The sequence below is a fragment of the Mesoplodon densirostris genome, chromosome 1 (assembly GCF_025265405.1).
Source record: "Mesoplodon densirostris isolate mMesDen1 chromosome 1, mMesDen1 primary haplotype, whole genome shotgun sequence".
Classification (NCBI taxonomy): Eukaryota; Metazoa; Chordata; class Mammalia; order Artiodactyla; family Ziphiidae; genus Mesoplodon; species Mesoplodon densirostris.
In genome coordinates, this window is record NC_082661.1 from 174211067 (window position 1) to 174283155 (window position 72089).

At 42.1% G+C, this 72089-nt stretch overlaps 1 pseudogene; it reads left to right on the forward strand.

Moving 5' to 3' along the window:
• The first annotated feature begins 773 nt into the window (after positions 1–773).
• LOC132488771 (uncharacterized) lies at positions 774–57652 on the forward strand (annotated as a pseudogene).
• Positions 57653–72089: the final 14437 nt, after the last annotated feature.

The following is a 72089-nucleotide window of genomic DNA, read 5'->3' on the forward strand; positions in this document are numbered from 1 at the left end:
AATGTCTTAATGGTCTCCACAGTAAGTTCTATTAACAAAAGTCAGTTATGAATTATTAGAAATTGAATAACAAATCACATCAGCCGTCTCCAAGGCTATTTACTGAGCACAGTCTGTCACTGACCAACAGCAGTTGGAATTCTTAGCTGAAACTCCCTGAGCCTGATATCTGGAGAGTACACAACCCAGCACAAGGTAAACTATGTCACTTCTCTATGTATGGATAAGGGCACCTGAGTGCTCATGCCAATTTCCGAGGATGCCAACAGTCCTCCTGCTTCTTAGTCCCCACCTTGCCTGGTGACAGGCAAGAAGCAGGCAGTCACAGAGGGGTTCTTTGTGAAGTGTTCTGTATATCCACGCTCCTGGGGTCTCCCTAGATCCACACATCATGCAGGGCTCCCTGAAAGGCCATGTGAAGTCAGCCTCTACCACCCACCCTAGGACTGGGGGAGGATGATGAGCAACCACCCAGCCCCACCAGCCTCCATGCTGACAGATGATGCCACCGGCACACACGTGCTTTCTCAGCAGCCTTTCCTGAAGTCACCTGCCAGGCCACCGCCCCTCGGCTGCCGGCTCCTGTCTGTCTGCGTCAGCATCTGTTGAACATCACACCTCCATCATCCACAGGTGAAATTGATGTCGATGGCGTGGCAAAGGAATGTAACTACAGCCTATTCTAAAAGCACACATTTATTTTATTTCAGAAATGTATGCATTATGTATGGCTGTACATAAACGTTTTTACAGAGTCTCTTAAATGATTTACCATGAGGTATGTGTTGATTATAATCTCTGCTTATTTAAGAGAGCCTTGTTTACCCCCACAGTAGTTAATACATTGAGACATGTTTCAACTAACAGTGACACCGGTAAACAAAAGTTACTGATCTACCTCGTGAGTTATAAAACTTGTAACATGCTGTAAACAGCTCTGTCATTTTACTTAGCATATTGCATTGTGTGAGCTGCCTTATTTATCTAGGGGTAAATCTTTATGTATCAAAAATGCTACAGAAGGCACAACAGATAAATTACAGACAGACACTAACATCTGACTAGTTAATCAAACAAATAGGACATGTAACAAAGAGAAAAGCTATAAATATTGACAACAAGCTGCTTCAGCCACAAAAACATTCAATACTTCAGTTCTCAAGTGTGAGTTTTACATCAGTCCCCTGGAAACAGTTTGTATCCTCCAATAAATTTTTACAGTTGATTCACCTGCCTGATACCCCTCAGCCATTTCCTTCAGAAGCTGTCAAACCCGCCAACGATAATATATGGCCCGACCAACAAGAACAGCTGTAGCCATTCTCTCTGCAGGTTCTTGCACCCTGTTCTGCATAAAATAATACATCAAGATTAATTGATTTCCCGTCAGTCTCACAGAACAGAAAATTAATTTTCATGTAGCTATTTTCCCCAGCATATGAATTTTGTACATGGCAAGTAATTTAAGTTTTTAATTATTCATGAGCGAGGAGGGGGTGGGGAGAAACATGAGAAAGTGAGCTCGCAAAAACCCCAAGGCCAATCCCTGGGCCTGGGTTTGTGCTGAGGTAACAGCAGCATTTGCTAATGCCCATATAAATAATATATGTATTAACATACACCTTAGTACAACACCAATTTCTCTCACTCTGACCCGAGACTACCAGGTCACCCTGCGGTACTTTGTCAAAGTCGCTGCGCTGGTTACATGTGACAGGCTGTGGGAAAACACAGGCCGTGGCCGCCATATTGAAGTGACCTCTGCTGGCCCCTCGGCGGCGGCCACAGGGCCCAGGCAGGATAGGAGGTAATTTAACAGTCAGTGTGCGAGGGGGACCAAGCACAAGTTGCTAATCAGCCAGGTGCTACCTCAGCAAGCCTTCCATTTGCAGGTGCCAATGACTTGTGAACAAGAAAAATGTAGCCAGAAAATAGAAAGCGAGCACGGGACTCACTCAGGCCTCATCTTTCACAGACTCTCCGCAGCCCAGCACGAGCAAAACTATCTCCTCAGAAAGGGAAAAACCACACCGTGAGCACCTCTGGCAGTTGAGTGTATTTCTAAAACGCCAACTAAAATGCTCCCACAGTACCTCCTTAGAAATTTCATTGGCATACTTCATAGAAACTGCCAGACCGGCAAATGTGCATGGCCCGCCTCCAGTCACAGAGCTGGATTTAACCCCGTTAGGACCGAATGTGAAACGCGCCTCACTTAGCACTCTTGGGCACAGAAGAAATCGGCCACCGGAGTCAAGGATTTGGGGTCACTGATTATTGACCAATGTCTTCTTCTGCCCTGAATATGAAGATGCAGTGTGAAATTAGGAGATCACTATAAACCATCGCATCTTCTCCCAGTTAAATAATGAGACCCCACCATCGCTGTGTAAGAATCAGACAGAGGAGAGAATCTGGTCACATCACCAAATTCATAAAGGACAAGGGGAATCCAAAAGTGACACAAGGAAAGAGACGCCTCTCTCAACCCAATGAGAAGCAGAGAGAGAACATGGACCAAGTATTTCTGAGAGGAGAACCTGGCTTGGGTAACCTGAGAAAGCAGCTCTGATTTGGGGCACCCCCTCACCCCAAAAGGCAAAGGCCCCACCAGTACGGGGGAGCATTTTGGTAAGTAGGAGACAAGCTGAGAAGGTCAAAAACAAAAATGAAAGAACTCCAAGTCACCAAAAAAACCCACAAAAATTTACCGGGGTTGGAGGGGGAGGGAGGGGATTGATTGATTCCCTTGACTGGGGAAGGGGTTGGGTTTGATAAAATATTAATAAAGACACAAAAATGGAAGTTTCTATGAATGTTCTTTTTTTACCTTTTTTTTTTTTTTTTTTTTTTTTTTTTTGCGGCACGCAGGTCTGTCACTGCTGGCCTCTCCCGCCACAGAGCACGGGCTCCGGACACGCAGGCTCAGCGGCCATGGCTCAAGGGCCCAGCCACTCCACGGCATGTGGGATCTTCCCAGAGCGGGGCACGAACCCGTGTCCTCTGCATCGGCAGGGGGACTCTCAACCACTGCGCCACCAGGGAAGCCCCTTTTTTTAACTTTTTTAACAGCTTCTATAAATGGCTACTCTAACCAAAACCAGAGAATCATCAAGTAATTGCCTCTCGGCTTAAAGTAGCCATGCCTCTCGCTGCAGGCTGGAGCAAAACTGGGCTTCCAGTGTTTCCATCATAAAACCTGTTTCCCTGTAACCTGCGAAACCTGTGAGAACTCACTTTAACCAGAAATTTGGCACCCAGTGCAGCAGCAGAGCGTATGTTGTTGTAATACTGTCTCAGTATAGGGCTTCAGGATTCTACTTCTATTACCTTGATGGCTCCAGACAAAGGGGTAACACGATACATCATGTCAAGCAGCTACATACTCACACGGAAGACCAGCTAGTCAACTTCAGCTCTGGTAAAATTAAAAGGAGGGGAGGCATTCTCCATGGTTTCATGTGGTGTATTTGTGAAGGGCAGGTCAATGAGGTTTGCTTAAGTCTCTGTAAACCTCTGGGTTTAAAAACAAAACAAAACCAGATGAGGGAATTCATTATAGCCTTGAGACCCCAACAACAAAGGCCTTGGCCAAGTGCTGCCAAACAAACCCAGGTCACGTGCTGCACAGCATCCAGGGCCAAGAAACATGTCCAGGTCCTGCTGACCTCCTTGACATGTCCATGACCACATCCCTGGGAGCCACCAAGCCTTGGGCCCAGCGCTGATGGGGTGAAAACCACAAGGCCCAGGGAATGCCAGGGAAATTCTCAGCTAATTATTTCTCACAGCCCAACCTATTTCACACACTCTCTACTTTGAGAGTACTGCCATCCCGATAGATCTAAAAGGTTTGACAAAGCAAAGCAGCAAAGAAGAGCTTATCCTCTCAGGATGCTCTGGGTTTGGTTTGCTTCCGACTGATGATGACGCTTGGGGAAGGCAAGTTAGGGAGTTAATCCAATGAATCATCTCTGGCAATCAGGTGATATCTGAGCCGTGTGTGTGTGCATGCATGTGTGCGCGCACGCACGCGCAGGAAGAGAGACGACATGGGTTCAAGGAAAACTTAAGTATTCACAGTGGCTCCAAAACCCCCATGAGCCAAGCTCCCAGCCCCATCCCGCCTTCCCCCCGGGTACCTAAGGGCATGGCACTTGCCATCTGCATGATAACAAAGGTGCAGTTCAGTTTATACCTGTGCTTGTAGGTTTTCTTCATCAGATGGGGAGGAGGAGGTTGCTTTATCTCATTTTGAAAATAATCCTATTGAGAACATAAATGAACTCATTATGCACACCATAAAAAAATATATGTGTTGGCAATTCTGTAACTAAAAACGTAAAAAATTTCTTGAAGTCGACGCTGCTACTAGCATAGCTTAAAGGTCTTTGTTTCTGTAAATTCAATTGAGTGTTTCTATTTCTAAGTCTGGCAAGAGGTTCTAATTATTGTTAGAAGCCTAATTAGCATCTAGTATTACATTACAACAACTGCAGCAAAATTGTACCCATTCTCCAATAAACAGTATTCACAGTATGCAATCAAGCCGCTGTACCGAGCAATGAGAATTAATAGCACTGCGTGACAATGGTAAATCCTCCATCTCCCGCTGTGTGTGTTTAATAATTTTTCACTCCTTCCAGACTGTTCCCATCAAGCACAATTCCCAAGGTCCTAATCAACCACCCTCCCCATCAATACTACACAGAGATCTGAGCACTGAAAATTATCTGCAATTTCAAAAAGTGCTTTGTTGCATTATTAGGCCACTGACCTAAGAGGTAATGGGTAAATAGTTCCTGAAAAATGTCCAAAGCACAGCATAAATTAAAGCTTATAGTCTTTCCTGCTGTTCTCACCATAGCTATAACTGCAAACTATTACGGTTTTTACACAATATTCCTAACTATAATTTTACACCATAATATTGGTGCAAAGCACCAAATGTTCTGCTTTCACGTGCCTTCATTTACTAAGCAAGAAGGAGAGTTTGGGGAAGAAGCTGATGTATTTGGTCCTTTAGAGTTACTCTTGGCCACCCTCCCTCCAGTCATGCCCACCCATCTGCCCACCCATCCTCTGACACACACACACACACAGAGTTTTATAATTAATGTGTAAAGCAATTCACAGTGGTCAGAGCTAAGAAATTTTTCTCAGCAGCGGTGTGTAACAGGCTTTCTGCATCTCACAAACACATGAGTAGGTTCATGAAGTTAGGACATGATGCTTCCAAATGGACGCAGGGGAAGACTAGGGAATCTCAGCTGAGAGGGTAGTTTACAACACCTTCTGTTGCCTGGTGTTAAGTATAACAATGTCATACAAGACCAAGGGAGGAAGAGAAACTCTGCTTCAATAAAATGAAAAGTATACTTTGGGTTAATATAAAGTTTTTGACCAAGAAAAATGGAGCCTAGAGCTCAAATCATAGCATCATGGAAGAGCATGGGGCTCCCAGAGTGGCTAGTCCAGAGGCAACACACAGCGCACCACAGCAATCCTCATCAAACATCACATCGGTACTAATCTAAGAGTTTGGGCTGGATGTTGTGCTGGTGGTGCAGATTATTTGTTTGTTTTTACAAAGGAGCAAAGAGAAAACGTATTGAAATTGAAAGGGAAGAGGTAAAATTGTCATTATATGCAGATGACATACTACATATAGAAAACCCTAAAGATTCCACACAAAAACTACTAGAACTGATCAATGAATTCAGCAAGGTAGCAGGATATATTAACATACAGAAATTGGTTGCATTTCTTTACACTAACAATGAAATATCAGAAACGGAATGTAAACAAACAATCCCCTTTAAAATCGCATCAAAAAAACAAAAAATACTTAGGGATAAACCTCACCAAGGAGGTGAAAGACTTATACTCTGAGACCTACAAAACACTAACAATGGAAACTGAAGATGATTCAAAGAAATGGAAAGATATCCCATGCTCTTGGATTGGAAGAATTAACATTGTTAAAATGGCCATACCACCCAAAGCAATCTACATATTTAAAGCGATCCCTATCAAATTACCCATGACATTTTTCACAGAACTAGAACAAATAACCCTAAAATTTATACGGAGAAAAGACATTTCTGACAGCTCAACCCAACTTAACCAAGTCAACATCTGAGGGCCTTCCAGGAGCAAAAGCTAGATGCTGGATTACCCTGGGGTCAGCCACACTTTACCAATGAAAATACTTCTTGTTTTCCCACTATATACCAACGACCCCCCCCCAAAAAAGACTTTCACTACATTAGTAGGTTAATGCCATCAAGTTCTCAAGATTAATGACTTACTGAATAATATACCAAGTTTTCTTCAACATCGTAATCAGTCATACAGTCAGTCACCCATTAACGCATTCAACAAACACCTACTGAGTGCCCACTATGCTTCCACGTACTTGGGATACACTGCTGAACAAGGAGCGCAAAGATTTCAGCCTTAATGGAGTACATCTTCGAGCATGAAGTACGCAAATTGTCCTTAATAATCCCAATAAGTAAGTAAATTACATCATATGTTGGAAGGTGATAAGTGTTAACAGGCAGGAGTAAAGGAAGAAGAAAAAGCAGCATAAGAGGATCAGGAGTTTCAAACAGGGGAGGTTGTAGTATTAAATCAAGTGGTCGGGGTGTGTGTGGGGGGGCTTCTATAAGAAGGTGATTATTTGAGCCAAGACTTAGAAAGAAGGAAAAATGCTTGGTAAGTGGCTTAAATCTCTTACATTTCTTCTCCTAATTCCAGGCACTCCCTTCATCCTATTTTCTGATACCATGATCGACTGGTTAGCATACCCTGAATGGACAGGCATCCCTTCAGGACAGTAGTTGCCATGAGAGCAAAATCTATGTCTCTCCTAATCACCTAAGTGTCCCCAACTATAAGCACTGTGCCTAGCAAAGAGCAGGTACTCAACAAACATTCACTGAGTAAATGAACACATAAGTGACTTGACAGTAACTTGTTTATGTACTTTCAGAACCCCAAGTAATTCCCTGAGTATTGGTATAATTAACACTTTATGAATAAATTCTTTTCCCCCAGCTTCATGGAGATACAATGGACATATAATATTTTATAAGTTTAATGTGTACAACATGATTGATACATGTATTGTGAAATTAACACAGTAACGTTAGTTAACACATTGATCACCTCACATCATTCAGTTTGTGTGTGTGTGTGTGTTGAGAACTTTTAAGATCTACTTTCTTACCAACTTTCAAATATACAATATATTATTGTTAACTATAGTCACCATGCTGTACATTACACCCCCAGAACTTATTCAGCTTATAATTGTAAGTTTATACCTTTTAACCACCTTCACCCATCTCCCCCACCACCCCACTCCCACCAACAACCAATGTATACTGTTTCTATGGCTCCAGCTTTTTTAGATTCTATATACAAGTGAGATCATACAGTATTTGTCTCTGTCTGATTTATTTCACTTAGCATAATGCCCGCAAGGTTCATCCTTGTTGTCATAAATGACAGGATTTCCTTATTTTTATGGCTGAATATTTATATACATATATGTTTACATTACACATATATAAATATATATGTATATACATTTACATATATATACATATATTCTTACATTTCCTTTATCCATTCATCCATCAATGGACACCTAGGTTTCCACATCTTGGCAATTGTAGATAATGCCACATTGAACACAAGGGTGCCAATATCTCTTCAAGGTAATGATTTCATTTCCTTTAGGTATATATGCAGAGGTGCAGTTGCTGGGTCATATGTTAGTTCAATTTTAATTTTCTGAGGAACCTCCATACTGTTTTCCATAGTGGCTGAACCAATTTACATTCCCACCTCACTAGCACTTATCTCATCATTTTGGTAACAGCCATTTGTGTAGTTTTGATTTGCAGTTCCCTGACAATTACTGATGTTGAGCACCTCTCCGAAGTTTCCTGGTCTTTATAGGAAAAGGAAACAGGAAGTAGGAAAGTCCCCAACCTTCATGGCAAAGGGAGTCCTTTATCTTTAATATTTTATAGCTCCCCAGGCAGTGAGAGACAGGCCCTCGCAACAGAAGGCTCATGTTTCAGGATTCAAGGCAGCTGGGTGTTTGCCTTCTTGTCAGGCTGATCAACCTGGTTGCAAGCAGACTCAGGATCTTCTGAATGAAATCGGTGCCTGATGGAAAGGTTTCTTCTGGAAAACCCCAGAAGCCGGACTGGAGAATGACAGAATTACAGCTTTGGGGGAGGGGGGACCTGGGTTCAAGCTCCAGTTCCACCTGAACTGATGCTGCAGCTTCTGAGAGCCTCCCTTCCTTCAGCTTTGGCCGGGATGACACTGTATGCCTCCTGGGGATTGCTTGCGAGAGAGTAGGTCAGGGGCTTTGCTGTGGCTGGCTCAATGCCAGTGTCAAAGAAGGGTGAAAAGTGATTACTGCTACCCTGATGGAAGTTCAGGGTGTCCTGTCTCCTCAGCTCAGCTCCGTTCCCCTCGTGTGCGGTAATGGAACGGGGCAACGCTTCCTCACCTCTCCTCCCAGTACCCTGCAGGACTTCTATTAGGAGGACACCGCCGTACTGTCACTGCCCCCAGCTTGTTCCGTCTCAGGGAGGAGGGACTTTTTGGAGGGGAGGCTGGGGGAGAGTAGCCATGCACAGCTCAGCCTTCTCTGGGACTTTACCTGGCTGCTGGAAGTGTGTGGGCTCAGCAGGTCTGGGGCAGCCTGTCACTGTCGGTGACTTGCAGTAGAAAGGCACTCAATGGAGGTATGAGGTATTGGCGAGTTCCCTTGTCCACACCCCCAGGGTATGGTACCTGTTGGCCATTCGAATATCTTCTTTGGAAAAATGTCTATTCAGGTCCTTTGCCCATTTTTCAATTGCATTATTTGCTTTTTTGCTATTGAGTTCTAGGAGTTCCTCATATATTTTGGATATTAACCCCTTATCAGATATGTGGTTTGCAAATATTTTCTCCCATTCCATAGGTTGCCTTTTCATTCTGTTGATTTCTTTTGTTGTTCAAAAGAAGAAAAAAGCTTTTTAGTTTGATATTGTCCCATTTACTGATTTTTGCTTTTGTTGTCTGTGCTTTTGGTGTCATATTCATGAAATCACTGCCAAGATCAACATCAAGGAAATTTTTCCTTATGTTTCCTTCTAGGAGTTTTGTGGCTTCAGGTTTTATGTTTATGTCTTTAATCAATTTTGAGTTAATTTTTTGTGTGAGTTGTGTAAAATAAGGGTCCAGTTTCATTTTTTTGTATGGGAAGATCCAGTCTTTCCAACACCATTTATTGAAGAGACTATCTTTTCCCCATTAAGTATTTTGAACCCCTTGTCAAATATTCGTTGACTATATATGCATGGGTTTTTCTCTGGGCTTGTGATTCTGCTCCCTTGGTCTGTGTGTCTGTTTTTACGCCAATACCATAGGGTTCTGATTACCATTACTTTATCAGAAAGTACGATGCTGCCAGCTTTGTTGGTCTTTCTCAGGATTGCTTTGGCTATTCAAAGTCTTCTGAGGTTCCATACAAATTCTAGGATTGTTTATTCTACTTTGTTTAAAAATACCATTGGAACCTTGATAGGGATTGTACTGAGTCTACGAGTAGTATGGATATTTTAATAATATTAATTCTTCCAATCTGTGAACCCATGATATAGTTTCAGTTATTTATTCTTCAATTTCTTTCATCAATGTCTTATAGTTGTCAGTGTACAGATCCTTTACCTCCTTGGTTAAGTTTGTTCCTAAGTGTTTTACTATTTTTGATGCTATTATAAATAGGTTTATTGTCTTTCATTCTTTTTCAAATAGTTTGTTCTTAGTGTACAGAAATACAATTGATCTTTGTAGGTTGATTGCATATTCTGTAACTTCACTGGATTCTAATAGCTCTAATAGCTTTTTGGTGGAATCTTTAGGATTTTCTATATATGATGATGTCATCTGTAAACAGAAAATTTTGTTTCTCCTTTTCTGATTTACATGCCTTTTATTTCTTTTTCTTACCTGATTACTCTGGCTGGGACTTCCATTACTATTTGAATAGGACTGGTGAAAGTAGGCACCCCTGTCTTGTTACTGGTCTTAGAGGAAAAACATTCAACCTTTCACCACTGAGTATGGTGTTAGCTGTGGGCTTGTCATATCAGCCTTTATTATGTTGAGGTACATTCCTTCTACACCCAATTTGCTCAGAGTTTTTATCATGAATGGATGTTGAATTTTGTCAAATGCGCTTCCTGCATTGATTGAAATGATAATAATTTTATCTTTCATTCTATTAATGTGGCATATGACATTGTGTATATTGAAATGCATATACTGAACTAAACTTGCATTCCAGGAGGGATGAATTCCACTTGACCATGATGTATGATCCTTTTAATGTGTTGTTGAATTTGGTTTGCTAGTATTTTGTTGACAATTTTTGCATCGATATTAATCAGAAATATTGGCCTGTAGTATTCTTTTCTTGTTGGGTTCTTATTTGACTTCATTATCAGGGTAATGCTGGCCTTGCAAATTGAGTTTGGGAGTTTTCCTTTCTTTTCAATTTTTGGGTAAAGTTTGAGGAGGATTAGCATTAATTCTTCTTTAAAGGTGTGGTATAACTCACCAAGATACTATCTAGTCATGGGCTTCTTTTTGTTGAGAGCTTTTTGATTACTGATTCAATCTCCTTACTTGGTTTTGGTCTGTTCAAATTTTCTGTTTTTCATGATTCAGTCTTGGTAGGTTCTATGTTTCTAGGAATTTATCCATTTCTTCTAGGTCATGCAATCTGTTGGTGTATAAATATTCACAGTAGTCTCTTATGATCCTTCATATTTCTGTGGCATCCATTGTAACTCTCCTTTTTCAATTATAATGTCATTGATTTGGGTCCTCTTTTTTTCTTGGTTAAAGGATTGTCTTTTGTTTAATCTTTTGAAAGAACTCTTAGTCTCATTAATCTTTTCTACTGTTTTCCTATTCTCTATTTCATCTATTTCTGCTTTCATCTATTATTTCCTTCCCTCTGCTAACATTGAGCTTAGCTTGTTCTTTATTTGGTCCATGAGGTGTAAAGTTAGGTTGTCTGAGTTCTTTCTTTTTTCTTGATGTATAAATTTACTGCTATAAAATTCCCTCTTAGAACTGTTTTTGATGCATCCCATAAATTTTGGTATGTTGTATTCCCATTTTCATTTGTCTCAAGATACTCTGTATTCTCCTTTTGATTTCTTTTTTGATCCACTGGTTATTCAGAAGTCTGTTAAGTCCCATATATTTGTGAATTTTCCAGCTTTCCCCCTGCTACTGATTTCAAGTTTCATACTACTGTGGTCAGAATACACACTTCATATAATTTCTACCTTTCTGAATTTGTTGAGACTTGCTTTATGATCTAACACATCACCTATCCTAGAAAATGCTCCATGTGCAGTTAAGAATGTGTATTCTGCTCAAGTTGGATGGAATGATCTGTGCATGCCTATTAAGTCATTTGATTTATAGTACTGTTCAAATCTGCTTTTCCCTTATTGGTTCTCTATCTGGATTATCTATCCACTCTTAAAAGGGGGGTATTAAAGTCCACAACTATTATTTTATTGCTGTTTATTTCTCCTTTTAGTTCTGTTAGTGTTTGCTTTACATATTTAGGTGCTCCAATGTTGGCTGCATAAGTATTTACAATTGTTATATCTTCCTGACGAATTAACCCCTTTATTATATAATTACCTTTTTTGCCTCTTTTGACCATTTCTAGCTTAAAGTCTATTTTGTCTGATATATGTATAACTAACCCTGCTTTCTTCTGGTTACCATTTGCTTCAAATAACTTTTCCGTCCCTTTACTCTCAGTCCATTATACCTAAGGCTAAAGCAAGTCTCTTGTGAGCAGCATATCACTGGATCTTCTTTTTCTATCCATTTAGCCATTCTAAGGCTTCTGATTGGACAAGTTAATCCGTTTACATTTAAAGTAGTTACTGATAGATAAGTAATTGTCATTTTGTTCATTGTTTTCTGACTATTCAGAAGTAATTCCTTTGTCCCTTGCTTCCTCTCTTGCTACCTTCCCTTGTGATTTGATGACTTTTTGTGGCAGTATGCTGTAATTCCTTTGTCAAACTTTTGTATATCTGCTACACAAAACATCTTCCTGGCTACCATGAGTTTTATAGAAAATATATTTATAAGAATAACAGTCTTGGGACTTCCCTGGTGGCGCAGTGGTTAAGAATCTGCCTGCCAATGCAGGGGACACGGGTTCGAGCCCTGGTACGGGAAGATCCCACATGCCGCGGATCAACTAAGCCCGTGTGCCACAACTACTGAGCCTGTGCGCTAGAGCCTGTGAGCCACAACTACTGAGCCCGCATGCCACAACTACTGAAGCCCATGCTTCTAGAGCCCATGCTCCGCAATGAGAAGCCACCACAATGAGAAGCCTGTGCCCCACAATGAAGAGTAGCCCCCACTCACCGCAACTAGAGAAAGCCCGCATGCAGCAACAAAGACACAATGCAGCCAAAAATAAATTAATTAATTAATTTAAAAAGAAAAAAAGAATAACATTCTTAGAGCTGCAAGGAGGAACAAAGAGGAAACTGAGACCTAGAGCAGAAGTGGTATATTTAGGACCATAGGCCAACTCTCCTCAGTACTCATCATATGACTTCTCACTCTTCACCAGAGACCAAACAACAGGGCAGGGGGTCTCGGAGGTTGGCAATTCTTCTTTATCCCTCCAACGTGGCCCTGGTGGTTGCTCTCTCTATCCCCATGTGTATGATCTTGTTTCCTCAATAGCCACTGGATATTTTCCACTTTGGGCTCAGCCCTATTATTTTCAATTTTTTTCTTACTCCTCCAGATTCATACCATCTAGGCAAACCAAATATAACATTTGACACAAGTGGGGAAGTAGAAGACAACAAAATACCCCAGGCCTAGACAGTCAGAAGAAGAATGAGCCGCCTATCTTGGGCTCCTCAACGAACATGTAAATCCAGAAACCCTCTCCTTTGTGTCGCTTGGACACTACACAGGGCAGAGTCAGCCTCAGGCAAAGGTAAGAACCCTGAAGGGGAAGTCTCTGAGAAGTTTCCTTCTTGAAAATTCCTATTTCCAAGTAGAATAGGAACAACGAAAGTCCATTTCTGCACCTCCCTTAGGCCTCATGAGCCATCAGCTACTTTGGAATGACAAATCCAATGGTATACAGAGAGTTCTGGTTATCTCCATCATCCTATCCTCCTCCACCCACCCCAGCCCTCCTTAAAGATATGGGACATTAAAAGGTGAGTCTGTTTCTTGAGGGAAAAACGTTTCCCTTCTCTTTAATAACTCCTGAGGAAAGAACTTCCCTTCCACTTTTTTTTTTCCTTTCTAGCAAAAGCAAGTCAAGAATAACTAAACTTCAAGGTAAGAAACTAACACATCCCCCCTCATTCTGCCCCAATCACAGGCATCTAAATAAGAAAGTGCCACTAATTTTTGTTCACTCTGTATGAGAAACCCAAGTCAAATTGTACCACTAAAATAGAAAGGCTAAGAGAGCTTGCTCATGAAGTTAGGGCAAGCAGATGAATAACATGTTTATAGGCTGGGAAGAGTTTACCTGCTGATGACAGATAAGCACAAGTATGACAGTGACAAATGTGAAACACACAAACTCCTTCTCAGTACTCACTCAACAAGAGAAAATTACACAACCTAGCTGGCCTTTCTTGGATGGTAAGACATGGGAATCAATTCATAATCACGGTAAGAATAACAATAATGGCAGCTACTAATTATTAGGAGCTTACCATTGTGCTAAGTATGTACCATGCATGTTCTCTTCAAAGTTGGGTATTTGGTAGTGGCCTGAGCATGGCTGTCATAATTATTCGTGGGGCATCAGCAGTTCATCAAAGCATAGACCAAGTGTTCATTTTAATCCATTCCCGAGACGTTCTTACACATGTTGAAATTTGAGACCACTGGGTTATTAACACTGCTCCAAATCAAAGGTGATCTTTATGCCTGTGATTCAGGAAGCATGGGTTTGTCCTTAGACTGGGAGCCATGAAGCAGAAGTTTTCCAGTGCATGTCTTTATCACTGGCAGCATCACTCCTAGGCCTGAGGTGGAGGAGACCCCTTCCCTGAGCCAGCTTCAGCCTTCTTTAGGCTGTGCCCACCCCCTCACAAAGCCCAGGAACATGCCAGACTACAAAGCCTAGGAACATGCCAGACTACACCTTCTACCTTCTAAGATGCATTGTGGGCACCCAGAACTCTGAAACTCTCTGCCCAGATGACCCAGAGCACACTTCTATGGACTTCACATCCCTGATCCATTCTACAAAAGTAAACCACTGTCCAACCTTAACCTGAGATATGGTTGTTTATGATGAGCTGAAGATGGATATGCAGTGTGGGCATGCAGGTATCCAGACATAGGTGCAAGAGGCTCCTAACAGAACAAGACAGAGCCAGGGGTACGGAAAAAAGGGGCATGGGCGCTGTTCCCAGGGCAGGCTATGCCCATGCTGCCATGTTCCAGCTTAAAACCCCAAGGAGGTGAAAAATTCTAAATTGAAATTTGGAATTTCAAGTCATTAATGAAAGTATATTTTTCATAACAAGAAGATGAAACATTTTATTTAGCATTTTTAGTTTGATTCGTATTTAGACACATGGTATATGGGCTTCCATTTGTACTCTCGCCCACGAATCTGTAAATGTTAGGAATAAATCTGACCATTCCCAGTGTTTCTCCCCATGGTTTAACACTCCATGTTAATGCAAGCTTCCTGTTCAACACAGGTATGCCTCCCTTTAAGCAAACCCAATAGTTAAGTGTCCAGATTTCAATGAAAGAAACATTTGAGAGTAGGTGCTCCATTTACTAAAGAACTCCATTATTCAGCAAACTCCCTTGATGCATTGGCTTGAACCAACTGATAAAAATTGATTAAACACACACACACACACACACACACACACACACACAACCTCAGAAATTCATCTCTTCATATGGAAAGGGGTTAGACAAAAAACCTAAATGATTTCCCCTTTACTATTAGTTGAGTTCACAGGTAATACTTAATCTAGAAAAATTAGAAAAAGCAGTAAACAAAAGGAATGGTATAAAATTCATCTCTTCTAGAACTTGGTAAGATGAGCACTGTTGGCTTTTAGAAGTGTATATACTTTACATTCTTTTTCAATGTCATTATGTACATGTGAAAATACAGAGATATAGGTAGTTAATTTCATGAGCATTGTAGCATAGGCACACACCCACCAAAGCATCCAGCACAGCGTTTCTATGCTGGGAGTGCTAATACAACATGTTAGGGGCAAGACTTCTGCACGTGGCTTCTAAAGACAAGTGAAACTAGACTAAGCACAAAAGAAGGTAGACCTTATCACCTAGATTCCATCGTATTTTTCCCAGGGATCCAAGTGGGCTCTGCCGGCAGCACTATGGATGCTACAGATTTCCCCTTTCTCACTGCCCTTGACTCAGAAGAGGGGAATTGGAACACCATAATGACATCTACTGTCACACTGTCTTCCTCTGGACTATGACACACAAGAGAAAGCCATGTGGCTGACAGGGTATTGGTGTTCTGGCCGGGTGTCAGGCCTGTGCCTCTGAGGTGGGAGAGCCGAGTTCACCACACTGGTCCACCAGACACCTCCCAGCTCCATGTAATATCAAACGGCGATAGCTCTCCCAGAGATCTCGATCCCAACGCTAAGACCCAGCTCCACTCAATGACTAGCAAGCTACAGTGCTGCACACCCTATGCCAAACAACTAGCAAGACAGGAACACAACCCCACCCATTAGCACAGAGGCTGCCTAAAATCACAATAAGGTCACAGACACCCCAAAACACACCATCGGATGTGGTCCTGACCACCAGAAAGACAAGATCCAGCCTCATCCACCAGAACACAGGCACCAGTCCCCTCCACCAGGAAGCCTACACAACCCACTGAACCAACCTTAGCCACTGGGGGCAGACACCAAAAACAAAGGGATTTATGAACCTGCAGTGTGCAAAAAGGAGACCCCAAACACAGTAAGATAAGCAAAATGAGAAGACAGAGAAAAACACAGCAGATGAAGGAGCAAGGTAAAAACCCACAAGACCAAACAAATGAAGAGGAATTAGGCAGTCTACCTGAAAAAGAATTCAGAGGAATGACAGTAAAGATGATCCAAAATTTGGAAATAGAATGGAGAAAATAGAAGAAATGTTTAACAAGGACCTAGAAGAACTAAAGAGCAAACAAACAATGATGAAGAACACAATAAATGAAATTTAAAATTCTCTAGAAGGAATCAATAGCAGAATAGCTGAGAGGAGAAGAACGGATAAGTCACCTGGAAGATAAAATAGTGGAAATAACTACTGCAGAGCAGAATAAAGAAAAAAGAATGAAAAGAATTGAGGACCGTCTCAGAGACCATTGGGACAACATTAAATGCACCAACATTCGAATTATAGGGGTCACAGAAGAAGAAGAGAAAAAGAAAGGGGCTGAGAAAATATTTGAAGAGATTATAGTTGAAAACTTTCCTAATATGGGAAAGGAAATAGTCAATCAAGTCCAGGAAGCACACAGAGTCCCATACAGGATAAAGGCAAGGAGAAACACGCCAAGGCACATATTGATCAAACTACCAAAAATTAAATACAAAGAAAAAAATATTAAAAGCAGCAAGGGAAAAACAACAAACAACATACAAGGGAATCCCCATAAGGTTAACAGCTGATCTTTCAGCAGAAACTCTGCAAGCCAGAAGGGACTGGCAAATATATTTAAAGTGATGAAAGGGAAAAACCTACAACCAAGATTACTCTATCCAGCAAGTATCTCATTCAGATTTCACAGAGAAATTAAAACCTTAACAGACAAGCAAAAGCTAAGAGAATTCAGCACCACCAAACCAGCTTTGCAACAAATGCTAAAGGAACTTCTCTAGGCAGGAAACACAAGAAAAGGAAAAGACCTACAGTAACAAACCCAAAACAATTAAGAAAATGGTAATAGGAACATATGTACCGATAATTACCTGAAACGTAAATGGATTAAATGCTCCCACCAAAAGACATAGACTGACTGAATGGATACAAAAACAAGACCCATATATATGCTGTCTACAAGAGACCCACTTCAGACCTAGGGACACATACAGACTGAAAGTGAGGAGATGGAAAAAGATATTCCATGCAAATGGAAATCAAAAGAAAGCTGGAATAGCAATTCTCATATCAGACAAAATAGACGTAAAAACAAAGACTATTACAAGAGATAAAGAAGGACACTACATAATGATCAATGGATCAATCCAAGAAGAAGATATAACAATTGCAAATATTTACACACCCAGCATAGGAGCACCTCAATACATAAGGCAAATGCTAACAGCCATAAAAGGGGAAATCGACAGTAACACAATAATAGTAGGGGACTTTAACACCCCACTTTCACCAATGGACAGATCATCCAAAAGCTTTAAATGATGCATGAAACAAGAGGGACTTAATTCATATTTATAGGACATTCCATCTGAAAACAACAGAATACACATTCTTCTCAAGTGCTCATGGAACATTCTCCAGGAGAGATCATATCCTGGGTCACAAATCAAGCCTTGGTAAATTTAAGAAAACTGAATTCGTATCAAGTATCTTTTCCAACCACAACACTATGAGACTAGATATCAATTGCAAGAAAAAATCTGTAAAAAATACAAACTCATGGAGGCTAAACAATACACAACTTAATAACCAAGAGATCACTGAAGAAATCAAAGAGGAAATCCAAAAATACCTAGAAACAAATGACAATAAAAACACGACAACCCAAAACCTATGGGATACAGCCTGAGCAGTTCTAAGAGGGAAGTTAATAGCAATACAATCCTACCTCAAGAAACAAGAAACATCTCAAATAAACAACCTAACCTTACACCCAAAGCAATTAGAGAAAGAAGAAGAACAACAACAACAAAAAAAAAAACCCTCAAAGTTAGCAGAAGGAAAGAAATCATAAAGATCAGATCAGAAATAAATGAGAAAGAAAGGAAGGAAACTAGAGCAAAGATCAATAAAACTAAAAGCTGGTTCTTTGAGAAGATAAACAAAACTGATAAATCATTAGCCAGACTCATCAAGAAAAAAAGGAAGAAGACTCAGATCAATAGAATTAGAAATGAAAAAGGAGAAGTAACAACTGACACGGCAGAAATACAGTCTCATGAGAGATTACTACAAGCAACTGTATGACAATAAAATGGACAATCTGGAGGAAATGGACAAATTCTTAGAAAAGCACAACCTTCCGAGACTGAACCAGGAAGATAAAGAAAATATAAACAGACCAATCACAAGCACTAAAATTGAGACTGTGATTAAAAATCTTACAACAAACAAAAGCCCAGGACCAGATGGCTTCACAGGCGAATTCTATCAAGCATTTAGAGAAGAGTTAACACCTATCCTTCTCAAACTCTTCCAAAATATAGCAGAGGGAGGAACACTCCCAAACTCATTCTACGAGGCCACCATCACCCTGATACCAAAACCAGACAAAGATGTCACAAAGAAAGAAAATTACAGGCCAGCATCACTGATGAACATAGATGCAAAAATCCTCAACAAAATACCAGCAAACAGAATCCAACAGCACATTAAAAGGATCATACACCATGATCAAGTGGAGTTTATCCCAGGAATCCAAGGATTCTTCACTATATGCAAATCAATCAATGTGATACACCATATTAACAAATTGAAGGAGAAAAGCCATATGATCATCTCAATAGATGCAGGAAAACTTCTGACAAAATTTAACACCCATTTATGATAAAAACCCTCCAGAAAGTAGACACAGAGGGAACTTACCTCAACATAATAAAGGCCGTATATGACAAACCAACACCCAACATCATTCTCAATGGTGAAAAACTGAAACCATTTCCTCTAATATCAGGAACAAGACAAGGTTGTCCACTCTCACCACTATTATTCAACATAGTTTTAGAAGTCTGAGCCACAGCAATCAGACAAGAAAAAGAAATAAAAGGAATCCAAATCGGAAAAGAAGAAGTTAAGCTGTCACTGTTTGCAGATGACATGATACTATACACAGAGAGTCCTAAAAATGCTACCAGTAAACTACTAGGGCTAATGGATGAATATGGTAAAGTAGCAGGATACAAAATTAATGCACAGAAATTTCCTGCATTCCTATACACTAATGATGAGAAATCTGAAAGAGAAATTAAGGAAACACTTCCATTTACCACTGCAACAAAAAGAATAAAATATCTAGGAAGAAACCTACCTAAGGAGACAAAAGACCTGTATGCAGAAAACTATAAGACACTGATGAAAGAAATTAAAGATGATTCACACAGATGGAGAGATATACCATGTTCTTGGACTGGAAGAATCAACACTGTGAAAATGTCTATACTACCCAAAGCAATCTACAGGTTCAGTGCAATCCCTATCAAACTACCAATGGCATTTTTCACAGAACTAGAACACAAAATTTCCCAATTTTGTATGGAAACAAAAAAGACCCCGAATAGCCAAAGCAATCTTGAGAAAGAAAAACACAGCTGGAGGAATCAGGCTCCCAGACTTCAGACTATACTACAAAGCTACAGTAATCAAGGCAGTATGGTACTGGCACAAAAACAGAAACATAGATCAATGGACCAGGACAGAAAGCCCAGAGATAAACCCATGCATATATGGTCACCTTTTCTTTGATAAAGGAGGCAAGAATATACAGTGGAGAAAAAACAGCCTCTTCAATAAGTGGTGCTGGGAAAACTGGACAGCTACATGTAAAAGAATGAAATTAGAAGACTCCCTAACACCATACACAAAAATAAACTCAAAATGGATTAAAGACCTAAATGTAAGGCCAGACACTATCAAACTCTTAGAGGAAAACATAGGCAGAACACTCTATGACATAAATCACAGCAAGATCCTTTTTGACCCACCTCCTAGAGAAATGGAAATTAAAAACAAAAATAAGCAAATGGGACCTAATGAAACTTAAAAGCTTTTGCACAGCGAAGGGGACCATAAACAAGACGAAAAGACAACCCTCAGAATGGGAGAAAATATTTGCAAATGAAGCAACTGACAAAGCTTTAATCTCCAAAATTTACCAGCAGCTCATGCAGCTCAACATTAAAAAAACAAACAACCCAATCCAAAAATGGGCAGAAGACCGAAATACACATTTCTCCAAAGAAGATATACAGATTGCCAAGAAACACATGAAAGGATGCTCAACATCACTAATCATTAGAGAAATGCATATCAAAACTACAATTCGGTATCACCTCACACAAGTCAGAATGGCCATCATCAAAAAATCTACAAACTATAAATGCTGGAGAGGATGTGCAGGAAAGGGAACACTCTTGCACTGTTGATACAGCCACTATGGAGAACAGTGTGGAGGTTCCTAAAAAAACTAAAAATAGCACTACCATACGACCTATCAATACCACTACTGGGCATATACCCTGAGAAAACCATAATTCAAAAAGAGTCATGGACCACAATGTTCATTGCAGCTCTATTTACAATAGCCAGGACATGGAAGCAACCTAAGTGTCCATCGAAAGATGAATGGATAAAGAAGATGTGCCACATTTATACAGTGGAATATTACTCAGCCATAAAAAGAAACAAAATTGAGTTATTTGTAGTGAGGTGGATGGACCTAGAGACTGTCATACAGAGTGAAGTAAGTCAAAAAGAGAAAAATAAATACCATATACTAACACATATATATGGAATCTAAAAAAAAAAAGGTTCTGAAGAACCTAGGGGAAGGACAGGAATAAAGATGCAGACATAGAGAATGGACTTGAGGACATGGGGAAGGGGAAGCTGGGACAACATGAGAGAGTGGCATGGACTTATATATACTACGAAATATAAAATAGGTAGCTAGTGGGAAGCAGCCGCATAGCATGGGGAGATCAGCTCGATGCTCTGTGACCACCTAGAGGGGTGGGATAGGGAGGGTGGGAAGGAGAGGCAAGAGGGAGGAGATATGGGGATATATGTATATGTATAGCTGATTCACTTTGTTATAAAGCAGAAACTAACACACCATTGTAAAGCAATTATACTCCAATAAAGATGTTAAAAAAAAAGAATTGTAGCATATTGCCTATAGCAATTATTTGGTATCATCCATGTGCCAGGCACTGGGAAGTCCAAGTTAATGAGACATGGTTTCTGCCTTATTAGACAGAGCTTGTGCTGTAGTTGAAGAGACCAACATATAAATCAATAATTACATTACAGTATGAAAGATGCTTTACCAGAAATCTATAGGAAGGACTAGAGAGGACTCCATAGAGAGTCCATAAATGGGAATGACTCTTTGTTCCTGGTAAGTAACCTCCAGATTTTGACAGCACTAATATTCAGACTCTGAGCTTCCTAATTCTCATTCAACAAATATTTATTGAAAACTTACTGTGAGCCAAACACTATTTTAAGAACTGGGTGATGACCAAGACAAAGCACTACCCTCATGAAGCTTACGTAAGCCAAAAAATTTACAGGAAAAAAGATAAAGTAGTGACATGCCTTTCGCTTGACTGATATATATTGTAGTAGGTGCTCAACAAGTGGTTATTGAATGAATAAAGAAACAAAAATATGCAATCGTCCACCTCTTTGTACTTCCATTTCAAAGGCAGCTGTTGTCCTTGAAGTTAAGAGAGTAGACAGTTTTGAAGTTTCAATACACAAACCGGTATATGTCTGCTCTGTTTCACTTAAAAATATGAATCCAATAGGCTTAATCCAAAATCTCTAGCTCTGAATTGGGTTACTATGTGTTGTATTTGATTTGTATTTCCATCAGTATCAACCCAAGCATCCTTGTGTAGACACCAGCAATGTACATGATTTATAGCAAGTCAGTCAAGGCAAAGCCTATAGCTTCCCTTCACATTTTGACGTTGTCAGATTACTTCAGAAGCTGGCAGCAGCTACCATAAGTAACAAGCTGTCAGTGTAAATAAATCACTCTCTCAAAAATAACTGCTAAAAAGTATAGATTAGTATGAGCAGAGGTAGGCTTGGACTTTTTTTTTTTCCATTGTCCCCTTCCCAACAAGTCTCCCATATATTTAATTTTATATAGAAAGAAGAAATGAATTCATTTTCTTTCTTTTAAAAAAAGGTTCCAGGCTTAAGACCCATGTAAGAAACTCAAGTCTCAAAAGGAAAGTTTGCAGCTCTGGTGTATAAATCATAAGGCAATCAATTTGCAATCACCTAGAGAAGCCCAAGGTATGGGGAACAGCTAGCAAGTTCTGGAAGGGCAACCCACGCCAAGCCAATTTAATTTCCTTCTATGATGGAGTGACAGGCTGAGGAGATAAGAGAGAAGCAATAGATGGTAATCCACCTGGACTGCAGCGGGACTGACTCTCTGTCTGGTCCCCACAGGACGCATTTACAATGAGCTGGAAAGACTCACCTTAGTAGTCCTCAGGGGGCTAGAGCAGCCCACCCAGAATGGGATGTCCAATGTCTGTACCACGTGGGGTGGGGAGGGACAAGTCGTCGCTGGCCTAACAGGGTGAGTGACGGGGCCATGGCCACTGCACATCTGTTAATGGGTCAATGGTGGAGGAAGCAGCACACAATTGTCCTTGGAGACACTAAATAGGGAGGCATAAACAGAGCTCTAAGAGTCTACAAGACAGACTATAGAAAGCTCCTAGAACAAGATCCATCTTAGTGTGAATAAGAGAAAGACAGTGCTCTAAGGAACAACTTGAGTCCATATCACCTCAAAAAGGAAAATGTCTATGTCACTAAATTCAGTCACTACCAATGATGCTGGGGTCATGGTGGCTTTCAGGCAGAATATGAAAGGACATTTTTAGCAGTGTGTTATGAGAAAGTTAGGATAGCACTGGGCTGGGTTACAAGCAGCCAGACACACGAGATTGAGGGTTCATCCCACCACTTTATTTGGCATCGGCCAATCTACAGTGTTCTGTCCTTGTTCAGTCATGACACATTACCAGAGACGTCAGAGGGCCCACAGAAGTTAACACTACCCATGCACCCCCTCCCACCCTCGTTTTTCATGACTTGGTTTTTCTGCCTGCCCCTCCCACCCCAACAAAACAAAACACTATTGGTCTCTGAGACCACAATCAAATTGCTGAGGGTACTTGAGCAATTCTAGACTCCACTAGCTCACACCAGGAGCTCCCATTCCAGGACCTGGATAAAACTCCTGAGAGGACACTGAAGGATAAACCTGGGGACCTGATGACAAATCTGTCTCATTTGGGGACTATGCCCTACTCTGCCACAGCAACAACAAATGAATCTTCCTTCCGACTTCAGTGGACACATGGAACAACCTGGCTTTCAGTAGTTGACTAATAAAATTTAAACATATTCACTCATTCATTAACTCACACAAAAATGATTTGCTCATCTACAATCTATGTGCCTGACCCTTTGCTAACTGTCCTCCCTTCAGTGGAGCTTACTGTCTAGTGAGAGAGACAATTACAAGAGTTGTTAAAATAAAATGTAATCAATGCTATGATGGGGGAATAGAGAAGGCTAAGGGAACACACAGCAGAAGAACCAGACCTAATGGGGAAATCAGAAAAGCCTTCCCAGAGGAAAGGACATTTTAGCTTAGACCTGCAGGGCGATAAATAGCAGTCAGCTAGAGAAAGCAATAGGTACAGAGGCTCAGAGGTGAGAAGGTAGGTGGCACTTAGACAAACTGAGAGGTGCTCAGCATGGCTGGTGTACCAAGGATGGGGGGAGTGGGGGAGACCACCACCACACTGGCCTCACACATACACATACCTACTTCTCCAACTACCCCAAAATACACACTTCACCCCCAGTAGCCACTATCTCACTACATCCCTTTGTCCACATAGGCTTAAAGCATCCCAGCCCCAGAAACAGAGCCACTCCATTTGCAGGCTGTAACACATGACACTCTTTTCTAAGGCTCTAGTCAAGTCTCCGGGTTGCTACCACATTACCACTCCCCAGGGCTCCCTCTCTTCTGAGCTATTACAGCACCTGCATCCTGACCCAACCCTTAACTTAGGCTTCTTCATCAACTGACGTTCACCATTCAAGTTTCAGATTTGTCTCCTCTGCCCTTCTTGAGGACATGGACCCTATTTTCAAGTTTCCACTCTCTCTGTATCAGCATCCTAAACAAACACACACACACACACACACACACACACACACACACACTACTGCTCCACCAAGTACAGAAAGAACTAGGCACATAATATTGATACACGTTCAAAGACATTAAAGAATTTTTTAAGGACAGTGGTAATTTCTTATGAAAGGTTGTATGTATAGTCCCTACCACTTTTTGGAATGACGGGTTATTGTCATTTAGGGTCTCTTACTATAGTAGCAAGAGAAGTTGTGTGTTTAGGAGGAAGATTGTGTAGTTTGGTGTCATGGAAAAAAAGCATAGGCTTTGGAGTCAGACCAACATCTCCCTCCAAGTTTCACTGACTGCTGGATGTGTGTCTTCTGGCCAGTCATTTCACCTCTCTAAACCTCAGTTTCCTCATCTGTGAAACTGGGATCACAACATCCTCAGAGGGTTATTATGAAAATTTAATGAAATAATGTATAAGTTATTATCTGGCTTATAGCAGACATTCAAAAAAATATGTTATCTTTCCCTTTTCCCTCTTATTAAGGGAAAAAAAATCAAAGGTGGCCTTAACTGCAAATTTGAGTCAAATGTTCCCCTCCCAAAAAACAGGTAACTCGGGAAAACAAACCCGACTATGAAGCAGAATGAAATGGAAGACACAACTTCTAGCAGACATTTGCATTTTTAGTGGAGACGGGGATACAACAATAAAATTAAATTAGAAGAGATTTATACCATCACTAGAAATGTCCTTTTTCAATTCCACAAAATAAAAATAGAAAAGAAATTAACCGAGAGAAACAGAAACACCCACAGATTATCATCGTCTCTTGTTATGTAAAATAACTCGCTAAAATCATATTTGAAGATTTTTTTTTTGCATTGTCACATTAAAGACTGCTTTGCTGGCTAAAATAAGCAACTGTGACATAAATATGGTGTGGACATATCATACACATTTTAAAAGAGAAAATAAAAGCAAGCTATAGCCATATGCATGTCTTATTGCAAATAAAGCCTGTGACCTTTCCAAATGAAGAAAAGAATGTATCTCTTCTCCTGAATTTCTAATATGATGCCCTAACACTCCTATTTCTCTCAGCAGATATTTTGTTTTCAACTTTAAGGCTGGTGAAGTAGCACCTTCACATTTCCTATTTGTCTTCTGTGGTCAGCTGAGCTCAGCTACCCAAACACACATGCACACGCTCAGAGGACAGATTTGTCGTGCTGACCTTTTCTATCTCCTACGCTTTTTTAACTGATTGAGATTCCATCCCACAGAAACACGCTCACAGAGTCAGCACAGAGAGAAAGCGGGTAAAGGATGGCAAAGATAAATACCAGAGAAGCAAGCTAGAACCTGAATGCAAGGGACATTGTTCACAGATTTATTCAAGGATGGAAAGGTAGCGCAGAGCTAGTGCAGCAGGCAGTGCACAGTGCAAAATTAACCAGGGACCTTTACCGGGAACGTCAAAGGTCAAAGTAATTTGTAAGGTAGTACTTACCAGGTGCCATGTGCCAGCCTCTACGTGGACTAGAACCCTGTGTGATCCAACCCTGAGAAAACCAGCAGAACAAAAATATCCTCCCCATCTGAAAGTAACTGCAGCGCTAAATGAAGAACGACTATAAGTGGATCATCGTGTCCAAAACTGGCTCCCCAGCTTGTGGGCGTGAGGGGCTACCAATGTTGACTTAAAAATCCTAGAACACAGCAAGCAATACGCCTCCTGTTCCTATTCCGGGCAGGCTTATTGTACTGGGCTACATGAATGTTTATTCTGTGAAACCCTGTGGTTTTCCAAAGCAGGGCTAAGGAGCTCTACTGGTCTGTATCAGGAGGTGTCACTGTGTTTTCCCTCCACGTGAGATGAGAGCTTCCCTCCCAGTAGGGGCCTTGGGTCATAAGAAATGAGTGTTTTTCCCTTTTGCTAGTAAGAAATCTTAAGACCTGGTGTAAGAACTGCTCAGGCATAACAAGTTACAGCCCAGCGGGTGCACCGATTAGCTGGGTTCCATAACCATAAAGTCAACAATCATCCCCCTCCATGCCCTTTCTGCAGGTGGGTGACCGACGAACACTAAGGAAGTCAGCAACAGTTCAGCCGAAATTAGGTTGGAGAGCGTTATGCGTAAACATGAATGCTCAGCTCGTCCTGAACTATACCCCTGGGATTCCAGACCTTGGAAACAATCCATTACCCCCACTCCCCAACAACCTCCCTGCGACTTCTTCCTTCTCCGTGTGAATTTTCCCACCGTAACTGCACTCATGCTTACTGTTAAGTGGCTCCCCTGTTCACGTGGCCCCACCCGCGTTCACCCGTGCATGTTACCCACGGGCCATCCTTTGTACCAAAGTGAGGATAACTAACTCACCCCCATAGTACATAAACTTCAAGGTGAGGATTCCAGTAACGCAGACTGATTGCACTAAATTTCTTACACTTCCTTTACAGCCCTTTCTGGAGATATTAGCCACACACTGGAAATCCAACTCCCTAGCGTATAGGGCCACAGGGCAGGGGATACCTACACACATATTTTCTTCAACTTACAAAGGGAAAATAGTCAACCTAGGACCACTGATTCAACATCTCTATTCCAAGAGGACAGAAATGTTCCCTAAGTTTTGCTGAAATAAAAAGAGCTTTAATGATCAAGTAAAAACCCTCCCACCCAATCAGACAAGATGGGTAGAGTCCTTGGAAATGACTACTAAGATTAATATCCTATTTCGTCTTCCTTGTTTTTTTTAATGGTTGAGAACTTAGACCAAGTGAAACAACCAAAAGGACAGTGCCTCTCTCAGATTCTAACAGAAAGGGCTGAATCCAAATCTACCCTTTAGAAAAACCATTACCTCCTCTGAAAGCAGCATGTATGAGGCCTAATGACCTGTCACAATGAAGGGTCAGTCTCTGATGTGGGGACAAACACCACTGGGTGATACAGAGTGAGTCACACAAACCCCTCCTCAAAAACGGTGTAGAAAATTTGACGATTCTTAAAATCATAAATTATAACTCAATTTCTGAAGATGGAAAGACTGATTTATCCCCAGGCCCCCTCATTCCCAAGGTGTGAGACCCTTTTACAGAACCCCTTGAGTTGGAGGGGACAAAGACGAGGAGGGCCCCTTGGGCCATTTCTGCAATCCTAGCCTTTCTCTGCAAGCCTATCACTCCTGTAAGTCTCATTTTAATCCAGCAGTGCCCACCCTCAGGAAATAAGCAGTGGATCACAGGGAGAAATTTAAGGAACTAAGATACAAGTGGCACTGGCCTTTAGGAGAAAGGAGCCTGGATTCTTCCAGTTCCCAAAATCCAGGCGAAAACGTAAAACCCTATTAAATATTTAGGACACTAAGCCATACAGCTCTGTACATCCCCAAGTGCAGAAACACCTGCATACATAACCAACATTTTTTGGGGGGGACTCATCCAATGTGATTTATGAAGAATGTTTTTTTTTTTTAAAGTTCATCAAATATACTGTGTCCGTAAATATCTACAGCACGGGAATAGCTTTTTCAGTCTTTTTAAAAAAAAAAAGCAAATGGGCTTATTCTGTATTTGAGATGATGATAAGAGTATAACAATCAGATAACCCAGGCATGGCCCTGGGTTCTCTTCTGGAGACAGGCATCTACAGACGGGTACAATCAAGCAACACACACTCAGGAGGAAATACTATCCCAATCACAGGGCTGAGAGAGCCTCACACTTGTCCATCCAGTGGCTCCATTCCCTAAAATCAGCAGTACAAAAGGGGAGAGAGTGCCTTACTCCAAAACGGCTCCAAATTGTCTACCCAGTGGCTAGGAACAATACTTAGAACCTCTTACCTTAACCCTCATACAGAGATTCTTAGATAAGAGGCTTATAATCCCCAACTTAGAGATGGGGCAACTGAGGTCCAAAGTGAATCAGGTCATATAAACTTTCAAGACAAAGGTCTCGGGGTGGATTCCGACCACAATCCAGGCCTCCTGCCCCCAAATGCCATGCTCTCTCCACTGCATCGTGCTGCTGTTTGAGTCAAAGAAACTATCAATATTTCTCAGGCTGCTTAGCTGCCTCCCATGCCTCAGATAAATTTTAAAACTAAGAGAGTAAATGGCAATGCAAATACTACTATTAGATATTTATTATGTTGCAAAGCTTGAAAACAGTCAAGAAAATGGAAAAGTTACTTTTTTCACTACACAAATTTGTTAATGGGTGGCATAATGGGGAGGCCTGTTTGCTACTGGTACAAACAGGTTTGGTACTCTGTGAAACGTCTACAAATTGCCTCTGCAAAGCATTATAGGTTGTCAGACTAATGTAGTTGAAGATAATTTGGCCTTTCAGTGAATTGAACCTCACAGCACGATTATACTCCACAACCAAGTAGAGTGTCACAATTATTCTTTCATGCTGAATTACCATATAATGTCATGAGTCTACCTGTCATAAGTCCTGTAGTCTAGTTTGAATTTTTTCCCCTAAATCTAAGGTTCATGGCAAAAAAATAATAATAATTTTTTTTGCTTCTAATGGAAATCTGATTGTTTTTATCAACAATAAATTTCATAGCAAATCAAGGGATATGCTTGGACAAACAATCCGATACTCAAGGTTAAAAAACACAAATAATAAATTGCTGGTGTGTCATGTTCAATTTTTACTATGGCATTACACTGCAATAACCATAACAGGATCTAAATTGTTGTCAGAACATTAAATAAACCCCCATACTTCACAAAGGCATCCTGTCTGAGTAATTCATACAACGGAAACAACTATCAAATTTTCCACTGTCCCACCGCTACACCATACATCAGTGCAATTTTATGTATTTGGACAATTCGTTGAATAAATTACTTCCATCCTGCCTGCTCTTGCCACTTCTGTTAAGAGTCATATCAGTTTTAATTGTCCTTCTGTCTATACGGAGCCATTGTTTTTCTGGCCTTTTCCTGTGTTATTTCCTGAGCACCGAAATAAACTACGAACACCCATGAGAGCTGGGCGCTAGGGACGTACAAGTGCCCGAAAGGGGTGTCCTGCTACATGACAGTGGCTGAATGTGTGTTTGGGAACATCACACTTCAGGGTGTTTGTGTGGGCACATGGTGTCTTTTCAACATCATAGCCCTAACTGAACGCTAAAGGTTCCCCCAAGCCCCACATTCTACGGTTTCCATTTGGTTGTTTATGTTCTTGGTTCCTTACCACGCTCAACCTGGTGCAGGAAACGGGCTCAGCCAGGGTTCAATGTCTCCGTTCCACGTATAGTCGGAATCCAGACTGAGTCCACACAGCTCACCAGCCAGTTCGTGGTCAACACCAAAAGCTGCTGCCCTTTGGTTTGTGGCTCCCAAGCAAGTGACAAGCCCACCTTTCCAGGCTGGCTATCTACCCTTCATGAATGCACAGAGGCTCATGCTGAAAATACAGCTGTAGAACAAGGAATACCATAATGGGCACAAATAAACTTTGTCTCTACGAGGTGGAGTTAATGACTTTCCATTGTGCTTCTCCACACCTTTAAGAGGGGACTAAATTGACACTGACCAAAGGGAAGCAGACCAATTGGATGCAACTCTGTTTCCTGAATAAGATCTTCTCAGGTTTGCCTACAGTTCAGCAATTTATTTCTATATGGCCAAAGTCGACCTCTCAGGTTGGATAATGGAAAGAAACAAGAGTAAAAGCTCCTAGGCACCCCAAACTAACTTGGCTGCCACTGTAAAAATTATTCCATCACCTATGTTACCATAGGGTAATAAATAACCACACACGTGAAATCTCACCAACCTGGCTATTTGAAGCCTGATGCTGCCAAAGAAACCATTTTATGCTGAGCTATTTTCCCTATTTCTAACAGGAAACACTCTCAGTGAACTACCTCCAAAACAGATCCACTGTATACTCAACACTGCCCTCCAATACAAAGTAGAGTTTGTGGTTCCGGTTGGCCTGGTTTGGCTTCTCAGGTTGGTGTAAGGAAAGGGAACCCCATTCAGAGAGGTTAGCCCTGGCCTTGGTCCCCCATGTTAACTCAGCAGCCTTGCTGGGCAGTAGAAAGTAACTCTTTATTTATAACCCCAAATGCAATAATAAACACAGAACTATGATTTACTCTGAACTTTCCTATTATTAAAACACTTTGTCTTATACTTTTATTGATTTACAATCTGTCCTACTTACTTTTTTAGCATCTGAAAACAATCAAGGCACAAAGCTGCAAAATGTTTGGACATTAATTGTTAGGAGGCAGCATTTTATTCCAGGCAAGGGGTTTGAGGCCTCGACAGCGATGCATTCTGGTACCAGAATGATTTATGGTCTTGTAGCAATAACGATGCACCAGGGCCATTAACATATTGGCAGGCCCTAGGATGGATTAGTGGCATTGATTATTTCATGGGCCACTGATACCCATTTGTTACAGGGAGCTCAAAGATAGCCTCTCCCGACTTCCGGGTAAGATGGCGGAAGAGTAAGACGCGGAGATCACCTTCCTCCCCACAGATACACCAGAAATACAGCTACACGTGGAACAACTCCTACAGAACACCTACTGAACGCTGGCAGAAGACCCCAGACCTCCCAAAAGGCAAGAAACTCCCCACATACCTGAGTAGGGCAAAGCAGAGAGATTCCCGCACAGAGGAGCGGTGCCGAGCGGCACTCACCAGCCCGAGAGGCTTGTCTGCTCCCCCGCCGGGGCGGGCGGCGCTGGAGCTGAGGCTCGGGCTTCCGTCAGAGCGCAGGGAGAGGACTGCAGCTGGCGGCGAGAACTCAGCCTGAAGGGGGCTAATGTGCCACAGCTAGCCGGGAGGGAGTCCGGGAAAACTCTGGAGCTGCCGAAGAGGCAGGAGACTTTTTCTTCCCTCTTGGTTTCCTGGTGCGCGAGGAGAGGGGATTAAGAGCGCCGCGTAAAGGAGCTCCAGAGACGGGCGCGAGTCGCGGCTGAAAGCGCGGAGCCCAGAGACGGGCGTGGGACGCTGGGGCTGCTGCTACCGCCGCCAAGAAGCCTGTGTGCGAGCGCAGGTCACTGTCCACACCGCCCTTCCGGGAGCCTGTGCAGCCTGCCACTGCCAGGGTCCCGGGATCCAGGGGCGGCTTCCCTGGGAGAACGCACGGCGCGCCTCGGGCTGGTGCAACGTCACGCCGACCTCTGCCGCTGCAGGCTCGCCCCGCACTCTGTGCCCCTCCCTCCCGCCCGGCCTGAGTGAGCCAGAGTCCCCGAAGAGGCTGCTCCTTTAACCCTGTCCTGTCTGAGTGAAGAACAGACGCCCTCCGGCGACCTACATGCAGAGGCGGGGCCAAATCCAAAGCTGAGACCCAGGAGCTGTGAGAACAAAGAAGAGAAAGGGAAACCTCTCCCAGCAGCCTCAGAAGCAGCGGATTAAAGCTCCACAATCAACTTCATGTACCCTGCATCTGTGGAATACATGAATAGAAAACAAATCATCCCAAGTTGAGGAGGCAGGAGTCAGTGCTGTGCCTCTGAGGTGGGAGAGCCAACTTCAGGACACTGGTCCACAAGAGACCTCCCAGCTCCACATAATATCAAACGGCGAAAATCTTCCAGAGATCTCCATCTCAACACCAGCACCCAGCTTCACTCAACGACCAGCAAGCTACAGTGCTGGACACCCTATGCCAAACAACTAGCAAGACAGGAACACAACGCCACCCATTAGCAGAGAGGCTGCCTCAAATCATAAAAAGTCCGCAAACACCCCAAAACACACCACCAGACGTGGACCTGCCCACCAGAAAGACAAGATCCAGACTTACCCACTAGAACACAGGCACTAGTCCCCTCCACCAGGAAGCCTACACAACCCACTAAACCAACCTTAGCCACTGGGGACAGACACCAAAAACAACGGGAACTACGAACCTGCAGCCTGCAAAAAGGAGACCCCAAACACAGTAACATAAGCAAAATGAGAAGACAGAAAAACACACAGCAGGAGAAGGAGCAAGATAAAAACCCACCAGACCTAACAAATGAAGAGGTAATAGGCAGTCTATCTGAAAAAGAATTCAGAATAATGATGGTAAAGATGATCCAAAATCTTGGAAATAGAATAGACAAAATGCAAGAAACAGTTAACAAGGACCTAGAAGAACTAAAGACGAATCAAGCATCGATTAAAAACACAATAAATGAAATAAAAATTACTCTAGATGGGATCAATAGCAGAATAACTGAGGCAGAAGAACGGATAAGTGAGGTGGAAGATAAAATAGTGGAAATAACTGCTGCACAGCAAAATAAAGAAAAAAGAATGAAAAGAACAGAGGACAGTCTCAGAGACCTCTGGGACAACATTAAACGCACCAACATTCGAATTATAGGGGTTCCAGAAGAAGAAGAGAAAAAGAAAGGGACTGAGAAAATATTTGAAGAGATTATAGTTGAAAACTTCCCTAATATGGGAAAGGAAATAGTTAATCAAGTCCAGGAGGCACAGAGAGTCCCATACAGAATAAATCCAAGGAGAAATACACCAAGACACATATTAATCAAACTGTCAAAAATTAAACACAAAGAAATCATATTAAAAGCAGCAAGGCAAAAACAACAAATAACACACAAGGGAATCCCCATCAGGATAACAGCTGATCTCTCAGCAGAAACTCTACAAGCCAGAAGGGAGTGGCAGGACATACTTAAAGTGATGAAGGAGAAAAACCTGCAACCAAGATTACTCTACCCAGCAAGGATCTCATTCAGATTTGATGGAGAAATTAAAACCTTTACAGACAAGCAAAAGCTGAGAGAGTTCAGCACCACCAAACCAGCTTTACAACAAATGCTAAAGGAGCTTCTCTAGGCAAGAAACACAACAGAAGGAAAAGACCTACAATAACGAACCCAAAACAATTAAGAAAATGGGAATAGGAACATACATATCAATAATTACCTTAAATGTAAATGGACTAAATGCTCCCACCAAAAGACACAGACTGGCTGAATGGATACAAAAACAAGACCCATATATATGCTGTCTACAAGAGACCCACTTCAGACCTAGAGACACATACAGACTGAAAGTAAGGGGATGGAAAAAGATATTCCATGCAAATGGAAACCAAAAGAAAGCTGGAGTAGCAATTCTCATATCAGACAAAATAGACTTTAAAATAAAGACTACTAGAAGAGACAAAGAAGGACACTACATAATGATCAAGGGATCAATCCAAGAAGAAGATATAACAATTGTAAATATTTATGCACCAAACATAGGAGCACCTCAATACATAAGGGAAATATTAACAGCCATAAAAGGAGAAATCGACAGTAACACAATCATAGTAGGGGACTTTAACACCCCACTTTCACCAATGGACAGGTCATCCAAAATGAAAATAAATAAGGAAACACAAGCTTTAAATGATACATTAAACAAGATGGACTTAATTGATATTTATAGGACATTCCATCCAAAAACAACAGAATACACATTTTTCTCAAGTGCTCATGGAACATTCTCCAGGATAGATCATATCCTGGGTCACAAATCAAGCCTTGGTAAATTTAAGAAAATTGAAATTGTATCAAGTATCTTTTCTGACCACAATGCTATGAGACTAGATATCAATTACAGGAAAAGAGCTGTAAAACATACAAACACATGGAGGCTAAACAATACACTACTTAATAACGAAGTGATCACTGAAGAAATCAAAGAGGAAATTAAAAAATACCTAGAAACAAATGACAATGGAGACACGACGACCCAAAACCTATGGGATGCAGCAAAAGCAGTTCTAAGAGGGAAGTTTATGGCAATACAATCCCACCTTAAGAAACAGGAAATATCTCGAATAAACAACCTAACCTTGCACCTAAAGCAATTAGAGAAAGAAGAACAAAAACATCCCAAAGTTAGCAGAAGGAAAGAAATCATAAAAATCAGATCAGAAATAAATGAAAAAGAAATGAAGGAAACGATAGCAAAGATCAATAAAACTAAAAGCTGGTTCTTTGAGAAGATAAACAAAATTGATAAACCATTAGCCAGACTCATCAAGAAAAAAAGGGAGAAGACTCAAATCAATAGAATTAGAAATGAAAAAGGAGAAGTAACAACTGACACTGCAGAAATACAAAAGATCATGAGAGATTACTATAAGCAACTCTATGCCAATAAAATGGACAACCTGGAAGAAATGGACAAATTCTTAGAAATGCACAACCTGCCAAGACTGAATCAGGAAGAAATAGAAAATATGAACAGACCAATCACAAGCACTGAAATTGAAACTGTGATTAAAAATCTTCCAACAAACAAAAGCCCAGGACCAGATGGCTTCACAGGCGAATTCTATCAAACATTTAGAGAAGAGCTAACACCTATCCTTCTCAAACTCTTCCAAAATATAGCAGAGGGAGGAACACTCCCAAACTCATTCTACGAGGCCACCATCACCTTGATACCAAAACCAGACAAGGATGTCACAAAGAAAGAAAACTACAGGCCAATATCACTGATGAACATAGATGCAAAAATCCTCAACAAAATACTAGCAAACAGAATCCAACAGCACATTAAAAGGATCATACACCATGATCAAGTGGGGTTTATTCCAGGAATGCAAGGATTCTTCAATATACGCAAATCAATCAATGTGATACACCATATTAACAAACTGAAGGAGAAAAACCATATGATCATCTCAATAGATGCAGAGAAAGCTTTTGACAAAATTCAGCATCCATTTATGATAAAAACCCTGCAGAAAGTAGGCATAGAGGGAACTTTCCTCAACATAATAAAGGCCATATATGACAAACCCACAGCCAGCATCGTCCTCAATGGTGAAAAACTGAAACCATTTCCACTAAGATCAGGAACAAGACAAGGTTGCCCACTCTCACCACTCTTATTCAACATAGTTTTGGAAGTTTTAGCCACAGCAATCAGAGAAGAAAAGGAAATAAAAGGAATCCAAATGGGAAAAGAAGAAGTAAAGCTGTCACTGTTTGCAGATGACATGATACTATACATAGAGAATCCTAAAGATGCTACCAGAAAACTACTAGAGCTAATCAATGAATTTGGTAAAGTTGCAGGATACAAAATTAATGCACAGAAATCTCTGGCATTCCTATATACTAATGATGAAAAATCTGAAAGTGAAATCAAGGAAACACTCCCATTTACCATTGCAACAAAAAGAATAAAATATCTAGGAATAAACCTACCTAAGGAGACAAAAGACCTGTATGCAGAAAATTATAAGACACTGATGAAAGAAATTAAAGATGATACAAATAGATGGAGAGATGTACCATGTTCTTGGATTGGAAGAATCAACATTGTGAAAATGACTCTACTACCCAAAACAATCTACAGATTCAATGCAATACCTATCAAACTACCAATGGCATTTTTCACAGAACTAGAACAAAAAATTTCACAATTTGTATGGAAACACAAAAGACCCCGAATAGCCAAAGCAATCTTGAGAACGAAAAACGGAGCTGGAGGAATCAGGCTCCCTGACTTCAGACTATACTACAAAGCTACAGTAATCAAGACAGTATGGTACTGGCACAAAAACAGAAATATAGATCAATGGAACAGGATAGAAAGCCCAGAGATAAACCCACGGACATATGGTCACCTTATCTTTGATAAAGGAGGCAGGAATGTACAGTGGAGAAAGGACAGTCTCTTCAATAAGTGGTGCTGGGAAAACTGGACAGGGACATGTAAAAGTATGAGATTAGATCACTCCCTAACACCATACACAAAAATTAGCTCAAAATGGATTAAAGACCTAAATGTAAGGCCAGACACTATCAAACTCCTAGAGGAAAACATAGGCAGAACACTCTATGACATAAATCACAGCAAGATCCTTTTTGACCCACCTCCTAGAGAAATGGAAATAAAGACAAAAATAAACACATGGGACCTAATGAAACTTAAAAGCTTTTGCACAGCAAAGGAAACCATAAACAAGACCAAAAGACAACCCTCAGAATGGGAGAAAATATTTGCAAATGAAGCAACTGACAAAGGATTAATCTCCAAAATTTATAAGCAGCTCATGCAGCTCAATAGCAAAAAAACAAACAACCCAATCCAAAAATGGGCAGAAGACCTAAATAGACATTTCTCCACAGAAGATATACAGACAGCCAACAAACACATGAAAGGATGCTCAACATCTTTACTCATTAGAGAAATGCAAATCAAAACTACAATGAGATATCATCTCACACCAGTCAGAATGGCCATCATCAAAAAATCTAGAGACAATAAATGCTGGAGAGGGTGTGGAAAAAAGGGAACACTCTTGCACTGCTGGTGGGAATGTGAATTGGTACAGCCACTATGGAGAACGGTATGGAGGTTCCTTAAAAAACTACAAATAGAACTACCATATGACCCAGCAATCCCACTACTGGGCATATACCCTGAGAAAACCATAATTCAAAAAGAGACATGTACCAAAATGTTCATAGCAGCCCTATTTACAATAGCCCGGAGATGGAAACAACCTAAGTGTCCATCATCGGATGAATGGATAAAGAAGATGTGGCACATATATACAATGGAATATTACTCAGCCATAAAAAGAAATGAAATTGAGCTATTTGTAATGAGGTGGATGGACCTAGAGTCTGTCATACAGAGTGAAGTAAGTCAGGAAGAGAAAGACAAATACTGTATGCTGACACATATATATGGAATTTAAGAAAAAAATGTCATCAAGAACATAGGGGTAAGACAGGAATAAAGACACAGACCTACTAGAGCATGGACTTGAGGATATGGGGAGGGGGAAGGGTAAGCTGTGACAAAGTGAAAGAGCGGCATGGACATATATACACTACCAAACGTAAGGTAGATAGCTAGTGGGAAGCAGCTGCATAGCACAGGGAGATCAGCTCGGTTCTTTCTGACCGCCTGGAGGGGTGGGATAGGGAGGGTGGGAGGGAGACGCAAAAGGGAGGGGATATGGGAACATATGTATATGTATAACTGATTAAATTTGTAAAAAAAAAAAAAAAGAAAATAACCACACCTTTCAGGAACACTGGCTCTGAACTGACACTAATTTTACGAGACCCAAAACATCACTGTGGCCTTCCAGTCAGAGTAGGGGCTTATGGAGGTCAGGTGATCAATGGAATTTTAGCTCAGGTTCATCTCACAGTGCGTCCAGTGGGTCCCTGAACCCATATTGTGGCTGTTTTCTCTGTTCCAGAATGCATAATTGGGAGAGACATACTGAGCAGCTGGCAGAATCCCTGCAGTGGTTTTCTGACCTGTTGAGGCAGGGCTATTATGGTGGGAAAGGGCAAGTGGAACCATTAGAATTGCCTCTACCTAGGAAAATAGTAAATAAAAGCAATGCCACATCCCTGGAGGGACTGCAGAGATTATCCAAAGATAACTCTTCTCCTTTTGAGAAACAGCTCTTGGCCTGCTACTGGGCCTTGGTGGAGACTGAACACATGACCCAGGGCCACTGAGTTATCATGCAACCTGAGCTGCCTGTTACGAACTGTGTGTTATCTGACTCACCCAGTGTGCACAGCAACTTTCCATCATCAAGTGGATCTGGTACATATACATATGTGATCAGGCCCTAGCAGCCCTAAAGGCACAAATAAGTTACATTAAGAAGTGACCCAAATGCCCATGGCCCCCACTCCTGCTACACAGCCTTTTCTCTCCCAGGCTGCACCTGTGGACTCATGGGGAGTTCCCTATGATCAGCTGACAGAGGAGACGACTTGGGCTTGGTTTACAGACGGTCACTACCTAAAAGCGAGCAGCTGCAGCATTACCAGCCCCCACCCCTCAAGGCCATCGCTGGAGGACACTGGCGAAGAAAAAGTCTCCAGTGGGCAGAACTTCGGGCAGCGCACCTGGTTGTTCACTTTGCTTGGAAGAAGAAATGGCCAAACATGAAATTATATACCAATTCATGGGCTGCGGCCAGTGGTTTGGCTGGATGGTCGGGAGCTTGGAAAGAACATAACTGGAAAACTGGTGACGAAGAAATTTGGGTATGTAGACAGACCTCTCTGAATGGGCAAAAGACGTGAAAATATTTGTGTCCCATGTGAATGTTCACCAGAGAGTGTCCTCAACGGAGGAGGACTTTAATAACCAAATGGATAGGATAATAGATTTTGTCGATGCCAGTCCGTCTCTTTCCCCAGTTACCATGTCAACACCCCGTGGGCTCATGAGCAGCAGCACTGTGGTGGCCAGGATGGAGATTCTGCATGCACTCAGCAGCATGGACTTCCACTCGCCAAGGCCAGTGTGGCAAACTGCCAGCAGCAGAGACCAGTACTGAGTCCCCAGTATGGCACCGTTCCCCAGGGTGATCAGCCAGCTACCTGTTGGCAGATTAATTACACTGGACTATTTTCACCATGGAAGAGAACAGTGTTTTGTCCTTACTGGAATTGATGCTTACTCTGGATACAGATGTGCCTTCCCTGCATACAATGCTTCTGCCAAAAGCACTATCCATCGACTTTGAAAATGCTTTATCCACTGCCATGGTATTCCACACGGTAACGCTTCTGACGAAGGAACTCACTTCACAGCAAAAAGAAGTGGGGCAGTGAGCCCGTGCTCAAGGAGTTCATTGGCCTTACCATGTCCCCCACTATCCTGAAGCAACTGGATTAACAGCAGAGTGGATGGCCCTTTGAAGGCTCAGTTTCAGTGCCAGCTAGGTGACAATACCTTGTAAGGCTGGGGCAAGGTTCTCCAGAAGGTGGCATATACTCTAAATCAGCATCCAATATACGGTGCTGTTCCTCTCATAGCCCCAGGATTCAGAGAACCAGGAATAAAGGGGTTGGAAATGGGAGTGGCACCATTCAATATTACCCGCAATAATCTACTAGCAAAATTTTTGTTTCCTGTTTCCACAACATTATGCTCTGCTGGCCTCAAGAGGAATGCTTCCACCAGGAGACACGACTCCACTGAATTATAAGTTCAGGCTGCCACCTGGACACTTTGGGCTCCTCACGCCTCTGAATCGACAGGCAAAGAAGAGAGTAACAGTGTTGGCCAGGGTGACTAATCCTGACTACCAAGGGGAAACTGGATGACTACTTCACAATGGAGGCAAGGAAGAATATCTGTGGACTACAGGAGGTTCCCTAGGGCGTCTCTTAGTATTACCATGCCCTGTGATTATGGTAAATGGAAAACTAAAACAACCCAATCTAGTCAGGACCACTAAGGCCCGGACCCTTCAGGAATGAAGGTTTGGGTCATCCCCCAGGTAAAAAGAATACACAACAGGTAGTAGAAGAACGCAGTTATAAATACCTGTTACAACTACGTGACTGGCTGCAGAAATGAGGACAGTAATTGTAATGAGTATCTCCTCCTTATTCTGTTATGAATATATAATGTATATATACATCTATTAAGTAAAAAAAAAAAAAAAAAAAAAAAAAAAAAAAAAAAAAAAAAGATAGCCTCTCCCTAACTGAAATCTTTTTATGAGCAGACAGCATTTTAAGTATTAGGAACCTGGGATTTGGGCCATTTTTTATAATCTTGCTGTCACCTCACCTTAGTATGCAACCACAAAAAAAAAAACTGTCAAAAAAATTAAAGTTCATTCTTCACCCCCAGCCTTAATTCCTCAACTCATCATAACCATGTCTTCTTTAAAAATTAATGATTGCCAGCATTTAGCCACTGGTTGTTGCTGTGAAGATCTATGCAAAAATCAAGGATCCCTATAGAGTGTGTGATATATGGAATACTCTTTATTACTACAATAAAACTTACTGACATTTCAATACTTCTGCAAATAGCATTATAGTATCAATCTTCTGAATTAGGTTGAAAATTAAGTTGTAAATTAAAAGAAAGTGTACTTTGGAATACAACATGATATGTCACCTAGAAAAGGACCTTTGTGAATAACTGAGCTGGGGAACAGAGATGAGCCCAGTTCTGCTCGCATTCTAAAGATTCAACCAGAAACCCTGATACTCCATCACTAGGGACATTTTCTTTCATTGTAAAAAGTCAAGGGATTTGACAACAGCCTTTTATGAATACAATGAAACACCAGATGTCAATACATTTTTCTCCTTTGCCATATTCTTCCCATAAATTTCAAATAGGGTACATGTAGAGTAATATATGCCTTCTAAAATGCACAGAAATTACACATACATGATCCTTCTAATATGTATATACACATATAAAAACTATTTCCTTCTCTGTGTCACCAAATACAGAATTACCCCCATCTGCCCCCACTCCCAGCCTAGTCCTCAAAGATGCTCAGAGCAGACAGCTATCCAGGGCACTGAATGACAATTCCCAAAGCTTGGATGGCTTTGAAACTATTAGGTTCAAAAGGCTAATGTCACATGCTGTAAATTACAAATAGCCTCAGATCGGAGCCAACACAAAATGACTATGCCAAAGACTATGGACTTTCAAATATGTATTTGTTGAAAAGTCAAATGCCTTAAATCACTTCAACCTATCTTCCATAGCATTCTCTATACCCACAATATGAAACAGCCCAGTTAAAGCAGGGCCATTATAGTGACTGAAAACGTCTTGATGAAAATCCAGACTTAACTCCTGCCCACGATGACTACCCCACGGTTTCTCATGCTTCCGGGACAGCCTCTCTGGACTGCAAGGTCTTGCAGATGGGTGTCTATTTCTCTTAGACCCCACTGTCCCCACCTCCACAACTTCAGAGGTCTACACACACTGGGCCAGGGGAAGTAAAGAGGTTTCATCTCAGGAGCCGACCCTACTCCCCTGGTAGTGGTAGGCTGTGATGAGAAGGATTCTGAGGCAGAGTTTGGGCGCAAGAGGAAAAGACACCACATAATTAATTAGCCACATGGTCTGAGAGCACAGGAGTGGGAGAGGTGGTCCAAATGCTCATTAACTAATGACTCTGGATTCAGAAGTCAACACACTATCCTTAACTAACATGAGGACCATTCAGTTAAGCTGAATAAAAACTCATCCTTGGAGAGGATTTTCAAGAAAACAAAGGCATCTTCTCCAAGAAAGGTTTAACCATGGATCAAAGGTCTTTTCAGAATTGAGAAGTATCATAAGACCTAATCCAAGTCTTTTATTTCAAGGATGGAAAAACCAAGACATGTTGTTAAGTGACTCACAGAAGGTCACACAACGACTGGTGGAGAAACTAAACCCTAGGTTTCCTGCACTCACACCCTCTCCACTACACCAAATGCTTCCTTTTTGTGCCCTCTTATTCACTGCTTATTTTTCCTTCCTTCCCATGTGCAAAAAATCATATTTTACTAAGGTTTCATGTACTGTTGCAGACTTCTCAAACTTCATATTATATGATGAGACATAAACTCAATCTATATTACTGCAAATTTAAGAAAACAATCTTGGAGTATGATATATGGTAATTGAGGGTTAAGTAGAAAACAACACAAGGAATTTGCCACTTTCCATGTTAAATTTTGAATTTTATTTTAAATAGGGAAGAAAGACATTGTAAACATGTATTTGAGATGCACAGAGGAGTTCTGAGCTTCAGCTCTAATATAAGAGGCCTTTATATAAACCCCCCTACTTTAAAATATACAGAGAAAAGAACCCCCCTTGCAGAACCCTTAAATGATCTCCTATCATATCCAGCTTATAAATTAATTGGGAAAGTGTACCTTCCATTTCCCAGGGAAATTTAAGTTCTAAAAGACTCTTTACATATAGAACCCACAGGCTACCCACTCAGACTGAGTGGATTACGGCCTTCCCAGGATAACGAGGCGATGGAATCAGACTAAAGGGTATCACCTTCATTACCTCATCCGGCAATCCAAAAACACTGTACACAAGCCCACTTTTTCCCCTCAACATCCAGAAACAGATTCTCATAAAGGTTCAGACTCCCTGCCTCCAGGGCGAATAATACATGACCTCCGGTAAGAGAACGAGCTTTTTGTCCATTTAAAAGTTAAGAAGTAAATCCCTTCTGAAGAAATACTCCACAACATGGAAACAATGCTGAGTCTCACCACTACAAAACCTAACAAGTGAACGGAGTTCCCCTGCAGGACCGGCTTAATTTGAACATGCTGCAATGTCAATGTTTTTCTTTTTTCACTTGCTGGTTAAAATGGAGAGGAGCTGGCTACCTTCTCAGATAAAACCACCCCTGTACACCAGAAGAGTATCCTTCAAGCTGCTCTTATTTAGGTAGATAATGCCAACCCCATAAAGCTTTTCAGATACATCATTTCACAAATTATTGTTATCTCTACAGTTTCTCTGGACTTTAGCCAAATTTCCTACATCCTTCTTAAACCCAGCGGACCAGACGACATTACAGGGCTGGGTGTTAATTGAAGAACAGCTTAACCGTTTGGACATGTTATGCATCTATTACCCAATTGTCAATCTTGTAGTGTTTGTTGTATGACCTCATCTTTGGGGAAACGAATGTCAAATGAAAATTTATCCTCATCTATTTCTCTTTTTATTCTCTTAGGGCTCTTTCTGATGATCTGTTAACCTCCTTCACTTTATTCCACAAGCTCAAGTCAGTCACATAACCAAAATTAACAACCAAGACCCAGGATGGGAGCAAATGGTTACTGACGGAGATGTTTGTCCTCTCTGAAACATTTATCCTTTTTGTCTGCAACCAGCACTCATCAACATGACTGTTGATGTGGCTACAGTAACAAAGACCACACAATGATGGAAGTGATTCTCAGCATTGATCATTCTCATGTTTCTAAATTCCACTTCTAACTTTGTGTATATTTTTACTAAACACCTACTGCTCTACTTTTACCCCAAAACCTTATTAAGTCACCTAAGACACTGGAAGTTTTGGAAAAGACTAGCGTGGAATTTTGTCCTATTTTTGATGGAGAACCAAACAAGGCTTATGACAGGTGCTTAGCAAATTACACGTAGACTAAATAAGCACATAATGGTGCACTGCAAGACTGTTCTTGACTTTTCACCCTCGCTGTACCTATGCCCTCTGCCAAGTGATTCTGCCACACAAGACTTCACGAGGTGACTGAAGTGACTGACACTGGGCCAGTTCTGAGTCTAAGCCTTATGGCATCCCATATTTCCTCTGTGAGCCTCTGATGTCTGAAATCAGAGAAAGTCCACTGGTTCCAGACAAAACAGACACATGGAGGAGAGCAGCCCAACCAGTGTGCAGACCTGTAACAAGATGCAGAGCTTCCCCAGCACATCTGGAACCTTGGGGTATGGTAATAACAGCTCATCACTGAATGCCCCTAGCTGTTGGATGATCTGTCGAGAGCAGCATTGTTGTACCAACAGCTGATATGCAATAAATGGTGTAGACGTGGTTGCAGGGTCAGGTTTGACCACCTTGAGTAAAACTGTCCTTTCATACAGGTAAACATCTTAATTACAATGTATTCTTTTTTCTTTTTTTGCGGTACGCGGGCCTCTCACTGTTGTGGCCTCTCCCGTTGCAAAGCACAGGCTCCGGACGCGCAGGCCCAGAGGCCACGGCTCACGGGCCCAGCCGCTCCACAGCACGTGGGATCCTCCCGGACCGGGGCACGAACCCACATCCCCCGCATCGGCAGGCGGACTCTCAACCACTGCGCCACCAGGGAAGCCCTACAATGTATTCTTTTAAGTTCATTTAACACATCCTCTAAGAATCTCTCCTTCACTAGCTGAGGACTGCATTTTGAAACAATAAAATATTTAAAAATCGAAAAATTAATTTTTTGTCCAATAAGCAGGATGAACCTTGACCCCCACATACCTGAACTACTGACGTTTTACTCAGAGGTCAGAACACACATGTGGGGGAACTCAATGATGAAGGAAGGACACTTCCATCATCCTCATCAGAGGAATTGCTAGCAGGTGCCCATTTCCATCAACACTCTTCCCTCTGCTGGTCCTTAGGATGAACATATGTTCTCTGCTTGGAAGGGCAGGATGGCAACCTCTGCAGGTTCTGCAGGGAGACTGAACAGTGAACTGAAGTTGTCTGGCTGGATTAACATGATGAGACACCTCCAGCCACCCATCACCCTCCTTGCCTCCTGGCCCACAGACATCATGAAAAGAGGACATGAAAGCAGGGCATCCACACAAGAGGCCAACTGCAGCAGGGAATTCTATCCCAAAAGCACCTTGATGTGCCACCAAGGTAGCCTCTCAGCATGGCAGTAAGAGCCACTGCCATTAAAGGCGTGTTTCCATTTTACGTGCTCAGGCCTTCTGCGGCAGGATCCCACGATTCCCCAGGAAGCTTGATTTACCATCCCGTCGCCCTGTTTTTATAGGGCTTGACTCTGCAAATGGAACTGATGGAGAACCTCAACCTTGAGTCACCGAGTCCTCGGGTGTAACTGCAGATTTACACTGCCTACCGAGCTATTCTGTCACACTCGTGTCTTCTCAACGCGTCCCTGGAGGGGACTCCCTAAGGCTTCAGCTGAGCTCCATCAGCTGCTCCCCCAAGCCCACCCCAAAAAAGGATTCTCCTCCCCTGAGTCCACTTTCCCTACCCCGTAGCTCTCGATCCAGGAAGCCCCGTAAGGATCCGATGACTGCTGGTGGGGATGAGGCAGTCACGTGTGGGAAAGCTCACCTGTGGGGTGGCTGACAATATACTATGGGAGAAGGAAGAGGGGCTGAGGAAGGGGAGAAAGAAAAAGTGTCTTCGGAGTCATGTTGGTGAGATTTTTCACAGCTAATCACACACAAGATGGATTCACTGCTCACCGTGCTCTGCTCACTCATTTTTCATATCGTATTTTTCACTGGCCCATCAGCCTGTCCCACCAAGGTCAAATGAAGGGAATGAGAGTACGCACGCCACACAGAGATTTATGATAAGTGGAGTCACTCACCTTTTATGTGGAGCCAATGAGCTCGTGAAATCACCATTTATGAAGATGGACCTGAGGATTAGTCACATGAGCAGACAGACGGCAGGGGGTGCGGACCTCGGTCCAAACAGCACCGCAGAGCACCCGTGCTCCCCTTTCCCTGTGCACGGAAAACAGAGGGAGGCCACCCACTAGCTCGAACCTAGGCGTAGGCAAGACTTTTAACCCATGTCAGAGTCGAAGCGCCACCTCTGTCCCATGTTACACGGAGAGCTGGAGAAGGTCTTTCAGACAAGGTAACATTTGAACAGATCTTAAATGAAGTGCATTGGACAAAGAACTGTTTCAAGATCTTTATCATACCTTTCAGGACACTTTAGGTTGCCAGTCACAGAATAGGAAACTAAAAAAATAGCTTAAACAATAAGGGTTTATTATATAACATCAAAAGAAATCCAAAGTAAGATGCTTTCCAAGGTTAATTCACCAGTTCATGATATCACAAAGGACCCAAGTGCTTTCCATCTTTTTGCTCTGCCGTCCTCAATGCAAAACCTCCCCTCATGGGTGAAAGATGGCTGCTGCAGTTCCTGGCATCACATGTAGACACAATCACAATCTCCCTTTACCACTGCCCATAAGAGGATCACATGCCCATGCCCAAACCAATCACAGAAAAGGGGAAAAGAGTTGCTATGACTGGCTTAAATCAATCATGGTTCACTCTGAGACTGGGGACGAAGTACTTCCCATGACAGAAAGGTCAAGAAGTTCCTTCAATGATATGAAGGGTTATTTAACTACGTGAACAGGGCTCAGAGAACAAGTACAAAGGAGGACTAAGGTGGTTACTGGGGAGGCAACCAATCTGTCTGCCCCAGAATAGATTCCATTTCTACTACAGGATTTTGTACTGACTGTTCCCTCTACTTTTCCCACTATCTTCATGCCTTCCTTCCTCACATCACTGAGGTCTCTGCTCAAATGTTAAGTTATGCAAGAGACCTTCTCTGCCCACTCCATCTCATCATCCTCTACTCTCCAGTTTTCTACATAGCTCTTAGCCGTGCCGTATGTGTGTATACATGTATTTCTTTACCATCTGCCTTTCCCCTCTAAAATATAAGCTCCTTGAGGCACATAATAGACACTCAGGTATTTGTGGAATGAATAAAAAAATGGAATTCATTGGTACATCCCACATTAGTCTTACTTCTCTACTCTGTTTGCCATGCTAGCGAAATGTACCCCCTTACTCTTCTCTATTTCCCTGCCCCCATCTTTTTGCTCATGCTGTCACCCTCCTGGAATGCTCTCCCCACTTTTCCTCTGTTTATTTAAATCCTGTCTTCAAGGATCAGCTCAAATTCCACTTCTCTCATGAAGCCTGATCTGATGATCCAAACCTCACATGATCTCCTAACAGTAGTAATTTCAATTTGCCAAATTCACGTTACTCTTTTCCACTGTGTTTTCCCTGAACCCAAACTAGAGCTCTAAGTACTCTTAAGTCTTGACTCACTCAACACTCTTTTTTTTTTCTTTTATAATTGAAGAAGCCAAGTTCCAGAATTGTTTTGACCTCCCCAATAATGGAGCAGTGGAACATGTACTAGTATAGACAGTCCCTATTTGGTAATTCACCAGTACTAAGAAGTTCATAGCAGAACATTCTCCAATGGGAAATTTCTGACACTTGCTACATGACTGGGCATTTGGGGAAAATGAATGGCAAATGAATATGAAACTCTCTGCTAATAAGCACAAACAGATCACTCTGTCACACCCCAGAAAGTTGAATAAAGCTCAGCTGAATAAGATCAAGCCTCCTCATCCTTCTTCTCCCATGGGTCTGAGCTCACTGATAGAACTGAGCTTGACAGTGGGGCTGCCAGTAAAGGGGAAATAAAAAATGCCAGGGGACAGAGAACTGTGAAGGATGTCAGCCACTTGACACTGCTGAGCCTTGGTGTCCTCATTTATGAGAGGAATAGAGTTAGACTAGTTCAACTATCTTGCTTTAAAAACAAAAAAAGCTGATGCAAAACCTTAAAAGTGGAGCAACTCTGATTGTAGTAGGTAGTGCTGAGATCCTCACCCTCCGAGCCTCTTGCTTATCCCCAGCAATGGTACCCTCACTATTGGTGGTTTAATATTTGGAGATGTCTCTTCTAGCATTGAGATATGACAGTTCTAAAGTAGATGATCATGATACTAACAGTACTAATAACATTGAAATACTGCAGTGGCTTAATGAACAATTTATACTCCCTCAGGCTCTAGGAAAAAGCCATTCATATAGGGCAGACACTGGTCTTCTGAAACCATAATAAATCAAGTGTTCATAAACCAGGAGTGGATGGACAGATGGATGGATAGATGAGAGGGAGGAAGAAAAGGCAACTTAACTTTAAAAAATAATAATCAAATTGTCATCGATTGCAAATTAGATCAAAGTTCATCACAGTTATAGGGGGGAAAGCAGCCTACATGCCCAACTATCAGAGACTTGCAAAGAAAACTTGACCAAATACCCTGTGCCTCCAATAACCAGAATGTTTCAGAAGAATTATTAATAACATGAGAATATGCTCAAAATACATATTGATACACGCAAAAGTTGCAAAAATTATGAAATGATCCTAGTTTTCCAAAATGTAATTTGTATGGTTTTTTCTAAAAAGGTTGCAACGGGTACAACAAAATATGAACAATGGTTAATTTCTGGGTGGTGGAATTACAGATAATTTTTTTCTTCCGAATTATTTTTTCAAACTCCCTACAGTCAACGTATATTGTATGTAGAACTACGGGGAAAAAAAGGTTGAAATAAATTGAGAGGTATAAGACAAAAGTGAATGAACCTTCTTTTGTTTATTACTCATCCAACTCAAAGGTTCAAAAGTCCAGGATATCTGAAGGGATGCATCAGAAATATCCAAATGGACTGCAAAGGGACACAGAGGGGAAAGGTATAATGTCTCTGGACCACCTGGCAGAATTCTTGGCACAGATTTCACCCCATCCTACTCTATCAGAATCTCTCAGAGGGGCTCAGGCACCTATATCCTGCTTCTAGGAACCACAGGTGTAGTGATTCTTGTAACACGTGCTGGTAAATAGGATGCGAAAATCATGGACGCTACAAAATGCCCAATAATGGCAAAAAGAAACCAATTCCCCTTAGTCTGCCTTCACCAATCAGGGATCCACATAAAAAAAAAAAGAGTTACCATCCTTTCTCCAAAAATTTCCCAGCATTGCCTCAGAGACCCCAGGTTTTTATATTACGAAAAGAATCAGAACCCTGTGTGACCTGTTCCCTTAAGCCATGTGTATCTCTGGGCCATGTGTGAGCCACCTTTAGTAAACTTAATTTTATCACCTGTCACATTTTTCAACCTTTGAAAAATTACTCAATACCAGGATTAATATATGATATAATCTCCAAGCGGTTAGCCAGCTCTGCGCTCCTATTATTCCAAAATGATGCTGGATGTGCACCTGAGGATGGTGTGGCTTCTAGGCAACCATAGCCTTTAGTCTGTACAGGGAATGAACACAAGGACAAATCTACTTTTGAACACTGGACTGATAGATAGTCTATGCCACACGTGAAAAGATGTCTCGTGGACCTCTGTGCAATAGACAACTTATTAATTTCATCTTTTCAAAACTCCTATTCATCATTTCTAGCAAGTCAACAGCCTTCTCCCAAGACCTTGCTTTAATTTTGAAGGCAGCTGATACAGCATTCTGGAGTCCTTCAAGGGCCAAAGGTTCTCAGAACTCTGTTGCTGCTTCATATTTCTAGTCTTTGTGGAATCTGAAGAGAGGAATACATGCACTCCAGAGGTATGTTACAAGAAAGAGATCGGCCTCAAAACCAGGTGTGTGAGCATGTAAATCAGTACCCGTAAGGGAAAAAAAAATTTGTTGAAATATACAGCCAAAAAAAAAAAAAAATGCAAAGACTTCTTTCCAGGCCATTTCTTTGAGGGGAGAGGGAGAGAGGAATGGAGGTGGGGGGAAGGAGAAAACAAACTTTTTCCTTTTGGATGGAAAGTGGATAAAGGAACTATGACACCTATCAGCATCAATTCTGAAATACAAAGTTTGCTTCAATATATTCCAAAATGAGAAAGAAGCTTCCCATAAAGTCCCAGCTTCCTTGAATGTACCAGAAATATAGTGGCTCATTTTGTAACTCCACACTAAAGGCTGGACTGTATTAAGTTTGGGATAAGTCACCTTTTCACTTTCCCAACAATTTGTGTCTTGTGTAGGTTTCTCTTTTGGAATTTTAATATCAGTAATTCTTATCCAAGACTCCTAAGTCAACTGGTCTCTGAAAATCATTTTCTTTATTCATACAAGGAAACAAAGTCCTGAACATACATTTGAGGATGGTATTCAATTATAGTAATTTGACTTTCCTTCTATGGCTTCATACAATCATCGATTGCATTATTTTTTTAAAAACCTCAAATAGTTTTTTGCTCACAGACTCTTACTTTTTGAAATGGCGATTTACAAATAGTAAACCTATTGTAACACATGCAACACTACATTTTTCTTAGGGAGGAAAAAAGATGCATTTCTCTTCTCTCCCAATTTTTTTCTTGTTTTTTTTTTAATTTGATTTTATTGTGGTAAAAACACTTCACATGAGATTTACCCTCTTAATAAATTCTTTTTTTGCCTAACATATTTGGGGTTTGACTTAGAGCATATTTGCTACCTTAAAGTAAAATGTGACAAGCATTAAATATTGAGTCCCTCATTAATAAATACAGACTAGATAGAAAGCCACTAAGTTTTTCCTGCACAAAGGAGACATACATTATCATCGCTACCACACACCTTCACCAAACAACAATAGATCTCCTTCGAGAAACATCATTTTCAAAAGGAGCAGGTAAATATTATTATATACTACACTAAGGCAACAATAACTGATTAAGGTAAATTTAGTGGAAACATTAAAATAATGGCAGGAGAAGAAAATTTATTCTGCAGGAACACTGTGTGAACTTATTGGAAATAATCAGTCGCTCAGTTTGAATTAAATGAGTGTGAGTGAATGCAGCTGGGCGGGGGGACAGGAATAGAGGGAGGTTGAAAGAGAAAGCCTGGCACACACGAGCTGGAATCTACAAGCTTCCCTCTGCCCAGGCTGGTAGGAAAATCTGCAAAGATGCAAACAATCCTTGGGTGTTCAGTTAGCAGTAAGTAAATTGCTGTGGGAGCTGAGGGCGGGCATCCTTCAGCAAGCAATTCCTCTCTGTCTTTCATTCTGTTTGTCTGTGTTAAATTCCCCCTCTGCCCTCATCCATTCTCACATCCAGTTCCCCGCTTTGTCCATCCATCAATCCCCTCACTTTGTCAGTGCTGACTTCATCGGCGCTCGCTCGCCATCACGGTGCAGCCATCCCGAGGCCGCGGGGGAGCCCCCGCCTGCCGCCTCCCCGCTTCCTGATCTGCTGACGGAGGGCCCCAGCGACGGCCTGTCGTTTTCTATTGCCAGGCCAGCAAAAACACTAATACTCAACCTGATTCCTATCGTCCTGCTTTTCACCTTTTCTATTGAGGGAAATGGAAGCGAGGAAGACACAAGGAGAGAGAAACGGTGGGGAGGAAAGAGATGGGGTGATGGGGGTGGGGGGCGGTGGATAATGGAGAGAGATGTTTGCTGAATTTTCTAGAACAATTTGCACACCAGTCAGGTGGAGGCTCAATCCAGCTTCCTGTACCGTACATCAATAGAAATCACAGGGAGAAAATGTAGCACTAATTAAGGACTGATAAGCTGCAGTCAGGTTCAGTTTAGGGGCAAAAAAACCTGCAGAGACCCAGGCCTGTGCAGCCACCACTCTGCACAGCGGTTTCATCGCCAGCTTAGGATGGGAATTTTACAGCACTCTGTTTTTTAAAAAAATGGTCTTACCTTCACAATCAAACAGATAGGCTTGGAAAAAATATTAGATGATCGTTTTTATTCAAAAGATCATTTGCAAAACATTTCATGGGGGGGCGGGGGAAGAAGCTTACTCAAGAGGAAAATAGTTACCTAGCAACAAAACTATTTTAAAACATTCTTCAGTGTATTGCCTGATTCTGTGCTCTTAATTCAAAGGTGTATAATTCGGAGCACCTGCCAAATTAGTAAAATATTTCTTCCCTGAATTCTAAATTCGTTGTTTTTCCCCCTGAACAGAGCAAACTTCACAATCAGCCATAATCGGGATGATGATAAAAAACAAAAAACAAACAAAAAAACTTTTTAATGTTACACATTTCTTTAAATATTCCTCGGAGTGGGAAACAAAATTTCACTTGAAATCTGAGCAGTAAAAACTAGTTAGAAAAACTATTTTATTCAACTATGCTTAAAATGATTTTACAATAAAGGACTGCAGTGGGGTAGGTTTTTCTGTATAGGATTCTAAACAGTGAATTCTAACTGGTGGTAGTCATAACTGGCATTTGGGAGATCTTGCTACCTACAAGGTGTATTATTTAATCCTTGCAACAATCCATTCTCCAGGGACTAGTACCTGCCTTTTTGGAATTGAGAAAGGTGAGGCCCAGCAATTCAATAACTTTCCCCAAATCCTACCACTGCTAAGAAAGGGCATCAGAACTTACAAGTAGTCGTTGGAATTCCAACTCTTTGTCCAGCAGCTGGGCACATCATGGCACCTAGCCCCAAAGCTGCTTTCTAATTAAAGAAAAAAAAAAAAAAGCCTGAAAGATCCCCTGAGATTAAAACGACTAAACTGAATCAGTTTCTGTAACCAAAGTGCAACCACAAAATACTGAGAATGACATTCTAATATATCATCCCAAATTCTTACTTAGGGAGACTCTTCACTTTTTTATTGAATGAAACAGGCTGCCTCTGCAAACAAACCAAGAGAAGTTTCCAGAAGGTGCCGAGAAATGACAGTGACTTAGGAATAAATGTGCTGTTTTGCAAGGCAATGACTTTGAAGAGCCAAGCACCCACTTGGATGTTCAAGTTTTGTTGCATTTGTTAGGAAATCAATCACAGTACCCTGTGGTCACACCTCGTATCACTGAGGATTTGGGAGGCGAACCGCAAATTACTACCCGGGGCAGGTAAAACCAAAGCATGAAGAGAAAAGAGGAGCACCGGCGAGGCTGCAAGACCTCCCTGTGTTTCCATCTCACTCTGTACCGTCACCACACATCTAATCTAGAAACTTCACCCACAGCTCCTTCATTCTTTTTCTCAAACCCACATGCCCAGATGGGCTCTGGCTGTGACAGAAGAGACCAGGGGAAGGAAAAAAAAAAAAGGGAGCAGCAGAAAGTCTCCTCTGCGGTGCTACTATACACATCAGACATCTCTAATTAGACGGCAACAAAATTTTATTAATAGGATGGACATTATAGAATGAGCTTGTTATAAATGGGCCCTGTCAGGGCCTTATTCAGCTACCAAATGAGTATTCTCAGTTCAGTGCTCTCATCTGAGGCATCACGCCTAGTGCTGGATAACAAATGATTGCTATTAACCGTATTGTTAGTAATGATGGCTGAAAACAAACAAAAACCCATAAATAACCGTCTACAGAAAAATTAACCCATAAACTTGATAGATATCCAGCTGAGAAATAATAAATGACACTTTGGGGCCTGCTGGGAGAAGCTAGTGGTTTTTGTTTTCCTCTCTGTCATTAACACATTTTCTGTGCTAAAAATTAGATTCTGATATATAATTATCAGCGCTCCCAGATATTAATTCTGCTATTGCTCCCTCGGTTTCTCTTCTGGCTGGGCTATAATGTTATTCACAGATTACTCTGAGAAAACACATCAAACACTTAACAGAACAGGTCAAAGTGACAAGCAGCTTCTGCTGACAACACCAACCTGCACCGTATTTTTTTTTCTTTTTTTAACAGGGACACAAAACAAATTCCTCATATTAATTAACTAGGGTTCCCTTCCAGCCACAACAGGCCTGTACAACGTGATCTGGGCTAAGCAAATTCCCGGCTTCTCTAATGAAGGTGGCCAAGGGAAGCGAGGAGTGACAAAATTACCTTGCATTTATGGCATTCAAATCCACGTTCATTAATGTCTTTCAGAGAGGAGGCAGGGTTCAAAACAACTTCCCAACTGCCGAGCCTCTCTCACCCTGAGCCCCTTCCTCCTAAAGGGCCGCATGGACAGGCAAGGACACACACACGCAATTAAGCATGTGAGCAAGAGACCTTTCTCGAAAGGAGCCAGAACTTCAGCCCCAGAACCCGAATTAGCACTGTCACTGAAAAGGACTAACTTCCCAAACGTCATGACTTCTGCACACTTAACTGACCTCGACCGGCATACTACCTCACCTGTCACTGGCTTATATTTGTCAGGAAGCACCAAGAAAAGTGAAATTCACCAGGCTCCTCCATGGACCGACCCATATCCTATGAGCAGACAGACACGCGCACACGCACACATACGCACCCCTCATATTCTCATGCACACATCTCATTAACCAGTACTGACATCATCAATTCAATCTACCCTATGAATTTCTTCTACCTCTATGAAATTTTAATTTCAAGGAAAATAACTGGGGCAAACTTTATTTTTTAACAAAAAAATTAAGGTGTCCAGTTTAGAGAATGCATATATAATTGTTAAGTTCGGTTAAAAATAAGATGATGAAATTTGAGATGAAATACTCAAAGCACAGGGTAGGAGGGGTGGGTGGAATCCATGTGAACAGGACAACGCAAACAGGTGAATACATAAGCAGACATGTGATCCATTTCCTAAGCTTGTCCTTCTACCAGGGAAAAAGAGGCAGCAACTGCCTGGTCTTAAGCAAATGCCTTCAACTACAAGCTCTTTTGCCAGTTAGGGCAACTGAACGTCGAAACAGGAAAATTCTGAAAAATTAGGCCATATGGCCGAGCCTCTGAAACACAAAAACAAAAATGGAGGCGGGGGGCGGGGTGGGGGGTGGTGGAGAATGAACGCAGAAAAGAGAGAGAAGAGAAAGCATAGGTGAAAATAAAGAATGCTGAGAGCTGTGTGAAAAGCAGAAAAAAACTGGGTGGGGTGTTTGACTACCAGTTTAGAAAACCTTGTTAATTCCAGACAGTGGTGGAATGCTCCCTTTTTCCTCTCAAGCTCCATCAAGGACTTGGGACGGCCAATCAACTAAATGATATTTTTGAGACGGCATTTAAAAACAGAAAAGTAACAAGCAAATGATCTCCCATCTCCCGTGCGGTATCTTTAAGACCCACGCCTCATGCCCCACGATCACGCTGCCTTGATGACAGCAGCCTCAACTGCAAACCCCTTGCTGCCCGTGCACTCCATTTCCTCAGTATCTGGCATCGCGATATTAAATAACTATAAAACTAGAAAGCCAAAATAACTAAATCACCTGGCAGCCAATTTCTGAGAGTTAAACCACAAACCCGGAAAATGGTGGAGTGTGTTGAAATAATGTAAAGGAAACCCATAAATTCAAACTTTATGTTCTGTAAAGAACAAATATGAAAAAGGCATCAAAATAATGAAAGATTGTTTATGTATTCTGGCATGAAATGGGAACGTGTTATGAGAGAGAGCAGTGGTGGAGACAGATCGACGGAGCTGACACTGTGGTATTCATCCTGCACGGTGCAGCAGACGTCCCGCTAGTGGCAGTAGACAGCGCAATAAATCAAGGGCTCTCGAAGCTGTACCTACAGCTTATTACATCCAAGATGACAAATAAATAATAATCCCTGTCAGAGCGGCCCTTTGCTCAAGGATTGAGCCTGAAACCTTTGGCTCATCACTCCTCATCTTAAGTGAAAACACTAGAACTAGGGAATTGGAGGCCACGCTTTGCTAAGCTCATGAAACACAAAGCAAGTGGGACCGGGGAACTAAGACTGAACAAGAAAGGTCAAGAAAGAGGGAAGGATAAACATTTAAATAATCCTGACCAAGACGGGGCAAAGCATCGTGAATGAATGCGGGTTAACACGTCCTAATCATCATCGGGGGATGGAAAAAAAAAAAAAATCCAGAAACCGATCTCCTGTCCCCACCCCGAACTGGGAGAAATACCAGGTTTCGGTTTAAAGGTGGTACAAGGAACCAGAGGGCGGGGTCACAGAGATGTTGGGACCCTAACACCAGTGGCCACCGCCCCCAACCCCTCCCCACGCTGTCCACCTCCCACCTTATTTAAGATCCAAGCAAGTGGCAGTGGCAGGAAACCACCCCTGCCCCCATAGAATTCCAGCTCTGTGCAGAGTCAAAGGAAAGGAGACGGTGCCAGCCAGGGCCCAGGCACAGGAAAAGCTGAGTCACAGAGCCATTCCCCTGTCCCCCCACTTGGCATCCTAGTTACCTCCTCTCATTTACATTCTCTCAGTGACTCTTCAATGTAGGGATGATAAGAGACCCCTGCTTCTAAATCTGCCTGGCATCCATGGGCATTATGACCTTGAACTTGTCCCTTAACCTTGAGCATCCCCATTTTCCTATTGTTCCTAACTGGTCAGGTAGAGAGTTTCTCTAAGAACCCTGAACCGTTCTTACAGATCATCCCTCTGTCTGGGTGAGCTCTACACTTACAATGGTTCCCAAATTGGCTTTCCAGGCAAAGCCATCTCTTTTCCCTGTCTGACACATCTCTAGCTCCTCCCCTGCCTTCAAGAAAGCACAGAGACAGACAGTAAATCTGCCAGGGCCAAAAGGGTTTGGATCCCAACCTCCTCACTCACCCCCATCCTAACAACCCTTGAATATCCAGCCAGCTGCCTTTCAACCAGCCCACTATCAATCCCCACCATGCCTAGGCATTAAAGCAAAACTCTGTTTTGTAATTTGAGAGAACCGCATAAAAGATGGATCTACAAAAGGGCACAGGAATCACTACAAAGGCCTAAGACCCAGTGGCTAAAATAAGAGTTTCTGATATTACAAAGGGGAAATGGCCATGGGTCCCCACTACGGCTTCACCTCCCCACATTTTATTTATTTATTTATTTATTATTTTTTTTTTTTTTGCGGTATGCGGGCCTCTCACTGTTGTGGCCTCCCCCGTTGCGGAGCACAGGCTCCGGACGCGCAGGCTCCGGACGCGCAGGCTCAGCGGCCATGGCTCACGGGCCCAGCCGCTCCGCGGCATATGGGATCCTCCCAGACCGGGGCACGAACCCGTATCCCCTGCATCGGCAGGCGGACTCTCAACCACTTGCGCCACCAGGGAGGCCCACCTCCCCACATTTTAGACAAAGGGTTCATGGCAGAGCAGAGAAAGCATCTACTCTGGTCAGGTGAACCTGAGTCCAAACCCTGCCTCCACAGAACGTGGACAACCTCGCTGAGTTTCAGTATCCTCAGCTACTGATTCCCAGGCCAGGGGTTTTTTGAGATTAAATGCAATCACGGGCTTGGCAGTTCCTAACGTAGTCAGGACGGCCAACAGATCCAGTCCTCATTCCAGTTTGTTTTTTCCCAATTTTCTATCCTCTACTAAAGCAGAATTTTAAATGAATGGTATCATCCACGTAATTTAAGATCCTCATGAACCTTCAAACTATCCAAAATTCTCTACAGAAACACAAGCTTCTTATGAAAATCATTTTAGCCTGGAGAAAATACATAGGCCAGAACTTGCAAGGAACTCAGCTGAAGCTTTTAAGAGATTTTGAGCTATATGTGGGTAGGCGATACAACAGAGTCTCCTGAGCCTAAAAATTCTATACCTGGAACTCTATTCCTAAGGAAATAAACCAAAATAAGGGAAATCCATGTGCATGAAGACATACATTATATTGTTATTACAGCAAGCAAATAAGGGAGCAAACTAAATAGCCCATAGTGGAGTTTCAAATATGTTTGAAATTATTTTTTTTAAATATGGAATGCTTGTCTGATGGAACAGTATGCAGTCTTCAAATAACAATGATTACGAAGACAGTGAAGCCACAGAGCAAAATGCCTTAGAACTAATGCAACATGAAAAAGGCAGGACACGAAATGAATCCTTGGCTCTCATTTTAACCAAGCAGCATAATGCCTTTGGGAAAAGACAGAGAATATACACAAATAATCGTGTACATTATTAGCTAAAGTGGTAGAGCTGCAGACAACTGTTTTTATTCATTTTTTATTCATTTTTTATTTTTTATTCATTTTTTTCAAACTTTCTCTGATTATGTTTCACAACACTGTTGTAATTTTTTAAAGGCTTTTTAAAATTTTAAAGTCAAGAATTTAAATGAATTGAAAATCAGAAAACGGGGAGCAAAACTACAGCCACCAAGATTTTTCAAGCTCCCAATGCCTCCTGTCATCCAAGACACCACCGTGGGCACCTCCTTTGAGGTGGTGGGCAAAAGATTCAATAAAAGCCATTTTGAAATGCTCTCCTGGACCACCCCCCCGCCGTCCTTTCCCAGAAACCCCCCACATGCCACCAGCTACCCCTACAGCCACCTCTTCACCAGCACCCATGCACGCACGCACGGCCAGCCTTGCCGCTGACGTCACTCAGCCCCTCCCCCAGTGTTCCCAGGGAACTCGCTTCTAATCAGGAAACTCCAGTCCTCAAAGTCTGAGGGTTTGGAGCCCCTCCTGCAGCCCCTTAGAACATCTTGCTTGCCAACGCCCATTTGAGTTCCAAAGAACCATTTCAAAAGCGAGCTGTTGAGGACAGCTGAACATCAGGCAAGGAAGCGAGATGGAAAAACAGAGAAAAAGGTGTCCTGTAATTATCCTAAGCCCTGAGCCCATTTCCTTGCCCAGTGTCAGACTTCTAATCCCTGGGTCTCCTTCTTCTGTATCTCATTCCCTGAATTCAATGGGGGAAACTCTCAAGTTGGAAATTAATACCCCAACTCTCTCCATTAACACGCCAACTCAAATAACTTGCTGACACTCTGTAGGTTGATATTTCATTAAAAGAAGACAGTTGAGGGCTTCCCTGGTGGCGCAGTGGTTAAGAATCTGCCTGCCAATGCAGGGGACACAGGTTCGAGCCCTGGTCCGGGAAGATCCCACATGCCGCGGAGCAACTAAGCCCGTGTGCCACAACTACTGAGCCTGCGCTCTAGAGCCCACTAGCCACAACTACTGAGCCCGTGCGCCACAAACACTGAATCCCACACGCCTAGAGCCAGTGCTCCACAGCAAGAGAAGCCACTGCAATGAGAAGTCCGCACACCACAACAAAGAGTAGCCCCCGCTCCCCACAACTAGAGAAAGCCCACGCACAGCAATGAAGACCCAATGCAGCCAAAAATGAATAAATATAATAAATAAATCTATTAAAAAAGAAAACAAAGAAAAGGAAAAATAACACTGGATGCCTTGTTCTGTGTGAAGTGCTTCAATGAGTTAAAACTCATTCAGTAGCAAGAACAACAGCAACGAATTCATGAGATCATGAGACCTTCCCCAACTCCAGCAGTTCTCCTTCCATCATCCAGGTAAAGGTATTCTCTCCAGGATTCCTGTCTATGCAGTGTAGGTACAGAAACCCTGTACTCGCAGCAGTTTGAAGTTAAGATCGTAATTGATTCTCCATGTATCCCCCGTCCCCTCTCCTGTCTCCATGCTCCCTTGAAGGCACACCTAGTCTGATAAACCAGTCTAGTTTACAGATGAGAAAACTGGAGCCCAGAAAAGTAAGGAACTTGTCCATGACACAGAGCTCCTGTCAGGGCTGGGGCTGGCAGGCAGGTTGCTGGTCTTTGCACTGCACCATGCTGATTTATATGACCAGTTTCCACACAGCACAAAAAAAGGTACCGCCTTCCCAGTATGTTGTAGAAAAGGATCAAAGGAGGTCCTATATGGTCCATATGGGACCAAGACTCTCTCACTACCCCTGAAGAAGTACTAGCTTCCTAAATTGAGGCTCATCCCCAGGTCAACAAATGGTCACCTGGAACCTTCAGGGGAGTGGGGCAGGGCAGCACTGCACCATGCCCAATCCTTAAAGGATGCCACTGTCCAAGACTCGTTTTGAAAACGCTTCATTTGAGACACATTTGGGTTCCCTGGCTTAAAATGGGTTAACATTTACAAGAGATGCAAGTAAAAAGTAATAATGCAATCATTTAATACAATATCACTGTTTAAAGGTCTTTTAACATAAACATGGCAATTCTGCTAATACATATCACATACATTGGCAACAATACAAGAAAGCTGAAAGGTGGTTATTGTTGAGGTAAAAAAGTCCCAGAATCCCACTAAGAAAGTAACATGAGACAATAACGCATATTTCAGGTACACACTATAACTGACTTAAATTATTATGGATATACTTCATACTTAATTACCTTTCTGAAATATGTCGGGGTATTTTGTCATAAACTCTGCAGAGTCTGCTGTACCTCTACTAAATACTGGTCTGAAATGCAAACCCTTTGTTAATGTTTTTATTTGAATAACTTATTACCCAATATAGCAAACATCAACACATTTTATAGAACCAGAACTTGGCTCTGAAATTCCTCCTACCCTAATGCCAGTCACTGTTGGGAGCATTTAGTTATAAATTGTCTTTCAATAAAAGTAAAAGCTCCCAAAACAACAAAATGAAAAGACACAGCAGCTTAAATCAAGGGAAGTCAATTTCCACATGCTGATCCTAAATATTTCATGGCCCTATTTTATTCTGACATTTGTAGATGACTAAAGTGTTACAAAGGAAATAAAATGCTGATTAAAGAGTTCACTGTCATAAAGGTTACTGAATTGTAAATGGCCCTTTCCATCTTCCTGTTAATAGGTACCCAGCTGTAAACATCATGAAGGATGGGAAGGGAGGGCAGCTTCCCTCCTTTAGGAGCTGTATATACATTAATCACTGAATCACCAAGCCATGCTTAATTGCAAGCTGTATATCACACAAATCCATGGTAAGTAGAAGGAAACTCATTATTGCTGCTTCATAACTACTGGGTACTTCTCATTTTAACCTCCTCACACCTGGGACACTTTGTTGCTTTATAACAGGAATGCAGAAAAGGTATTACACCACTAATTACAGCCCACACTGGCACCTCCATCTCAGCTGCCTGGAAGAGAAAACGCAACTCTCTCAGATCTGCAGCCATCCCCGGCTTCTGCTTCGTTGCTGCTAAGTGAGTTTTTATACGTGGTTTGCCACCCTCCACTGCCCCCGCACCCCCTCCTCCCCTATTCCTTCCTGGGGACAGCATGTTGAGATCCATTACTCCTTGAGAGTTTACAGAACTGTTTAAATGATAAAGAAAAAAAAAAAACCTGCAGTATATTTTGCTTTGACAAAATTATTGATTTAAATCCCATACAATAGCACAATACTATTTAAAGGTCAACCCAAGAAAAATGAGTTTACACCCGAACAGAGCCGAGCTTATCTGTCATGAAAGTGTAATGATGTGTTTATTCCCTCACTAGGGTGCATATATTTTTCAGGAAGATATAACGGTCTACTTGCAGGTGAAATCTGTTCTTAAGCAGGAATTTCAGGAGATATTTACATTTCAGATGGTGGGGCTGATATCTGAGACCCATTTCCGCACTTAATCGTGAGTTGGGTATTTATTTTCATGGCCCAAAAGTGATTCTTCTCACTCCCAGGTCAAAAACAAGACATACACTTGAAAACTATAACCACAACTCATATGGGAATCTTTTAAGAAACCTAAGGCAGCTATCAGAATGCAAAGGTAGCCATGATAACTGCCTCCCCTGCCTTTCAGTTTCTCTTTTTCATCTCAGAAGCACAGCAATGAAGTACGGCAATAAAATGTTCTAAGGTCGTTGTTTCTAGAAGTATTTGTCACTAATGAATCTGTATATCTGTTTTTTTTTTTCTTTCCAAAAGGCCAATTAATGTCAGATCTACCCCGTGACCACCATCACCCTTCCCCAGTTGCCTCTAAAGGTACTCAGACCTGGGCCTCACTGGGATGGGATAAAGGGAAATGAGGGGCTGAGGCCTCATATCCTACATCAAGGTCACAGCCCCTAAAGCCCTAGCCTACTGCCTCTCTGCTGCTCTGCGTTCAACCAACATTTACTGAGCGCCAGACACTACGCTAGCTGTGGCGGTAGGAAATAACTCAGCACTTTCTCTCCTGAAAACCTTCATTCATCTGGTAAATAGGGACGGAGCACGGAGCACGTGCCTGGCACCATGCAGTGACCTCTCAGAGGTGGTGGTCTTACGGGGCCCGGAGACACTGCATACATAACTAACTACATGTGAAGTAACTACCCTAATGGTGACATTCAGGATGCTATGGGAACATACAGCAAGGGAAGCCAAACTAGTCAACAGGACTCAAGACAGGCCTTCCTTAGGAAGTGACATTTCATCTGAGACTTGAGGGATGCAGAGGTGCTAGCTAGGTGAAATTGGCGGGGGTGAGTCAAGGCAATGCGAAAGGCGTGTGCAAAGGCCCTGAGACAAGAGAATCCTCTGCAGAGAACAAACAGAGCAGCACACGATTTGGCTGAAGGCTAGGGAAGAAGAGGAGAAAATCCCGCAAACGATGGCAACAGTTCTGAACCTAAGGGGGACCACTGGAGGATTTTAAACCTGAGAGTGGCATTACCTGGAGCAGTATGGAAAATGGATCAGATGTCAGCAACAGTTGCTACTGGAATTCCCCTCCTAGGAGGCTGTGAGAGCAGTGGGAACAATGACAGTGGGGGTCAGCGTTAGTGTTACAAGCAATGGCAAAGAAACCCCCTACTCCGTCTCCACCACTGCACAATAAGTACATTTCAAGAACTGACCTATACTCTTTTTTTTTTTTAATTTATTTTTTTGGCTGTTTTGGGTCTTCGTTGCTATGCACGGGCTTTCTCTACTTGCAGCAAGCAGGGGCTCCTCTTCGTTGTGGTGCACGGGCTTCTCACTGCAGCAGCTTCTCTTGTTGCGGAGCACGGGCTCTCGGCGCGTGGGCTTCAGTGTGTGTGTAGTTGTGGCTCATGGGCTTAGTTGCTCTGCGGCATGTGGGATCTTCCCGGACCAGGGCTTGAACCCGTGTCCCCAGTATTGGCAGGCGGATTCGTAACCACTGCCCCATGAGGGAAGCCCCTATACTCTTATTTTAAAGACAGAGCTGACTAGGCTCGGGATTCAGCTAGTTCGGTCTTCGCCCCTTTTCACAGGTGCAGTTGAGCTGGTCTAGGGATTACAGCAGGTCTGAAATTCTTATTATCGCTTGTCAGCACCCACCACCCCACTGGTTATTTTCTTGTCGTTATTAGCTCTAGCAAAAGAAAAGCCAGAAGAGAGAGTGCTTCCAAATCCAGGTAGTTTATTGCTAACACTTGGAGGAAAAGAAGCTGCTCTTGCATCTTTGGTCAGGAAGAAGAGTGAAGCTATTGGCCAAAGCTAGGTCTGAGGACTGTTGAAGTTTAATTTATCCTTGTTCCCTGACATCATGGGGGTTAGCACCTTGGTGATCTAACAACCTGTTTAGTGTATGAATTTTACTTCTCTTCCAGTATTCCTCACGGGGAAGAGGCGTTGGTGTTCATGAATTTTCTACTGTTCTACTTTTGGCAGAGTCTCAGAGACCCTCACATTCAGGCAAAAGCATAAAGCTACTTGCCTTACTGGGTGAACTGAAGGAAAGCTGGGCATAGTCCCACGGCTCATCCCACAACTTCCCCCAAACCCCCTTCCTACCACCACCCCCATCACAGACCAACGCAGGGGACATGGGTTCGAGCCCTGGTCTGAGAAGATCCCACGTGCCGTGGAGCAACTAAGCCCGTGCGCCACAACTACACACACACTGAAACCCGTGCACCTAGAGCCTGCACTCCACAACAAGCGAAGCCGCCATAATGAGAAGCCCGCGCACCACGACGAAGAGGAGCCCCCGCTTGCTGCAAGTAGAGAAAGCCCATGCATAGCAATGAAGACCCAACACAGCCAAAAATAAAATAAAAAATAAATTACAGTTCTAAACATTACTTAAGTATATGTCTTAGTTTCCTCTGGCTACTGTAACAAATTACCACCATCTTGGTAGAATTTTTAAAAATTATTCTTTGTTAGTTCTGGGAGCTAAAAAATATCACTGAGCTGAAATCCAGGTATTAGCACAGCCATACTCTCTCCAAAGGCTCTAGGGGAGAGTATGTTCCTTACCTCTTCAAACTTCAAGCTTCTGAAGGTTGCTGGCATTCCTTGGCTTGTGACCACATCACTCCCATCTCTCTGGTCACCACTGCCTTTTCCTCTTCTGTCTGTGTCAAATCTCCCTCTGCCTCTCTCTTATAAAGAAAGACACCTGTGATTTCAATTAGGACCCACCTAGATAATCTCCTCATCTCAAAATCTTTAATCACATCTGCAAAGACTGTTGTTCTTTTTTTTTTTTTTAGCACATTACAACGGCATTTATGAAGCATCAAAGGGGTAGACATTTGTCCCATATTCACTCTTTCATTCCTAAATCTAATGCTCAGGGATTTTTGTCATGCCGGTTCTCTTTCCAGAACACTCTGGTGTTTTGGAAACGTCAGGGCCAACTTCACAGGAGTACAACTTGTGCTGTCACACAGGGCTCTGTGCTTAGAAGGACCCCACACTTGGGAGGGTTCTACACTTGTTTGTTTTTTTGTTTTTGTTTTTTGCTTTATAACAAATTTAATCAGTTATACATATACATATGTTCCCATATCCCCTCCCTTTTGCGTCTCCCTCCCACCCTCCCTATCCCACCCCTCCAGGCGGTCACAAAGCACGGAGCTGACCTCCCTGTGCTATGCGGCTGCTTCCCACTAGCTATCTACCTTACGTTTGGTAGTCTATAGACTGTTTTTCTATATAAGGTAACATTCACAGGTTCTAGGAATTGGGACCTGATACTTTCAGGGGGTTATTATTATTATTATTATTATTTTTTTTTCTTTTTGCGGTATGCGGGCCTCTCACTGTTGTGGCCTCTCCCGTTGCGGAGCACAGGCTCCGGATGCGCAGGCCCAGCGGCCATGGCTCACGGGCCCAGCCGCTCCGCGGCATATGGGATCCTCCCAGACCGGGGCACGAACCCGTATCTCCTGCATCGGCAGGAGGACTCTTAACCACTGCGCCACCAGGGAGGCCCCAGGGGGTTATTATTTAGGACCACAGTACACATGTAAGAAATAGATCACTGGCTGAGTTTATTTACTTATTTTTATTTTTTATAAATTAATTCTTTATTTATTTTTGGCTGTGTTGGGTCTTCATTGCTGCACGCACGCTTTCTCTAGTTGCAGTGAGCGGGGGCCACTCCTCGTTGTGCTGCGTGGGTTTCTCATTGTGGTGGCTTCACTTGTTGCAGAACACGGGCTCTAGGCGCGCAGGCTTCAGTAGTTGTGGCACGTGGGCTCAGTAGTTGTGGTGCACGGGCTGTAGAGCGCAGGCTCAGTAGTCATGGTGCACGGGCTTAGTTGCTCTGCAGCACGTGGGATCTTCCTGGACCAGGGATTGAACCTGTGTCCCCTGCATTGGCAGGCGGATTCTTAACTGCTGCGCCACCAGGGAAGTCCCTGGCTGAGTTTATTTAATCGTGAAATGTTTTCAATCTCACTAACCAGCCATGCTCAGACTGTTGTTTAAATTCAGTGGGTAAATTGCCACAATCCTTAATGTCGATTATGCAAAATGTGTGGCAATTTTATACATTTCACCAGTGAATTCAAAACGCACTAAAAGTCCTTCTTAGGAAGACTTTTTAAATGGTTAGAAACTTCTTTTTCCAAATATTTTAAAGTATGCAAAGATGAGCACTTTTATAGATGATACTCCTAGACACTTTTTAGCAGTGGGGCTAAATGAGGATGAAAACCTTTCCAAACACCTGTTTCCGAAATGTTCTCTCCATAGCACGAGGTTCTTTCAGAAAGCATTTTCTCAACTGTCTTTTTTGTCCAACATAATCTGTTGGGATTTATACTCTGGTAAGCATTAGGAATGAAAAATTAAGAAGGCTTGATTTTTTGTAAAAGAAAAATGGAGGACTCTTATTTACAATAATTTTTTTTCAACTCTCAAGTTCATTCTCATGACAAAATCAAGGAATCTCTGCTGGAACCAAAGATTTTTGTATTCAATCCCCAACTTATAATGAAGTATCAATATAATGCAAAGGTTCTCTTATTTGAGAATTTTTTTAAAAATAAAGTTAACCACATCACTAACATCCTGTAGCCAGAGACTAATAAGATTTGCAAAATGCTGAAAACAAAAAGAGAGAATATGTCCCTATGAACTGCTCTTCAAAGAGAATTCCCAGGTGATGTCATAGGTAGCACTCCTACTGTGTGTAACACTGCTCACATGGTGGTCACCTGTACCAAGTGAGGGTGCCAGTTCAGTCTGAACATTAAATACTGGTCCAACAAAACTATAATTCAAAAAGATACATGCGCCCCTATGTTCACAGCAGCACTATTCACAATAGCCAAGACATGGAAGCAACCTAAATGTCCATCGACAGATGAATGGATAAAGAAGATGTGGCACATATATACAATGGAATATTACTCAGCCATAAAAAAGAATGAAATAATGCCATTTGCAGCAACATGGATGCAACTAGAGATTATCATACTAAGTAAAGTCAGTCACAAAGAGAAAGATAAATACCATATGATATCACTTATATGTGGAATCTAAAATACGGCACAGGGCTTCCCTGGTGGCGCAGTGGTTGAGAGTCCGCCTGCCGATGCAGGGGACACGGGTTCGTGCCCCGGTCCGGGAGGATCCCACATGCCGCAGAGCGGCTGGACCTGTGAGCCATGGCCGCTGGGCCTGCGCGTCCGGAGCCTGTGCTCCGCAACGGGAGAGGCCGCAGCGGTGAGAAGCCCGCGTACCGCAAAAATAAATAAATAAATAAATAAATAAATAAAATAAAATAAAATAAAATACGGCACAAATGAACCTATCTACAAAACAGAAACAGACTCACAAACATAGAGAACAGACTTGTGGTTGCCAAGGGAGAGGGGAGTGGGGGAGGGAAGGACTGGGAGTTTGGGGTTAGCAGATGCAAACTATTATATATAGGATGGATAAACAAGTCCTACTGTAGAGCACAAGGAACTATATTCAATATCCTGTGATAAACCATAATGGAAAAGAATATAAAAAAAGAATGTCTATATGTGTATAACTGAGTCACTCTGCGGTATAGCAGAAATTACCACAACATTGTAAATCAACTATACTTCAATTAAAAAAATACTGATCCACCTTATCCCTTTCTCATTACATTGTCTTCTGGCATGCCAATGATTCTTGAGAAATATTCCTTGGGCACAAGCTCTTCACTCTAAGGACTATGGCCTCTGGGTTAAAGGTGAGTATTCTTATACTGATGGGGAAAATGAAGCTAAGAAAGGCTAAGGGAAATCTAAAATAAGTGGATATATGTGTATATATAACTGATTCACTTTGCTGTACAGCAGAAACTAACACAAAATTGTAAATCAACTATCCTCCAATAAAAATAAGGAAGGAAGGAAGGAAGGGAGGGAGGGAGGGTGGGAGGAAGGAAGGGAGGAAGGAAGGAAGGAAGGAGGGAAAAGGAAAAGAAAGGCGAAGGGAATTGCCTACAACAGCCTGAAGAGTAGGCCTCAGAACCAGAGTTCGAATCCAATCTTCTGATTGCGTGTCTGGATCGCATTCCACTGCCCTGTAACTCCTCCCTTCATTAATGGGGTAGGAAACGTGAGGAAAGCAGCGCAGCAGAGTGGTTCAAACACCAGTTCTGAGGCCAGGTTGCCTGGATTTGAACCTTGGTTCCATCACACCCTAGCTGTGTGACCTTGGGTATATTAGACTAGACACCTCAGTTTCCTCATTTTCAAAATGGGGATAATAATATCTATTCCAGAGCATGATGGTAAGGATGAAATGAGTTAATTCATGTAAAGCACTTAAGACAGCAATAAGCACAGAGTAAGCAAAAGTATGCACTCAGATGTTAGCCATGCAACAATACCTATTTCATAAGGCTATGAAGCAAACGAGAAATGCCACATATACACAGAAAGATACTGTACATGTATATACATATACACACACACACGCACACACACACACATATAGACACACTATAAATAGAGAATGGGGGTGTGCACACATGCACCTGGTATATAATGGCCATCTAATGAAGATTAGCTTGCCTTGAGTTTTTGTTTTTAATTTTGAATGGAATATGAGGGTCACACAAAATCATCATGCTGATAAGGGTCCTCTATATGGGCAAGAAGGCATCGTTCTGATGCCACACAGGCACATCACCCTCTGCCTTGTCTCCCAAAGACATTAGCCATTTAAGAATCCAATGCCAAAAATCCCAGGTTTTGAGTTATAACATAAGTCCTGCTGATAAACGCTTATGTCCATAATCATGGCTATAAGAAAGCAACTAATATTCTTCTAACAGGAAGGTGCAACCTGGGTCTGTAGTGAAAATCATATGGAAAGTACAACCTCATACATGTTAACAATTCCAAGTATTAAAGTTTTTCCATCCCTGTCTAAAAACCTCGATTCTACCTACCTGCCCCCAATGTCTGAAGCATAAACTTTAACTAGTTTTTCAAAAGCCGGTAGAAACATCAACCCAAACTTTGCCTTCTGCTGAATCTTTGTCTTTGTCTGCTGAGTCACCATAAAACACAACAACAGACCATTGTTCAGACCAAATCACTACTTCTCTCACCTTCTCAAAGCAGGAGAGGTATACATTATGAAGAAATCAATCAGTAAACACTTCATTCTGTGATGTTCCTCCTGGTTTCACCTCCTTTTAGTGACTCTGCTCAACATGCCATCATTGTCTCGATACCACCCTTTATACCCTGTGTCATGTTTACAGAATTTGATGAAAGCATTCAAATTCTAGTACTTAAAATAAGAATCAAGGGAATCTGTAGCTTCATAACCAAATACCATCTGCAGGAAAACATGATGGTGGCCAAGGAGTCTGGAAGGGGGAAGCCAAGAAGCTAAGCAGACCCAAAGCACCTGGACAAGGTAAAAGCTGCCAAATGCAAGCCTGAGGTCAGTGGAGAGGCAGTTAGAATGTGCCCTACCTACACACAGGCTGAGCAGCAGTCCACGTGAGAAACACGAGGCTCCCCAGATAACAGGTGAGAGAGTCAAAGAGAGAAGCCACATTGGAGTCGAGTCAAGAAACTTGGGTTTGCACCCCTGTTTTGCTCCTCTCCAACACTGTGACCTTGGGAAAGCTATTTCCCCTCTCTGAACCTCTATTTCTTCCTCTGTAAAAGTGAGAGAGTTGAACCAGCTCATCTTTTTAGACCTTTTTAGCTCACCTATTCTGCACTTCTTCAGTCATCACCAATCTGTGTGCTGCGAAAGCTACCAAAAAAGCTACGTTTCTTATTTTCAAAGTTTTTAATAACTTTCTTCTGTTTTGTACAACCAATCAACAGTATGGAAGGTGTTTACCAAATCTGTCCGTTCCACCTGTTTTGGGTCACAAGGTAAGAACGGAGCCTTGTGATTAGTTCTGCTATGAGCTGTGGTACATTTACTTGCCAAAGTAAGATCCTTCAGAACTTTCTTTCCTTTTCATTCACCATCCAGCAACGTTTAAGATGTCAACTGCTGTGCTATCTTGAGTTCCTCTGGGAATAAACTGATCAGAGCCCCTCTACCAACCCACAATGTACATGAGAAGCATTCTGAGAAATACATCTGCACTGTCTTATACCTTTGAGATTCTGGAGTTATTTGTTACCACAGCATTACTTAGCCAGAGCTAACTGATACAACAAGCAGTCTGAAATTTAAATTGTTATTATTTACCCTCTACTATTACTGTAACTAGTACCTATAATAAACAATCTTACATTTTTATAACTCTCTTTACGTGTCCATTGCTCCACCAACTTCAAGGGGTCTCCTTCAAAGAGCAAGGACCATGTCCAGTAAGAATGAAGAAGGTGAGAACATGGTCATCACACTCCAGTTGCATTCAGTTTCAAGAATAACTTCCTAATGTAGCAGACTCTTAAGGAAGACCAAAAAATCAGGTCATAGAGGGACAGGACAATGTTTCAAAAAACAAACTGCTGGCTATAGGTAATGGAGTATTGTAGGCTAGGGCACAGAGATTTTGCCCAGAGAAAGCACGTGAAGAGGAGACATACCACCGCCTACCTGAGCTCTGAATATGAATTGCGTCCTTCAGGTCAGTTAACAAAGGCTACTGAAGAGAGGGGGAGAAAGGGACAGCTATAAAGAATGAGTTGATGAGATTTTGTTGGAAGGGAGAGGGGGAAAGGAAGAACAAAGAAATACAAGCTTAAAGATTAAATTTTTTTAAAAAAGCTCCGAGGCAGCAGAAGTACAGAAGCATACAACTGCATATGAGATTTAAGAAGCAAAATCGCTAGACGGTTAAAAAGCCTCTAACTTCCAAAAAGCATAATAAGAGGAAAAAGGGATAAAACAAAAGCAATTGTATTTTCATCAATTGATCATTTGCTAGCTGGGGCTTCTGGGGAAAATGGTGTTAAGAAAAGAACACTAATAGGCATAATACTTAAGAAAACTATTTACGATGTATGCTTTTAACCCAGAGTCAAACCGCTGTAGCATATTTCTTGCCTTAAAAACAAAAGCAAGACACATCCCCTGTCTTGTTGGTTAACCGCAGCACTGCTGTTTGACAGACAGTCAGTGTGACCTCAACTCTCACCTACCCAACAGCTGTTCTTCGGGTACCAGACGCACAGGCCTGACTTACAACAGGCAAACCGTGGGGCAAACTTGCACCCTGGGTGCGGATACCGTGGCTCTCACCAATGTAAGGATGTGCTGAGGAATCAGCCATCAGACAGTGACTGTCTTTTGGTAATAACTTCTTATTATGTCAAGGAATCTACATGCAGATCAATGTGACTAGCGTGCACATGCTCATCCCCACCATCAATCACTATCGATTTGCACACCAATTCCTCACCATAATTAGGAGCTATAGACAGGGTAGCAATATTATCTTCAATACCGTGTCACTACCCTCCATACACGACTGTGTTCCACCAGACTTCCGCACTGCTGCTCTGACATCTCCAACACTGCTTCAGTCGTTATTTGGGGTGAGAGGTGGGGGAGCTGAGTGAATAACATGTCCCTGTGTGCCATGCCTACCTGAGAGATACCCGGTCCCCTACTAGATGTTTTTTAAAAATGGGAATTCCTCCACATCCATATCGAATCCCTGTGTGCAAATTCGAAAGTTGGCAACACGCTGCTCTTAATCTGATTTATGCACCAATTTATTTTATACGTTAGGCACACTGTATGCAGGCTGACTGATGCATAAAAATTTCATGCAAAAAAGGACTCACTCCCGCACGGTGGGTAGGACAAATGACTCCATATACCAAAAGCATTTTGCCCACCATACAAACATTTTGATCTGTTTCTATCTCCCCTCGGCTCCCACTCCAGAGAGCTCAAAAGGCTGTATCTTAACTTTCTGAAATCCTTTCATGCTACAAAACACCCACTTATGCTGAGAACTTTTCGCCGTGTTCACTGTTTAACTGCGGATCGTAAACACATAAGCATGCTCAACAGAGGCAGACAGACAGACACATACCCACGACACACCTAGGTAATTTGGCAGTGGGGTTGTTTGTTTGAGCATTTTTTCTCTGCATATCATAACTACCATGCATTTTGCATTACTCTTCTAATTACATTCCCAGGGATATGGTCCCCAGCATATTATTAACAGCAAAACTCCAAACAAATTAAAAAAAAAAAAAAAAAAAAGCTTTAGGAGTAGGGTTTTTCGTTAGGGAAAAAGCAGCTAGAAAAAGCATCTTTCTGAATTTCCTTTTATTAGAAGTCTCCTTTCATCCAAGAAATATGGGGCCTGAAATAAATTGTACCATCCTGCTTTTTTTTTTATTCAAATCCTTGCCAGAGCTAGGCAGTATGCTAATGAAAACAGGTTGATAAATGACTCCCTGATATTTTCCAGACATTTTTCTCTCAGAAGTGCTCTAAACTGATGTAGCTCAAAGAGAATAAGGCGCATTAAGTCATTATATCAATTTTTGTTACCCAGATACTTCAGTCCCAGTTAAGCACTGACAGCCAATATAAAACAAGGCAAGGGCATCATACGACTCCATCGATCAAATCTTGTCGTAGATAGATTGCCTATTACACAAATAGAACCAGCGGATTCAGTTTGTAGTTTTATGCTCTCCAATTAAAGGATAACAGGGTACTTTCCCATAAATCTGCTAATTGCAACTGAATTAATTTAACAAATTTCTCCAAGCACAAGACGAAAAAGCGATTGGTTAAGCTAATGTAAACTAGCACAGGTTGTCACAAAGAGGCTCCCATAACATCTTTTTGCTATACCTTGATTGGGCAAGGTGTCACAAGTATTTAGCTACTTTGTGGTTCTCTGGCAACAGACAGCTGACAAGCATAAAACATTGCACAAATAGGAGATAATTTATTTGTGGTACTTTTTTTCCTCTCCCTCACTCCCCACTCTTCCCCACCCGGAGGATGAAATAACTCCCTCTTTGCATCTAATTAATGTTTCTCTCCAAGCGAAGCTGTTTTTCTAAATCAGAATTACAACAGCCAAAACACTATAGTACAGAAAGGGGTCCCTCCGTGCCAGGCAGAGAACAGGAGGGGCCATGGGCAAAAACTAGAGTAGCTGCCTATGGCATTTCAAAGGAGGAAGCAGCTCAGTGCTCCTGAGTAGGGCAGGGTGAATGCATTGCAGAGCATCCTGCTCTCCACAAGTTCAAATATGCAGGTAACGGTTGTCCAGGTGCCAGATTCAAAGCAGAGGATGCCGAGCCATCAAATAATGCGTCATAGAAGAAGTCCTCAACTGCCATGCTCAGAGTTCTGAAGGTGGAGCTGTGCTGGGTGCACAAGGGATGCCCCTCT